Source organism: Manis javanica, chromosome 5, assembly GCF_040802235.1.
Source record: "Manis javanica isolate MJ-LG chromosome 5, MJ_LKY, whole genome shotgun sequence".
Classification (NCBI taxonomy): Eukaryota; Metazoa; Chordata; class Mammalia; order Pholidota; family Manidae; genus Manis; species Manis javanica.
The window spans coordinates 136851273-136923361 of NC_133160.1; positions in this window are offsets into that span (position 1 = coordinate 136851273).

Genomic DNA, 72089 nt, shown 5'->3' on the forward strand with positions numbered 1-72089 from the left:
TGTTGATTATTTATTTTTAAAATAAAACTACTTCTGGTGCTAAACCATAAAAAACAGCTCTATATTCAAATAAAGAACATAAAATTCATTGTATTAGCTTTAAAGAGGACCACTATGTCTATAGTCAAATGATTTTGGCATCAGGAAATTTTGAGGGAATTTTCAACCATTTGCAAAGTTTGCCTTTTCTTACCTCTTTAGAACCCAATTCATGTACGATATGCTTCTCCTCCCCATGTATTTATCTCCAATGATCTCAAGTGTATCTTTGCAAGAAGCACAATCTTCGAATTACAAAACAAATAAATTTTTAAAAAGTACATCATAGGGAATACAGTCAACAATATTGTAATATCTTTGTATGATGACAGATGATTACTATACTTATTGGGGTGAGCATTTTGTAATGTATATAATTGTCAAATCACTAAGTTGTACACATGAAACTAATATAATATTGTATGACCACTATAGTTCAATACAAAAAAAATTTAAGAAGAAAGTACATCTTTGCAAGCTCACATCAGCTGTTCATTTCTGGCTTATTAAATATTCTCCTCTTTTGTCATTACCCAATAAAATGTTAATTTATAGCCAAATAATAGATACAAAATTATTTTTACCTAAATATAATACAAAACATGATACTACAGCCTAAATTCATTTGTCATATTTTGTACCATGATGTAGCTGCAACTAAAAATTCCAGTTACAAAATGATGCCAACTGTGTTTTGGCATTTTGTTTTTCAGAATTTCCAACAACTGTTAGTATGTACAATAATACAAACACATATAAAGAGAAGCTTTTTTCTTATATCTATATAAAATATTTTGCAGAATAAATGAGGCATGATATTTGTTATAAAGTGAATGATTAGGTCACCTGAAAATCATAATGTGAGAAATAAACTTGTATTGTTTTTAAGCTACCCAGCCAATGGAACTTTTATTATAGCAGCCTGAACAGGCTAAGACAATATTTCAATAAAATTTTGAACAAATATTAAAGTACATCTAAAATATTTTAAAATGCAAGTGATAATATTTCATTAGTTATCTTCATTTCTCATGAGTTTCATAACTCATGGCCCAATTAGACTGCAGAGGGAGCAAGTCTGGAATGGTAAAATATCAGGAGCTCATTTTTAGACACATTAAGTTTTACTTTTCTATTACAAGTAACGAAGTAGATAGTTATCTATACAAGATACAAGAAATTCATAGCTTTGTCCAATACGAAATACATTTAAGTCAAACAACATAGTGTCTAAAGTAAGAGATTGGATTAGATCACATACATAATTAATAAGCATAGTAAAGAGAAGCTGGCCAAGGATTTGAGCCCTAGAGCACTGGCAAGTGTTGAAATCAAACAAGATGAGGAGCCAGCAATTATGAGTGAGAAGGAGAAGCCTGAGAAATAGGGGAAAAAGCAAGTGAAGGGAATGCCTTGGAACCCAAGTGAAGAAAGTGTTTCAAGAAGTAGAGAACAGCCAACTATGTTAAATTCCTCTCACAGACTTAAGATGAGTATTGAGAATTGCTTGTGTTTATCATAGACCTTATATGTTTGCATATGAAAACATTTATGCGAGGTTATATACAGCTACAAATAGTTTAATGGTAACATCGAGCAATTGTCACTTGTCAGTATTCTAAATGCTTTATGTATATTAACTAATTTGAATTTCTAAAGATCATGTGAAGTAAATATTCTTATTACCCCACTTCATGTATAAATAAATTAGTACAAACATGTACACAATAAGTAAGTTGTCCAGGGTCACACATATGGTACTTGGCATAGCTGAGAGTCAAGTCTAGTAGCCTGTGTTTACAAACTTTACCAACAAGGACAGTTCTATTCCAATTGTGCTGTCTTTTTAATACATGTTTAATAATGCTTTTTTCATACATGGGTGTTTCTGACCCTGATAATCAAAGGCCCAAGAATGGATTTGATATAGTACACACTGTTGCCCATAAAGAAATGACTTCCTGAGAATGCCATTTTTAGGCAAATGATGATTATAAATTTATGAGATGCTTTATTTTTGTACGAGTAGCTTTGGATTCTAATTAGTAATAGTAACATATCCAACTAGAAAACAATAGGACAAAATCTTTCATTCTGAAACTCTGTAAAATAATCATTAATACTTTTTCATCAGTACTGTGGCAGTCTGCTAGACTCATGAACACAGTTATAGTTTCCTTCCAAGATCTTTCAAGGTATGCAATTAGTAGATCATGAAAGATTCATTTTGACCTTGTATTTAGGGTTATAGGAAGCTTATTTAAAGAATAAGAATATATGGTGTGATTAAATTTCTACTTTTAAATGTATGGCAAATTAAAAGTGAGAATGACTTAATGATATAAACCTATAGTTGGAAGTACAATTAGATAGCTCCCCTAGCAATTCAGGCAAAGAACTTAATGGTAGTAGTTACTGATGAAAGAAATAAACGAACAGATTTTAGGACTTTTTAATGATACAATAACACAATTTAGTGATCGATAGAATAGGTAGCTCAAAGAAGGAGTTAATAATAATCTTTAAATACCTGACCTGAATAACTAAGTGGATGATAATGCCACTCACTGTCATAGAGAAAACTGAGGAAGAAACTAGTTTAATGAGCAAAGTATAAGGTAAATTTTAATTTTAATCTGACAGAACAACAGTGTTAAAATGGAGATTTCAATAAGCAATCTAAATGGGTCTAAAGATAAAGTGATTGATGTGGATTGGAGGTACTTTTTAAAATCTCTCTAAGAAATCACTTCAGGGAAATATCTCCTTACTATATTTCCATTGTTAAGAGGTACCTTGGTTAAATGCTCTTGTGTCATTTAGATAAAGGCACAGAAACCAGACATGTTATTGAAACAGAATGGAATGTTACAAATCATTATATAGTTTCTGAAAAAGTGAAAAAGATTAGTAGGAACAATGAAGTAATACAGAGAGAGCGATTGCAAGAAGTAGCAACCACTTCAGGGCTGTAAGAGAAGAGTTAGATCAGACTTACCAGGGTCTATTGTTTGTATCTTTTAGCTAGGGGTGCTACCTCGTGGGTACTTCAAAAGCTTAGAGGATGACCTTCGTAGGCGAGGTCCCAGCTGACTGAAGAAATGGCCCTGCCCCGGCGCCCTGGTAACTCAGATGCATGTGTGCAGGTGTTCCGTAGAAGAAACTTCACCCTCAGAATGCTTTCTTCCTGCGTCCTCTTCTGCCTCCTAATTCACGATGTAGGAAACATTCTAAAATAGTCTACAAGGAATGCCACACATTGCTTTCTATCCTAGACCAGGTTGTTTCCTTTTAAGTTTTCTCTCAAACTAATATAGAAGGTGGGCGAAATGGGGGAAAAGGGTTCACCATGTTGGAAATGTCCCTGCATAATAAAGGAGTAACTACCAGGTTTCACTCTTGATACAGGAGCACGGACACAAGAGGGGGCCTTCTTTTTTGTTTTCTCTGTCTAGTTTGGCTCTACTGCTTTTTCACTATCTAAGCTCAAATAGATGATCAACAATTTCTCAGTAAGCAATCTCTCATCCCATGTGTTTTCATGCTTTAATTGACCTTCAGTTTCTTATGTTATAGCTATTACCTTTTATCTGTAATTTTATGTCAATAGAAATGTCAGGTAAGCAAATTAGAAGCATCTAGTTAGCCATTGAAAAGAAAATCATAATTTATTTCACTAATATCCTGACTCTCCGATTTTCGTATCAGTCTTAACATAGAATGGGAAAGCGGTGGTTGAATTATTATTTTAGTAGCATCACAGGATCGAGGGAATCAAGTATGTTGGCAAATATGGATATAAAATCTTCATTTTAACTTTATAATCCAAATTTCTATTTGAATAAGAACATTCAGAAGTTAAAACATTAGACAAGCACTTAAAATTCTTAAGCATATAGTAAAGTTACTATATGCTAAAATCACTTCTGGAGGTTAATGATTTTCTAGGTCATTCCCATATCAACCAAAAAAATATGCCAAATACAAAATTATTTAAATTCAATTTGTTGGAAGGTTCCTTTTTACTTACAGAATAAGGCAATACAGAATTTTTTTCAATTAACTTTCACTTCAACTAATCTCATTGTTTTCATGCATTCTCCACCATTTTTAGGAGGGATGTCTTTGATTTAATGGAAAAAAGAAAGTGAAGAATTCTGTTGACATAAAGACACCAAGTTAGTTACTCATTAGGAAGAAAAGGGTGATTTGGCCTAAGGGCATTTCACTCTGAATGACCAATGAACCTGCTACGTACCAGACCTGAAGAATTCAAAATCTGCATCCAGTTCCCCCCCATGAAGTCCATGCTGGAAAGATGTTCTGCTTCCCTCCCTGCCTCCAGCCAGAAAGGTCAAAAGCAACAACTGACTAGAATTTCTGACCCTGTGCAGATAGTTGTAGACAGAAGAAGGTGGGATGAGATGTCCTAGTAGAAAGGAAATGGAGGGCCCAATTGGAGACCCAGTGGGCAAATTAAAGAACTTCTTGCAAAATTGTATCCTCGTCTCTGTGAACTCATGATTATTCAATGATAATTTTTATATCAATGAACCATTCCAACTTGCCTTCTGAGATGCTGCAGGACATTAATCATGAGATTAAGGTAACTTCAATTTATTCTAGACTGAAATCACATTCACTGTTCTTGTTACTAGATAGAGTAGCAGATTGTATCTCATTTCTCCAACTCTCCTACTAGAGGCTTCCAAGAGATTAAACTGGTCTCTAACTTAAAGAATCTTGTATCTTGTACGTCACCTTTGAGGGAAGGAGTGAAGACATCTTTATTCTTATTTTAAAAATGGAGAATCAATATGTTAAAATGATATCTATATATCTATATATAATGGGAGGCTTGAGTGGTTTGAGTGGTACAAAGAGACTGTACTCGATAAATCTTAGATGCTCGTTCGGTTTCCCTTAACTGCTTCCTTCCCTATGAATGCATATTCCCCTTGGACCATGCAGCCCCAAACATGGCCTTGGCATGGTTCTGAACAGCAGAGCAGAGACCAGCAGCTAAAGTCTGTTGTTTTGTTTCTGTGTCTTCTTGCCATTTCCAAATTTAAATGAAATGCAGAAACAAAGGTTGTGGTATATGAAAGCCTGAACAGTCACTCATGTGTCCTTTGACGCAAATTGGATGTGAAGGGGAAGTTAATTTTCCATGGGGGTGCCGTTTAAACAATGGGAAATAGGACTAAAGAAGGAGTTTGGCAGACATTCCCCTTTCATCCTTTCCATGGACGACTCCAAAACACAGTTTCTCCTTGTCATCTTTTGTAAGACGCTCTGTACACCAAGTAAATGTACCTGTTTGTGCCCTACTCTTGTTATTGCAGCTTACTGAGAATCATTAGCCAGGAAGTAATATGAATTTTTATGTTGCTCCTTAACTTTCCTTGCCTCCATTCTCTTTTTACTTGCTGTTGTGTTTTGCACCTTCTAAATGAAGTGTGAACACTTTAATCCTTGCCTCAGTTTCACGGTCTTAGAGGATCAGGACTAATAGAGTAATCTATTGCTGGTTTTTTATTGAGGTATTAAATACTGCTTTTTTATACATATATATTACAGCAGATAAGAGCATGAACTTTAAAGGCAGCTACCTGAATCAAATCTCAGTTATTTATCAGCAATAAATCCTTGATATCTCTCCTAATATTTTATGATCATTTTTTTCATCTCTTAAAGGAAGTGTTAATACATGGAGAGAGGGTAGCAAGTGATTAAAAATGAAAATAAACTAGTTTTTGGAGAGCTATGTGTAGTAAACTCAGTACTTTGCTGTTAAATGCCTCCTCACTTTCCACTCAAAGTCATGATTAAATAAGAACCTTCAACTTTTTAATATATAGTACAGACTCCACTCATCACTGATTTGTCTTATAGGTGGGCATTTGAACCAGACTAGGTTAATCAGTTTTTGCTTGGACATATTTGAACTAAAGTGAAAAAATAATTCTTCCCTGGGGGATGATAATATAAGTTGTAAAAGCCAGAAGGTGTCGTTGACTGTTTCCTGTCATATGAATAAAACATCTCCAGGGAGAGAGAATCTGACATGAATCAAGGAGCAGGGGTGAAAGATTGAGACAGACTCCTGGTAACTTTTAAATCCTGGATTTTAGTTATTGATGAGATTCACCTGTATATTTGCCTTTAAGAGAGCCTGGATCGTCAAGACTTACTTGATTTTTTTGAACCAATCAATTCCATTTTTGTTTAATCTTACATGTATTTTCTGTCAATCACAACTTAAAAGAAAAATATTATATGAGCATTTACCATAATATTTAAACATAGAAAGTCCTCAACAAATGGTACTACACATAAGTTATAGAATAGCTAATTCATTAAAAAGAGTAAAAGATAAAATTTTTAAGATCTTTCTGGGTATATATGAAATTCCTGTGTAACTCCTAATATAGAAACATTGATCTTTTAACTGCAATTCAAAAGACTAGTTTGTGAAAAAATCTCCTGCAGGGAAGAAACAGCTGACACTGGAATATAATGTCTAATAATGAAAAAAATGAGCACTTACTCAGATGAGATCTCTTTTCAACTGATCCCCAGTGGCTATCCAAGTTGAAAGCAGCAATAACAAAAAAATCCCAAGGCATTTTTGGAAGATATAAATAATAAAGAGAATTCCCCAGCCTATTGGCCCATAATTTCATCATTTCATATGTCAGTTTCTAGTTTCAAAGAAATATATTTAACTTGAGGTCTGGGAAAACAGTTTTTTGTGCAGTGAAAGCATATTCCCAGGTTTAAATAGGACGTGTCCTCATAGGACAAGCAATGTGTTGTGTCTTCAGTGACATTAAGGATAATTTCTCTCAAATTTTGCTACTAAAATGAATATTTGTGAATAGGTAAACACATTCAGAGAAAAGAGAGAGAAGAGAAAATATTGAGAATATTTGGAAATATTTGAGGAATTTCTGTATCACAGTGAGAGATATAATAACACTGAATTTCCTTTACAGATTATGATGGACTAGAAGATAACTAATGATTTTTAAAAAGGCATTCTTAAAATACTGAATTGTAAATGGTAAATTTGTAAAGTTTACAGTAAATTATAGTAAATGTTACAACACTAACATTTGTCAAGTAACTTACCATAAGCAAGATAATGTCATGGTAATAGTACATAAAGCCATAATTGTAAACTCTGGTAATGGTGCTGGTTTTTTTAATATGTGGAGGAAAATGTGTCCCTTTTTTGGGATAGGAGAACATTATTCTTTTAACCACATTCTTGTAGCACAGCCACTTTCAAAGAATTAAGAGATAGTTATTTAGAAGTGACTACAGGAATCCAAGAAGATGGATATGCTAAAGTATACACCAGGAAGTATAGGGAATTTTGCTGATTTTAAATTCAGGTACAATCAGATGGAAGGAACTAAGAAGCAGATCAAAACTCTCAAATATGAGAAAATAATGCAGTGTTGACGGAAGTATTCCAGGTTGACAGGCAACTAGGAACCTTATCCAGGGGCTGCCTTACCTCCTCACATTTCTAATGACAACACCAGTTCCTAAGTCACTGGTAATCGGTCCTTACTCACCTCCCCCACCACACCTCCGTTTCTCCTCTCCCCTGTAACTCCTGGCACTTGGATCCTTGAAATGCTGTGTTTGTGATCAGCCTTAACCTCCTTTGATACATCTCCTCCTAGCCTCAACTGGCCAGAACACCTAAAAATATCTCAAAATGAGACTATTTCCCTCACAGCACACACAGCACCATGCCAGGGGATAGACAGGGAAAAGAACTCCATGGCCACCACCCAAACATTGCCACCAACATCAGTTTTGTTTTAAATAACACTAGCCTTGCTGGAAAACATGGCATCATGCACACTACAGTCCCGACCATGCTGCTGTGACCCCGTATGAACTACTGAGGCAAGACCATTCTGAATATTTTATTCAAAGCCCATGAGCTGTGCAATTTTCCTGGCTGTCTCATGGGAACAGGCACTGTTCCAAGTACTGTTCCAGGAAAAGCAGGGACTGTTCCTTCTAATCCCTGCAGTTGTCTCTTTCCAGGTTTTAGGTGGTTTCCTCCACAAGCACATCTTGATCAATACTCTGACAAATACTAACAGGCCACCCTTCGAAGCTCTTCAGGATCATCCCTCCGTCCTTCCCAGGACTCTGCCTTGTGAATTCTAGCTGCTTGGGTCTTTCCAGATTCCCGGCTCTGTCTCTTTAACTTGGGGAGCCTTCTACTTACTTACTTCTTAACGCTATCGACTATATTGCTTACAAGAGACTAACTTTAAATATAAAGAAGAAAGATAATTTTTTATGAATTTTTTTGTAGGAAGATGGTAAATTTCATGCAATCAAAATAAATATTAAGGGTACAATGCAGTGAGTGCTGACTGTTGTATACATCCATATAAAAAGCAGCTTAACCAAGTTATGGAATATTTTGATCACCTCAGAAAATCTTCTTATATATATTGCCATTAAGAGTATCCAAGGTTCCAATATCTTTACATCTTTGATGAAATTTATATTTTCTTTTTATAATAGTCTTCCTAACTAGTATGAGGTGATATTGTGGCTTTGATTTGCATTTGTTTTTTCTCATGGTGTTTAGATTTGGATTTCCTTCATTATTAGTGATGTTGTACACATTATCATGTTGGCCATTTCTGTGACTTCTTGGGAGAAATATCTATTCAAGTCCTTTATTCATCTTTTAATCAGGTTATTTGTGTTTTTGCTATGAATTTGTAAGAATTCTTTATGTATTCTGGTTATTAACTAAGTATATATATTATGTGTTTTATATATATATATATACACAACATTTATATAGGTCATATATATTATCTGTTATTACATATATCATATATATTAACATATTCATATATATAGATGTACAGTTTGCAAATATTTATCCCATTGCGTAGTTGCCTCTTCACTTCGTTTCCTTTGCTTTGTAGAAGCTTTCTGATGTAGTCCTACTTGTCTATTTTTCCTTTTGTTGCTTTTGTTCTTGGTGTCTATTCAAGAATTCATTGCCAAGACCAGATCAAGGAATGTTAGCCGTATGTTTTCTTTAGGAGTTTCACACGTAAGGTCTTATGTTTATGTCTTCAATTCACTTTGAGTTGCCTTTTTTGTGTGTGATGGAAGATAGGGTCTAGTTTCACTTTTTTTTTTACAAGTGGATATCCAGTTTTTGGAACATCATTTGTGGAAGAGATTATCGTTTTTCTATTATATATTTTTGGTACCCTTGTTGAGGATTAGTTAATCATACATACATATATTAATGGGACATATATCTGAGTTGTCTGTTCTCCCATTGGTCTATACGTCTGTCTTCATGCCAGTATTATACTGTTTTAATTAGTGTAGCTTTCAAATACAGTTTGAAATCAGGAAGTGTTATGACTCCAGCTTTGTCCTTTCTCAAGATCACTTTAGCTACTTGGGATCTTCTGTGATTTCTTATGAATTTCAGTATTTTTTTTCTATTTCTCCAAAGGATGGCATTGTGATTTTGGTAGAGATTTCATTGAATCTATAGATCTCTTGAGTAGTATGGAAATTTTAGCAATAAATTATACAAATCAAGGAGCACAGAATGTCTTCCCATTTATTTGTGTCTGCTTTAATTTATTTCATTAGCATTTTGTAGTTCTTGGTATACAAGTCTTTCATCTCCTTAGGTAAATTTATCCCTAAGTATTTTATTCTTTTTGATGTAAATGGGACTGTTTTTTAAATTTCCTTCTCAGTTTCTCCTTGTTAGTATGAGAAATACATCCAATTTTTGTATGTTGATTTTGTATTCTGTAATTTATTGAATTCGTTATTTTTAATAGTTATTTTGTGGGATTAGGATTTTCTGCAGACTAGATCATGATATCGATATCTGCAGAGAAATTTACTTCCTTCTTTCCAGTTTGGATATTCTTTATTTACTCTATTTTATTTTTTTGCTTAATTTCTCTTTTCCAGGACTATGTTGAATAAAAATAGCAGCAGAAATTGACATCCTTTTTTTGTTCCTGATCTAGAGGAAAAACTTTCACTTCTTCACAATTGATTGTGATATTGACTGTGACCTTGTTGTATACAGTCTTTATAATTTTGAAGTACATTCTTTCTGTATGTAACTTGTTGAGTGCTTTTAACATGAAAATTTATTGAATTTGGTTAAATGCTTTTCCTCCATCTCGAGATAATCATGATTTTTCTCCTTTACTCTGTTGGTGGATTGTATAATCTTGACTAATTTCTATATGTTGAAATATCCTTGACTCGCAGGGATAAATACCACTTGGTCATAGTGTATTGGTTCTTTAATGTGTAGTTGAATTCAGTTTGCTGGTATTTTGTTGATTTTTGCATTTATCTTCATGAGAGATATTGTTCTGTAACTTTCTTTTATTGTAGTGTTGTTATCTGGTTTTAATACCAGGTAATGTTGGGCTCATAAAATGATTTTTGGAGTGTTTCTTTAAGTTCAGTGTTTTGGAAGAGTGTGAGAAGGATTGTTCTTAATTCTTCTTTAAGTGGTTGGTCAAAATCACCCATGAAGCCATATGGTTCCAGGCTCCTCTTTTTTGGGAGGTTTTTGCTTACTACTTAAATTGAACCTTCACTTGTTATTGGTCTGTTCAGACTTTCTGTTTCTTCATGATTTAGTCTTTGTAGCTTGTAGGTTGTTTTCAGGTTGGTTCTATGAATTTATGAATTTTTTATGAAAAGAAGCAATCAAATGGGAAAAAATACAGCTTACAGAGAGGATGTGAATATTTCCGTGAGAGCTGTTTCACAACAGGCTCAACACTGGTCTAGCTTGTTTTTTAGCAATGCTCAAAAAGCATCTAAAATAATTTCTCAACAATACCTCCACATCCTAACAGCATCACCTAATTCTTTCAGTAATGACAGGTTTTCCAACCTTTTTGTTTATTTCTATGTAGTTGCAACCCATGAGCAGTAAGAAATATATTCATGAAGATTGGTAAATACTATAGAAAGAGCAGAAGGAAGATAGGAAAGCTACATCTCAAGGGATCTTAAAATTTAGGGATGGTGTTTAGCTATACAGGGATTCATGAAATCATATTAATTTGTTAAAAAAAGATTATCAATCTCTTATATTGTACTACACATTCTGCCATACATACAATAAACACAATTGTCTTTCTTTTTATTGCTACAAGAATACTTACCATATCTAATATTTTAACAGAGTTTTAAATGTACAATAAACTATTATTAACTATGAGCACAATGTTGCACAATGGAACTATGGAGTTTAATGATCTTATATAACAAACTTCTTATCTATTTAATGACAGGCTTCTTTCTTAGAGGAGTTCATTGCAATGGGCTGCGGGCAAATCTACAAAACAAAACAAACAGAAAACCCCAAAGCTCTTGCTTAGTTATCTATATGCAAGCACTGAGGGCTGAAACATCAGGAAGTATTTAGGGAAATGTAATATTAGTGTTGGCTGGAATAAAGAGCAATGTTGGAGAGAACTAAAGATGAGAAAAGAAAGTTCAACGTTCAAAGCTGATTAGCTCATAAAGTGTCTTGCATGCTAATAGGTATTATTATGAAATCAGTAGAGAGAGAGGCAGAATTTTAAGCAGGTGTTCAAAAAATCATATTAGTGAATTAGAAAGATCACTTCAATCATGATGTCAGAGGAGGCTTCTCAGGAGTAACATTTTTAGTGAAAACCTAAGAGGTAAGGAAGAATTCAATCAAGCAGAAACCTGGGGGAAAATATTCTAGTTATAGGAACAAATAATTATGAAGGTTGTCATGTTTCAGGAATAGAAATAAAGTCACAGTGGATGAAGTATGATGATTTTGATTATACAAGGTGTAGATCTAAGCAAAAGTCGAATAACTTTAGGGTTGGAAGTCAGGTTAAGAGTTTAGATTTTCTTCTAAATGTAATTTAAAACAACTGAAACATGAGCAACAGAGTAAAATTATCTCATTATGTTTTAAAATTCATCCTGCCTGTTGGATGTATAACAAATTGAAAAAGGCAGGAGCAGAAAAACAGAATAGAAGATATACTTGAGAAGGTTTATTATCGTGGACAATATTGACAGCGATAGAGAGGGAAAGAAGTGGAATGGTTTATAACGTGGATTGAAACCATACTACACAGGACTAGAAGGGGGATCGAACTGGGGAAGAGAACTAAAAGGATAAATTTAAGATATATGTTAAATGTGTGCCTTCAAAAACTGCATAAGTTATAGCATCATGTGCTGAAATGGGGACCCATACATGAAAATCAAGCCACAGTTGGAGATGTCATGTAGGTAGTGATGCAGTTGAGCCTGAAATTATAAGGAAAGCTGAGGGACAGAGAATTACTAATCATGAATATATACAGGACATTTATACCCAAGGGTCTGGATGAGATGACTTATGATATGGTGTCAATGAAAATAGAATTACCAACTACATAGGATTTTTTTGAGGAATTAAATAAATTTATGTAAATAAAGTTCTTTCAGCAATTTCTGAATCAATTAATATTTGAATTTTTTAACAGATTTTGATAATTTATTGGATGAGAATAGTAAGAGATAAATAGTATTTGAGATATTTTCTAGATTTCTGGACTGTGTTACATGGTAAACAAAGATTTTGAATACAGGAGAAAACTAGGTGATACATTCTGAGGCAAAAGGGCATCTTATAAATTCTCATGACCCAGTGTCTTAAAGGATTGTGTTCAGTCTCCTGCTACCTAGCTTACCATAGGTGCATATATATGACTGTAGACAACTCAAATAAACCTCAGTTTCTTCACTATCAAGTAGTCATACCATTATGACTCTTATAGAGTTCTTAAAAGGGTTAAATAAATTAATGCTTGTAAAGATCTGCAAAATGTAAAGTACATAGTAGAATCACTCCGTTTCTCACTGTATCTATAGCATGTAGAATATATACTCACACAGCAGTTACTACTAACTACATCTTAGAACTGTTCTTAGAACTAAGGATTCTGCCCAGGAGAGCTGCAGTTTGTTGGGTTTTTTTTGGCAAAACCAAGTCAATCTTTATTGAGTAGATCTATTCATTCAAACAAAAAACTGAGCATAGTGTCAGGAGAGCTCCAGTTTTAAGACACAATAATAAAAGAGACTGAATAGAGAAGTCAAAGAAATCAGAGGAAGAATATTTTACTAATTTCCAAGAAAGGGTGCTAAATATGCACCAAAAAATGAAGGAATGTACAAAAACATGTAGACAGTAAAAGTCACCAATTAATTTGTTAAATTATACCAATAATTTTTAATTAATGCACTCAGTGAGATGAGTTTCTTCAAAAGATGGAAGGAGAATCCAGATAGCTAAACTGTTAGAAACTATTTCTTATAGATTATGAAGTGATTTAAATAAATAATTAATTGTATGGGTTTTGAAGATATTTTCCTGTAAACAAATGATGGTATTTTAAGTAAGAAGTGAGAGATGATTGCACTTAACACTTTTGTCAGTAACCTCCTTCTGGACTACTCACAGATTCAATCCTGAATGGCTTTGTTATATTATTCATTGTTTTATGACCAGTAGACTAATAGTAAATTTTCAGTAAGCACTGAAACTATCATAAATGGGTGTAAAAATAAATAGTATGTACAAAATTATATATGTTAAAAAGCCAATTATTTTCCTTAACTAATTGAAATACATTTTTTTCTGTCTTCTAAAAGGAAGACATATTGAATTAAGTTTTTGAGCATCTTTTATATTTGACTTAAAAAAATAGGGATATCAAGAATATATTAGTTAAATATATATTTGATTATATTCTTAAATAATGAGAATGGATCCATTTTATTTTTAATTTTAACATGGGTGTGGCTTATCACAAAATTATTAAATTTAATCCTTGTTAAAAATATAGAATATCATTAACTTATTGAACATTAGTTCAACTAAACTAAGCTAAATTTACTAAGCAATGTATTAATTAATTAAGATTAATTTATTAATATAAAATATTTTAAAGTAGGTACTATGTACCATTCTGTGCTAACAGCTTTATATATATATACATATATTTTGTTTTCCAAACTTATAAGCTATATACTTATAGTAAATACTATGAAGTTGGCATTACGTTAACTTTACAAATGAAAAAACAAAGCTTAGATGATAAGTAATTTGCCCATTTTTGACTAAAAAAATTTCTAAACAAAATATAGTAGCTGAAAATATCAACCTAAATACATAACATGCTTTACTGATTTCATTTATTATTAAGAAAATGTGTCTTTAGTGTCCTCTATTATATAGACACAGCTTGATTTTATTTTTTGATTTTACCTAGTGTATACTGTCTTTATGGTTGGACTTCCTTAATTCATGTGAGCTATTTGTTTTAATGTCATATATTCATATAAAATCAATTACAATCATTAATAGTCTGCCTGGAATGTACAGGAATACCTCATTTTAATGTGCTTCACAGATAATCACATCTTTTACAAACTAAAGGTGGCAACCTGTATTAAGTAAGTCTATTGGTGCAATTTTTCCAGTAGCATTTACTCAGTTCGTGCTTCTGTGTCACATTTTGGTAATTCTCACATTTCAATCTTTTTCATTATTATTATATTTATTATGGTGATCTGTAATGAGTTATTATGACTTGCTGAAAGCACAGAAAATGGTTATCATTTTTTAGCAATGAAGTATTTTTAAAATAAGATATGTACTTTGTTTTTAGACATAATGATATTGCATATTCAATGGACTACAGTATATTGTAAACATAACTTTTATATGCACTGGGAACCAAACAATTCATCTGACTCATTTTGTTGGAATATTTGCTTTATTGTGGTCTGGAATCAAACCTGAAGCATCTCCAGGGTTACACCTCTATAACTTTCTATCAAGGCCAGATCCCCAAGTAGTTCAGGTATCATGGTCTAAAGTGATACTGCAAACCTGTGCTACAAACATATGCAGAGGCCAATTTCTGGTTTAGAAAATGAAGGTCAAGCTTCAGAGCTTCTTACTGGAATAGATATCCTTCAGTGATATGGGATAAGCCTTAGCAATATGTTCATATGGTCATTTTGCATTCTTCTTAGAGAGCCATGAAAATTGTATAAATTTGTAGTCCCACAAACCCTGGCTAAAAATACAACCAAACAATATGTTGAAAACATCATTAATAGCCCTCCTTATTTAAATCTACAGTTTCTGATTTTATCTCTGTGTTGTCAGGATTAATGTATTGCTCAGGGTTCTCTCCAGAAAGAGAGTAATAAAGAGACAGAGACAGATTTTACATAATTGGCTCATACACTCTGGGAACTTACAGGTCCTAAATCTGTAGGGCAGGCTGGCAGGCTAGAACCTCAGACAGGACTTTTATTATAGATTTAAGGCAGCATTCTTTTTTCTCTAGGAAACCTTAAGTATTGCTCTTAAGGCCTTCAAATGATTAGATGAGTCCCACCTATATTATGGAAAGTAATCTGTACTTGAGGTCAACCAATTGTAAATGTAAATCAAATCTACAAAATATCTTCACAGCAACATCTAGATAAGTGTTTGACCAAATAACTAATCACCATAGCCTAACAAACTTGACACATGAAATTAACCATAGAATTCATGTTTCCCTTGATTTAGTTTTGTCTTAATCTTAGTTAAAAGTGTCTTGTGAAAATCAGATACTTGTGACTCTAGTTCCTTTTACATTTTGAATTCATTTGGAAACAAATATAATACTACATATATTCTATGTGAAGAAGGCATTATTTAGTATTATTTTAACATCGGAATTGATTAAGCCCTAATGTTCCTTTATTGAACGTAACTGTATTAACTGAATGCAATTTTTATGGCCTGCTGCCTATCTTTTATGCTGCATTATAAAAATACTTTATTTCCCTGGTATTTATACACATATAACTATTTTTCCACAAGAAAAAAAAAGTACTTGGAAAAGGTATAACATTGGAGAGAATTCAAGAAAGGTGTTTATAAGGAGAAAGAGATTCAAAACTATTAACATTAGAAGAGAAATAGTCATTTATTTTCCACTCCACCCATCTCCCTCTGGTGCATACTTCCTCTTACTAATGCACGTGAATGCCAGCAGGACCAAACTGGTGTGTTGAAAGGAATGGAACTACCTCCAGGTAGATATTATCCCCCTAGGTTTTGAACTCTGGACAGGTAGCAATTTCACCCTGAATTATAGCTAGGGCTCTAGAGGAAAATTTTACCCTAGAAATTTTTTTTTTATTGTTTCTCACCTTCCACATGCAGAAAAGTAGCCATAACTATGAACGTATATTAGTAAGAAAAATTGTTAAGTTCTAAAGGATTTCTCTATAAATATGGCCAATGTTATACCATTTTCAGATCTGTAAATGTATTCATCTTATTCATGTGCTACTAATCAGATGCAAAATCAGCATGATAGAGCTCAGTTAGAGTAAGAATTTTGAAATTTATCTAAATGGAACCTTGGTTTGTGAATCTAAATTCACAAATTTAGATTGTCTAAATTCACAAATTTATATTTTGTGAATCTAAATTCACAAAAATTGTGAACAATTTTTGAGCTGTTCATTGTACAAATATTTTAAGAACATAATTTTGTCTCCAAGTGATTTTTACAAACCTCAGAATTTTTGCAAGTCCAAAACTTTTGCAATTCCTAAGTCCAAAAGCAAACAATATTCATTCAAAATTTCAAATATTGAATACTTTTGAAGAAAAAAAAATACCAGTTTTGTCTCAAAAGCACTGTTGATCCTAATAGTAAAATTTATTTCTATCCTGATGAAGACCTTCAGGTATTTACTTCTAAGAACTTGTGTAAAAAAAAAAAACAGGATAAGATGTGTTTTTTAATATGGAAACATGCTATTCATAAGAATCTTGAACTAGTTCTTAAAAACGATGTAATAAAAAAATGGAGAAAAATGTGACTGAAATTTGTTTTAGCATAGGTTTGCAAAATAAATCTGGAGTGAGATAAAAATTATAGGATATAAAATCATCAGCAATATCATATGAAAGCTTTAGGAATGGGTAAAAATAAAAGATTTCCATATTTCTATATAGAGTTTATGCTAAAATCTTGGTATCTGATGTTGATATTAATCAGTTCAGCAATATAAGTACTGAATTTCTGTTGAGTAGTTCAAAAATATTAATACAAATGTCAACACAATATAGAATTTAGAAAATTCTAAGAGGAAAGTATATAGCAATGTAGGCGTACCTCAAGAATGAAGAACAATCCTAAATGAAGTCTAAACTCACAATTAATGAAAATAGAAAAAGAACAAAGGAGGTGCAAAGTCAGTATAAGATCAGAGCAGAAATAAATAAAATTGAGAAGAATAAAACAGTAGAAAGAAGCAAGGAAACCAGGAGTTGATTCATCAAGAAAATAACAAAATAGATAAATCCCTAACCACACTTTTCAAGAAAAAAAATTGTACAGACATAAACAGAATCAGAAAGGAAAATGGGGAAATCATTACAGATGCCATGGAAATACAAAGAATTATTAGAGAATACTTTGAAAAATTATATGCCAACAAACTGGATAATCTAGAAGAAATGGACAACTTTCTAGAAAAATATAACCTTCCAATACTGACCCAGGGAGATACAGACAATCTGAAAGGACCAATTACCAGCAATGAAATATAATTGCTAATCAAAAATCTATGAAAGAACAAAACCTCTAGTTCAGAAGGCTTCAAGGCTGAATGTTATCAAATATTAAAAAAGAAGACCTAATACCCATCCTTCTTAAAGGTTTCCAAAAAGTAGAAGAGAAGGGAATACTTCCAAACTCACTGTATGAGGCCAGTATCACTCTAATACCAAAATCAGGCAAAGACACCACAAAAGAAGAAAATTACAGACCAATATTCCTGATGAACATAGATGCAAAAGTGCTCAAGAAAATATCAGCAAACTGAATAAAAAAATACATCAAAAAGATCATCCATCATGATCAAGTAGGATTTATTCCAGGGGTGCAAAGAAGGTAAAATATTCGAAAATCTATCAACATCATACACCACGTCAACAAAAAGAAGGACAGAAATCACATGATCATCGCCATAGATGCTGAAAAAGCATTTGACAGAATTCAACACCCATTCATGATAAAAACTCTCAACAAAATGGGTATAGAGGGCAAGTACCTCAACATAATTAGGCCATATATGACAAACCCACAGCCAACATCATCCTTAACAACGAAAAGCTGAAAGCCTATCCTCTAAGATCGGGAACTAGACAAGGAGGCCCACTTGCCCCTCTTTTTTTTTTTAGATGATTATTTTTTATTGAAGAGTAGTTGACACACAGTATTACATTAGTTTCAGGTGTACAACACAGTGATTCAACATTTATATACATGATAATTCTAGGTACCAGCTATCACCATACCAAGTTGTTACAATATTTTGACTATATTCCTTATGTTATACATTACATCCCAGGTACTTATTTATTTTACAATTCGAAGTGTGTACTTTTTTTTTTTTGTGAGGGAATCTCTCCTATTTATAGATCAAATGGTTGTTAACAACAATAAAATTCTGTATAGGGGGCTCAATGCTCAATGCACAATCTTTAATCCACCCCAAGCCTAATTTTCATCAGTCTCCAATCTTCTGAAGCATAATGAACAAGTTCTTACATGGAGAACAAATTCTTACATAGTGAATAAGTTACATGGTGAACAGTATACGGGCAGTCATCACAGAAACTTTCGGTTTTGATCATGCATTATGAACTATAAATAATCAGTTCAAATATGAATATTTGTTTGATTTTTATACTTGATTTATATGTGGATACCACATTTCTCTCTTTATTATTATTAATTTTAATAACATGCTGAAGTGGTAGGTAGATGCAAGATAAAGGTAGAAAACATAGTTTAGTGTTGTAAGAGGACAAATGTAGATGATCAGGTGCGTGCCTGTAGACTATGTGTTAATCCAAGCTAGACAAGGGCAATAAAACATCCACGGATGCAGCAGATTTCTCTCAGAACAGAGGGGGGGAGATGTTCTAAGCCTCACCTCTGTTTATCCCCAATTTCTCACCTGATGGCCCCCCGCAACTGTGCCTGTCTTAGGTTGTTCCTCCCTTGAGGAACCTTACCGTCTCTGGCTAACCAGTCATCTTCCGGGGCCATACAGGGAGATGTAAAGTTGGTAAGTGAGAGAGAAGCCATATTGTTTGAAAAGGTTAGCTTTTTATTTCTTTGGAGACTTATGTCCTGTGGATTCTATGCCCAGCATTTGTCTTGAGGTATCTTTACTACTTGGAAGAATTATGATACACGGTAAATTTGATATGATGGGTTGTAATTAGGAAGGAAGAAGATAAGCTATAGAAGTAGCAGGTGGAAGAAAACATGGGAACATTCATTGTTTCTTTGGCATATCTCCTTGTAGAGTAACATAAGCATGTATAGGTTTTAAACTACTTATTAAATTGCACACACACATTAACATAATAGGAGTACAGTTACATAACCAAAGCATACATATAATTACCAGCCATCTCCAGTGAAACCAAGAAAACCAGTTAGGCACTTTAGGCATTTGTGAAAACTTATCTATGATATGGTGGATATTGTCCAACTGAACTTGAACAGTCTGAGAGAAATCAGACAAATTAAAACAGCCCATTCCTGGGGACTGTTCACATTCCATATGTTCTTTTAACAGTAAATAGTCTGTAGTTGTAAGATTTTGGAGTGCTAAAATTTGCACTTCTCCTAATTCTTGGTTAAGTTGCAACAGTATAGATCCAGTCAAATTTGTTGTTTTACTGTATGCACAGGCCAGCTTAGATATCTCCTTCTTCATTCCCATGGCAAGTCCAGGAACCAGTGGGATGACTGCATCTACACCTGTAGCAGCACGTGGATCTTTGTTGGTGTTATTTGATGATCATCTTCTGGCATGAGTCTTCCAGAGAGCGCTGATGTTGGAAGTTCTTTTTCATATCGTATCTTAGTTCATTTTCAGGGTAGCCAATTTAGGCTTTGATCCTCTGTATAACCAGGTCCCCCCTATAAACCCCTTTACAGTCACTGTCCATCAGCATACCAAAATGTTGTATAGTCACTACCTGTCTTCTCTGTGTTGTACAGTCCTCCCATTTCTCCCACCCCACCATGCATGCTAATCTTTATACCCCCCTTCTTTTTTCCCCCCTTATCCTTCCCTACCCACCCATCCTCCCCAGTCCCTTTCCCTTTGGTACCTGTTAGTCCATTCTTGAGTTCTGTAATTCTGCTGCAGCTTTGTTCCTTCAGTTTTTCCTTTCTTCTTATACTCCACAGATGAGTGAAATCATTTGGTATTTCTCTTTCTCCACTTGGCTTATTTCGCTGAGCAAAATACCCTCCAGCTCCATCCATATTGCTGCAAATGGTAGGATTTGCCCTTTTCTTACGGCTGAGTAGTATTCCATTCTGCATATGTACCACATCTTCTTTATCCATTCATCTATCGATGGACATTTAGGTTGCTTCCAATTCTTGGCTATTGTAAATAGTGCTGTGATAAACATAGGGGTGCATCTGTCTTTCTCAAACTTGATTGCAGTGTTCTTAGGGTAAATTCCTAGGAGTGGAATTCCTGGGTCAAATGGTAAGTCTGTTTTGAGCATTTTGATGTACCGCCATACTGCTTTCCACAATGGTTGAACTGATTTATATTCCCACCAGCAGTGTAGGATTGTTCCCCTTTCTCCACAGCCTCGCCAACATTTGTTGTTGTTTGTCTTTTGGATGGCAGCCATCCTTACTGGTGTGAGGTGATACCTCATTGTAGTTTTAATTTGCATTTCTCTGATAATTAGCGATGTGGAGCATCTTTTCATGTGTCTGTTGGCCATCTGTATTTCTTTTTTAGAGAACTGTCTGTTCAGTTCCTCTGCCCATTTTTTAATTAGGTTATTTGTTTTTTGTTTGTTGAGGCATGTGAGCTCTTTATATATTCTGGATGTCAAGCCTTTATCAGGTCTGTCATTTTCAAATATATTCTCCCATACTGTAGGGTTCCTTTTTGTTCTATTGATGGTGTCTTTTGCTGTACAGAAGCTTTTCAGCTTAATATAGTCCCACTTGTTCATTTTTGCTGTTGTTTTCCTTGCCGTGGGAGATATGTTCAAGAAGAGGTCACTCATGTTTATGTCTAAGAGGTTTTTGCCTATGTTTTTTTCCAAGAGTTTAATGTTTTCATGACTTACATTCAGGTCTTTGATCCATTTTGAGTTTATTTTTGTATATGGGGTTAGACAATGGTCCAGTTTCATTCTTCTACATGTAGCTGTCCAGTTTTGCCAGCACCAACTGTTGAAGAGACTGTCATTTCACCATTGTATGTCCATGGCTCCTTTATCAAATATTAATTGACCATATATGTCTGGGTTAATGTCTGGATTCTCTAGTCTGTTCCATTGGTCTGTGGCATTCCTTGTATTTCTTTGTTTTGTCTAATTGCCATGGCTAGGACCCCCAGTACTATGTTAAATAACAGTGGGGAGAGTGGGCATCCCTGTCTAGTTCCTGATCTCAGAGGAAAAGCTTTCAGCTTCTCTCTATTCAATATAATGTTGGCTGTGGGTTTATCATAGATGGCCTTTATAATGTTGAGGTACTTGCCCTCTATTCCCATTTTGCTGAGAGTTTTTATCATGAATGGATGTTGAACTTTGTCAAATGCTTTTTCAGCATCTATGGAGATGATCATGTGGTTTTTGTCTTTCTTTTTGTTGATGTGGTGGATGATGTTGATGGACTTTCGAATGTACCATCCTTGCATCCCTGGCATGAATCCCACTTGGTCATGGTATATGATCCTTTTGATGTATTTTTGAATTCGGTTTGCTAATATTTTGTTGAGTATTTTTGCATCTACGTTCATCAGGTCTGTAGATTTCTTTTTTGGTGGGGTCTTTGCCTGGTTTTGGTATTAGGTTGATGTTAGTTTCATAGAATGAGTTTGGGAGTATCCCCTCCTCTTCTATTTTTTGGAAAACTTTTAGGAGAATGGGTATTATGTATTCCCTGTATGTCTGATAATATTTCGAGGTGAATCCATCTGGCCCAGGGGTTTTGTTCTTTGGTAGTTTTTTGATTACCACTTCAATTTCGTTGCTGGTAATTGGTCTGTTTAGATTTTCTGTTTGTTTCTGGGTCAGTCTTGGAAGGTTGTATTTTTCTAGGAAGTTGTCCATTTCTCCTAGGTTTTCCAGCTTGTTAGCATATAGGTTTTCATAGTACTCTCTAATAATTCTTTGTATTTCTGTTAGGTCCATCATGATTTTTCCTTTCTCATTTCTGATACTGTTGATTTGTGTTGACTCTCTTTTCCTCTTAATAAGTCTGGCTAGAGGCTTATCTATTTTATTTATTTTCTCGAAGAACCAGCTCTTGGTTTCATTGATTTTTGCTTTTATTTTATTCTTCTCAATTTTGTTTATTTCTTCTCTGGTCTTTATTATGTCCCTCCTTCTGCTGACCTTAGGCCTCATTTGTTCTTCTTTTTCCAATTTCGATAATTGTGATATTAGACCATTTATTTGGGATTGTTCTTCCTTTTTTAAATATGCCTGGATTGCTATATACTTTCCTCTTAAGACTGCTTTTGCTGTGTTCCACAGTAGTTGGGGCTTAGTGTTGTTGTTGTCGTTTGTTTCCATATATTGCTGGATCTCCATTTTGATTTGGTCATTGATCCATTGATTATTTAGGAGCGTGTTGTTAAGCCTCCATGTGTATGTGAATCTTTTTGCTTTCTTTGTACAGTTTATTTCTAGTTTTATGCCTTTGTGGTCTCAAAAGTTGGTTGGTAGGATTTCAATCTTTTGGAGTTTACTGAGACTCTTTTTGTGGCCTAGTATGTGGTCTATTATGGAGAATGTTCCATGTGCACTTGAGAAGAATGTGTATCCTGTTGCTTTTGGATGTAGAGTTCTGTAGATGTCTATTAGGTCCATCTGTTCTAGTGTGTTGTTCAGTGCCTGTGTGCCCTTACTTATTTTCTGTCTGGTGGATCTGTCCTTTGGAGTGAGTGGTGTGTTGAAGTCTCCTAGAATGAATGCATTGCATTCTATTTCCTTCTTTAGTTCTGTTAATATTTGTTTCAGGTATGTTGGTGCTCCTGTATTGGGTGCATATATATTTATAATGGTTATATCCTCTTGTCGGACTGAGCCCTTTATCATTATGTAATGACCTTCTTTGTCTTTTTTTATTTAGAAGTCTTTATTTAGAAGTCTGTTTTGTCTGATACCAGAATTGCAACACCTGCTTTCTTCTCTTTGTTGTTTGCCTGAAATATCTTTTTCCATCCCTTGACTTTAAGTCTTTGCATGTCTTTGGGTTTGAGGTGAGTCTCCTGTAAGCAGCACATGGATGGATCTTGCTTTTTTATCCATTCTATTACTCTGTGTCTTTTGATTGGTGCATTCAGTCCATTTACATTTAGGGTGATTATTGAAAGGTATGAACTTATTGCCATTGCTGGGTTTAAGTTTGTGGTTACCAAAGGTTCAGGGTTAGCTTCTTTACTATCTTACTGTCTAACTTAACTCGCTTGTTGAGCTATTACACACGTGGTCTGATGATTCTTTATTTCTCTCCCTTCTTATTCCTCCTCCTCCCTTCTTCATATGTTGGGTATTTTGTTCTGTGCTCTTTTTAGGAGTGCTCCCTTTCTAGAGCAGTCCCTGTAAGATGCCCTGAAGAGGTGGTTTGTGGGAGCCAAATTCCCTCAACTTTTGCTTGTCTGGGAATTGTTTAATCCCTCCTTCATATTTAAATGATATTCGTGCTGGATACAGTAGTCTTGGTTCGAGGCCCTTCTGTTTCCTTGCATTAAGTATATCATGCCATTCTCTTCTGGCCTGTAGGGTTTCTGTTGAGAAGTCTGATGATAGCCTGATGGGTTTTCCTTTGTAGGTAACCTTTTTTTTCTCTATGGCTGCCTTTATTACTTTGTCCTTGTCTTTGATCTTTGCCATTTTAATTATTATGTGTCTTGGTGTTGCCCTCCTTGGATCCCTTGTCATGGGAGTTCTGTGTACCTCTGTGGTCTGAGAGGCCATTTCTTCCCTTACTTTGGGGAAGTTTTCGGCAATTATTTCTTCAAAGACACTTTCTATCCCTTTTTATGTCTCTTCTTCTTCTGGTACCCCTATAGTGCAAATATTTTTTCGTTTTGATTGTTCAATCAGCTCTCTTAGAATTCTTTCATTCCTGGAGATCCTTTTATCTCTCTCTGCATCAGCTTCTCTGCGTTCCTGTTCTCTGTTTTCTAGTCCATTAATGGTCTCTTGCATCTTGTCCATTCTGTTTTGAAGTCCTTCCAGAGCTTATTTCTGTATTCTCCTTCCTTAGTTCTTGCATATTTCTCTGCAAGTCCATCAGCATGGTTATGACTTTTGTTTTGAATTCTTTTTCAGGAAGACTGGTTAAATCTATCTCCCCAGGTTCCTTCTCAGGGGAAGGTATAGCAGATACCGAAGCTGTCTGGGTTAGTCTTGTCTGGATCATATTTTTTTGCCTTTTCATGTTGACAGGTGCTATTGACTGTCAGCTGAGTGGGCCAAACTTTTCACTTGCTACTGGCCTTTCTTTACTGGGACAACTGCGACCCCTAGTGGTTTGTGTTGGGTAATTGCGTGTAGACTGGGTCTTTGTGTCTTGCATGGCTGATATGGAGGAATTTCCCTTTCTGTGAGTGGGGCCTGCCTTAGGCGGTTTCTCTGCTTTTGCAGCACCTGGAGGGGTAATGGACCAGGGGCTGTTTGGCTTTTTCACTCCGTGAGGGGTCTCAGAGCTGTTACCCAGGGGGTTAGTGCACCCAGTTTTCCCTGTAATTTCCAGCCACTGGGCTGTGACCTGTGTTGTATCCATCCAGCTGTTATGTCCCTGTCCCTTTAAGACTTTCAAAAAGCACTTGCTTTTCTTTCTCACAAGGGTATCAGCTTCAGAACCCTCTCAGAGGTCTTGTTGCCCTATTTCCCTAGTTTCCAGCCCTCCCCGCATGCACTGTGTCTGCGCTCTGGTGCGGGTGGCTGGGGCTGGGTGTTTAGCAGTCCTGGGCTCCCTCTCCCTCCTGCAAGAGCTGGGGGGAGGTGTGATCGTGTCCCGCCGAGCCGGGGGTTGTATCTTACCCCTTTCACCAGGCGCTGGGCTCTCACACGAGTGGATGTAGCCTGGCTGTTGTCCTCTGTTCTCTGTCTTCTGTCTCTGTCCTCTGTCCTGTGTCTTCTGTTCTCTCTTTTAGGATTAGTTGTATTTGTTGTATTTTCAAAAATATATATGTTTTTGGGAGGAGATTCCCACTGTCCTACTCATGCCGCCATGTTGGCTCCGCCTCCCACTTGCCCCTCTTTTATTCAATATAGTACTGAAGGTCCGAGCGATGGCAATCAGACACAAAGAAATTAAAGGCATCCAGATTGATAAGAAAGAAGTTAAACTGTCATTGTTTGGAGATGAGATGATATTGTACATAGAAATCCTAAAGAATTCACCCAGTAACTACCAGAACTAATAACTGAATTCAGCAGTCAAAGGATACAAAGTTAATAAACAGTAATCTGTTGCATTCCTATATACTAAAATGATCTAGCAGAAATAGAAATCAGGAAAACAATGCCATTTACAATTGCATCAAAAATATATACCTATGAATAAACCTAACCAAGGAGGTGAAAGATCTCTACCCTGAATACTATAACAAACTCATGAAAGAAATTAAAGAGCACACCAACAAATGAAATAGATTCCATGCTCATGGGTAGGAATAATTAATATTGTCAAAATGGTCATCCTGTCAAAAGCAATTTACAAATTCAATGCAATCCCTATCAAAATACCAACAGCATTCTTCAACAAACTAGAACAAATATTTCTGAAATTCATATGGAACTACAAAAGACCCAGAATAACCAAAGCAATCCTGAGAAGGAATATCAAAGCTGGGGGGATTATGCTCCCTAACTCCAAGCTATACTTCAAAGCCAGAGTAATCAAAACAAGTTGTTACTGGCACAAGAAAAGACCCTTAGACAAATGAAACAGAATTGAGAGCCCAGATATAAACCCACACGTATATGGCCAATTAATATACAATAAAGGAGCCATGGATATTCAATAGGGAAAAAGATGGCCTCCTCAATAACTAGTGGCAGCAAAACTGTGCTGCTATATTTAAGAGAATGAAATTGGATTATTGTCTAAACCCACACACAAAAGTAAACTTGAAATGGATCAAAGACCTGAATATAAGTCATGAAACCATAAAACTCTTAGAAGAAAACATAGGCAAAAATCTCCTGAATATAAACATGAGTAATTTTTCCTGAACACATCTCTTTGATAAAGGGAAATAAAATACAAAATGAACAAATGGGGCTACATCAAACTTAAAAACTTCTGTACAGCAAAGGACACCTTCAGCAGAATAAAAAGGCATCTTAAAATATAGGAGAATATACTCATAAATGACTTGTCCTATAAGGGTTTGACATTGATAGAAATATATAATATATAAAGGACACATATGCCTCAACACCCAAAAAAGCAAAAAACCTGAGTGAAAAATTGGTGGAGGATCTGAACAGACACTTTTCCAAAGAAGAAATTCAAATGGCCAACAGGCACATGAAAAGTTGGTCCACATCACTGATCATCTGGGAAATGCAAATTAAAAACACAAACAGATATTACCTCATACCAGCTGGGATGGCCAAGATCCAAAGGACAAGGAACAAAAAATGCTGGCAAGGATGCAGAGAAAGGAGAACCTTACTATACTGTTGGTGGGAATGTAAATTAGTTCAACTATTGTGGAAAGCAAATGGAGGTTCCTCAAAAAACTAAAAATAGAAATACCATTTAACCCAGGAATTCCACTCCTAGGAATTTACTCTAAGAAAACAGGATCACAGATTCAAAAAGACAGATGTACCCTTATGTTTATTGCAGCACTATTTACAATAGCCAAGACATGGAATCAACTTAAGTGTGCATCGGTAGATGAATGGATAAAGAAGAGTGTACATATACACAATGGAATATTATTCAGCCATAAGAAGAAAACAAATCCTACCATTTTGCAACAACATGCATGGAGCTAAAGGGTATTATGCTCAGTGAAATAAGCTAGGCAGAGAAAGACAAGTAGCAAATGGTTTCACTCATTTGTGTAGTATAACAACAAAGCAAAACTGAAGAAACAAAACAGCAGCAGACTCACAGACTCCAAGAAGGGACTATCAGTTACCAAAAGGAAGGGTTTGGGAAGGGTGGGTGGATGGGGAGGTAGAAGGGCATTAATAGGTACTATAATAAGCAATTCAGTATAGATAGGTCACAGGGAAGGCAGTACAGCGTAAAGAAGACCATATCTCTATAGCATCTTACTACGCTGATGGACAGTGACTGCAATGGGTGAGAGGGACTTGATAATATGAGTGAATGTTGAAACCACAATGTTGTTCATGTGAAACCTTCATAAGATTGTATATCAATGATACTTTAATAAAAAAAAAAAGACAAAAAGGCAGGTTCATGGGTTCCAATATGGAAAGCAAACTAAATAAAATAATAATAGTACCACTTCATTTCCTCCATTAATGTAAATGAATGGTAAAAGGACTCAAGGGAAATATGAAACTCATTTAAGAAAGGACTGGAATAAGGTTTATGAGCAAATTAAGGAGTTGTCTACTCTATAATAATCATTACAGAGAATGTGAACTACAGTTGGGTCTGCATAGATAAAAAAAGATTAAGGAAATTGCATGATTAGTATTAACAAGTTTTGGAATATCAGTTATATAGATAATAAATCATTAGGTAGACTCAAAGAAGATTTCAGTTTTTGAACTTTCATCCCTGGGAAGATGATGCTGTCATTTCGGGAATAGTGGTAGCAGAAAATATATGAAAATAAGAATAATTCACTTTGCTTTTTTACATCTTTCATTTGAGGCTCTGACATGCCTGCCATGTAGAGATAACTAGCAAAGAGCTGACCTTGCTTCTCACCCCCTGAGACCTGTGTTTACTTGTATGGTTTTGGATATAACACTATCACATTGTATAATGGCTGTTTCACATTTATGACACTAGCATGGGAGCTCAAAAATTTTATCCAACTTTACAAAAATCTGAACCAGGTCTTTACACATTATTATATTTCATATTGCTGATGAATATAAGTGCAATGTCAGCTTTCCTCATAACTTTAAACTGATGTTTAACCACCTGTAGGTATACTTATTTATTTTTAGGTCTATGTAATGCTATGATATTACATTAATGTGATACTATTTATAAGTCTGCGTTATGCTATATGATTGTATTTTTCTTCCCTATCAATCACTGAGCTGGGGCAGGGGCTGGTTGGACTTGATTGTGAGTCATACAGTATCTGGTTATAACAGATATAAAAGAATGTGGGTTGTATTAAAATGCAGAGACAAAATGTAAGGAATACTGAACTGCTTGATAAAAAGCCTAACAGAAATATAGAATATTAGTTTTTCATATTATCTGTGCTCTTTAACTTCACTTAATTTTTTTTTTTTTGCTTTAGGACACTATACAATATTTATTAACTATCCTTCATACAAAGGGCCTCCACTGAAGCATTTTAGATAATAAATTTCAGAGTTATAATATCTGCTTTTAGAACTGTTTACTATGCAAGAAGTAAAACTGGCAAGCCAAGCAGAATGAAACTATATAGAAAATCCAAACACATTTCCTTGTATTAATTTTTCCAAAAAATTTTAAAGATATCATGTACCTAAGTTTACAGCAAATAGGCTCAGTTAGCTTCATCAGTACATTCACTTTATGGATTTTAAAACTTATTAGATCAACAGTGCTATTGTTGTTCTAGTCATACCTAGATTTTTTGGTCAATCTTATTCATTCTCTGCTGTGTAACTAAGCTTTCGAATATGCAACTTGAAAGTCAACCTGAGGTCCCACCACATATTCCTGGACCATCTGTGGACCTGCTTTTGTTTTAGAAAAAAAGGGATGGCACTTTCTTCTTTTGCCTCTATTTACATTTTAATTTGTCAGTTTGTAGGTTAATGAAGTGATTCTAATTATCTTATACTGACCATAATAATTTACAATTTCTACATATAAGGGAATGATTAAAATATTGTACTTTATTTAATATTTCATATACTTTTAGTTTAATCATGACTTATATTGAGTTTATAACATACTAACTTAAAACACAGTTTTAATACAGAAAAATATCAATTCACATTCGTGATCATTTTAAAAGCAGCAATAATGAAAAGCAGTTATCAATTTACCAGTATAGTTTAGAAGAACTAGTGAATAAAACTGGATATATATAAAAAAAGTGATAATTGATTCCAACTTGGAATTTTAATTACACATTTTACTTTAAAAAAGAAACTGTACTTTGCCCAATATCTTGGGAAATTCTATAGGGTTAATCAATTCTTTAGTCTGCACAGGGCATTGCATGCTAAATGTCTGTAAAATGCTATGGGAGTTGAAAACGGAACATTATATGTTAACTCAATTGAAGTATAAAATATAAAATACTTAAAGTGAATAAAAATTTTAATGCTGAATCTAACCCATCACTAGAAAAATTTAATTATATGAAGTGTGATATTACTGTCAAAGATCTGAATCTCTTCTACAAAGAAGAAAATAAAAGCCTACCACATTCTCACAGACATTAATATAATGAAAATTCATTGATACTAAGGCTGGCCTCTGCAGCATGTTATGTGCACTGATAGTGTCCTAACACTATTTAAATGCAATAATAAACAGTCTGCTATTTTAACCTTTTGTCAGCCAGGTGAGAGACAAAGCCACAGGTACTCATGTGTGGGGGAATGTGTGCATACATTATACACGGTCACGTGGGAAGACAGGCTTGCCAAGAAGCTGGCATAGGAAGGTAGACATACTCTTCATGAACACCTCACTTAATTATCTGAATGTTCCCGAATAAGGATGTATCTCAACTGATGCTAAGAATATTTCAGAATCAGCAGATTAATTTTTATAAAATATTTTTAAATGGAAGCATATAGATAACTTTTATAAAATATTTTAAATGGGAGCAGGTAATTAGATAGTCTTAGTTATTCCTGAATATAACATAAGCCTGATTATAAAAGGTGTGTGGTGTAGCAAGAATTTGGCTTTATCAACTCAGAAATGGCTTAATCTGATACCCAGTCATTAGCAGCAATTATGTCCGATACAGAACACATACCAAGTAAAAAGCTACAACTACTCTTTTTCTGTTAAGTTCTATCTCTTAAACTAATTAAGTCAGAAACATACAGCAAATGTGTGCAGGTGCATGTGTGTGTCATGTTTATTCTCAGTAATCTGTCAGATGCTCCATAACAGTGCAGATCAAAATCAATATACCCCATTCAAAGATGTGTAACAAAAAACCGAACTGCAATGTCAATGTAGGAAGTGTGACAAAAAAATATCTTGACTTAGTCATCCTTGTTAGTTTTAACTAAGTGAGACAAATTTATAGGGCAAAACACCTATCAAGAAAAAACATGTATCTGATTCCTTTTTCTATTTACTCTGAAGGCATTTTTAAATACTTTAACTTTTCTATCCTAAGCACCTCCAAACTATTCTTAAAATGTGTTTATGTAAAACCTTCAAAAACTTGAGGCCAATACATGTTTAAAAAATCATATTTAAAAATGTCCTAATCATTGTCACAAATACTGTCAATGTAAGGACATTGTGATTATTTAAACTGCCAACAGTAATCTCCCATCAAGTTGAAAAAAATTTTTTAATGAGCTAATAAGCAAAAAGAGGTATATTTAACTCTTGCCCTAATTTTTATCTCAAGGGAAATCAGAGGGAAAAATATCACAGCTTAATTTAGTATAATCTGTATGTGTTAAGAGAACACTCTCATCTCATCTATATAGTCAAACACATTAATGCTATTGTTGTTAATCTCTGCTGTCAAAATTATGTGGATTCTCTGTTCTGCAGAAAAACTGGCCTACAGAATCAGAATTTTAGAAATAAATAAAAGGATCATAAAAGACCATTTTGTATAAATTTCTTGTTCATTTTTAAAATAAAGAGAAAAGCTACATGACAAGGTCATTTCAATTTAGTATATTACTTATAATTTTCTGATATTGACAATGTAGTCACTTTCTAATCAAAGTGGCAAAAAACATTAAAAGCATGCACAAGTCTTATTTGTGGTGAAAAGAGAGTTATCTTATTCTTCCATACTCTTCTAGTTACCACCATATCTCTACCATACTATTTGTATCCACAGCTTTTTGAAAATGGTTACTCTTAGTATTCAGCCTCTTTACCCATCATTTAAAAGTATCACAAGGGACAGCCTTTTACTGTGGGTGGAGATGCTTAAAGCTCTTAAGCTTCAAAAGTTGACTGTACAGACTCACAAAATTTCTGTTTGTGCTAAAATATGCACAGAGAGTCCCTGGTGGGTCTCTCCCATGCTTAAAAGCACCAAGTAGTAATTAGCCACACACTACAGGAGAGCTCTAAAATACAGGTTGTTGATTACAGGGTTGAGAGGCCCAGACCTCTGGTGCCATCTCCAAGTTCCAACAGGGAATAGCAACTGCAGAACCAATTAAGTGAGCTGAATTATTAGCCCAAGTTATCAGGCTACTGTGAAAATTATCACAAATTCTAGTATTGAGCTTAGGCAAGTAGGCAGCTGTCCTAAAAAGTATATGGTGGGTTGGAAGCCATGCAGTGACTCCATACAACAAACAGAATCACACTTTTAGGTCCAGGTATGCCTCAGGTGAATGCTCCTGGCTTCGCCTCCCACTCCTCTGTAGCATCTCTTCTGCCACAGGCTCTAATTACCTTGCTATTAATTGCAATGGATAATTTTAAATGTATATTCTTAATTAAACCCTCTACAGCTACTGACATTTTCTACAACATCCTTAAGTTCTCTCCACCTTAGTTTTATTGATATATTGACTCAAAGTATTTGAATATATACATATTTCATATTATTTTTAATATGCTCTTCAATGAAAGAGACCTCTACTCAGTAGCAGCAGCATTTTCACTATTATGGGTATTAATATAGTGTACTACCCTTAGTATTATTTACAAACATTCTCAGATATTCCTATATCTGAGGCACTCCATTAATACTTAACTAATAACGTATAACATTCAACCCTCATCACACGATGTAGTTACCTACCAACTAGGATGAAGTTGTTGTCATAGTAACATCCCACATTCTATCACAAATAGTACCTAAACTACCACATCTCTTAGATACACATTTTTCTTTATATCCTTTTTAGTATTACTTTTCTAGTTGAATTCCTTAACATGTCTCACAGATTTTACCATAACCTTCTCCTACTTGGTTTCTCTGCCTCCAGTCTTACCACTCTTCTTATTTAGTCTCTACAATGATGTAAATCTGGTATCATCCTAAAAGTAAAATACAGTAATATACTACCATACTTCAAATATTATGATAAAATTAAAATTGTTCATTATTTCCATTTTCTTTACAGATTAAATTCAACTTTCCCCTTACATTTTAATCTAGACAACAGGAAATGAAAACCTAAAAGTTGGCTCAAATTCTTTATTTCAACTTGTTTATGAGAAGGTGCTGCTGATGTTTTAAAAGGATTATATGTGTTAAAGTAAAATACAAAGCAGAAATCAAACCTGAGCTGCATGAGCAAAACTCAGCTTATTCTGCAAAACAAGTGAAACTTAATTTAGGCCATTTCTTATAAACGCCTCTAAAAATCATAAATAAAGCACAGACTGTTCTCCAAAACGATCATGAAGTGAACACTTCTAAACCATCCCCTATCACTAGAAAAACTCTACGGCCATAACCAATCATTGTAAAGAATAAACACCTCTTCATTTTCACTATATAAACTAATGAAACTCTGAGCCTCCTTCCACTATTAGCAGGTTTCAAACTCCAGCCCGTGAATTCTTTTTACATACAAAATAAACTCTCTCTAAATACTATTTTATTGATACAGTGGTTTTCTTTTGGGTGTTTATGGATTTTTGACTCATGAGAACTTTATTTATCTTCAAATACCTTCTAAATTAAGTATGAGTTGACTCTGGCTGAAATCCCAATTTGACGATGTGATAAAGATTTTGAACTTTCTTAAAGTGTCCTCCTCAAACACAGGCAACTCTACTGTTCTCTTTAACACATCCATAAATAATGGCAGTTAGGGGTAGGGATGAGGACTGGTCTCATCCAGAACTCCAAAGATGATGCAATCAAAGAAAACAACTTTAAAGGATAAATGAAAATGGGTATTTTGTTATTCATGAGACCAGACTCCTGTAAAGTTATTTTGTCTGAAAGAGTTTAAATTCCTTCTGCACTTGGTCTTTCTAAATTTACATTCTTAATTGAGTATCATCACATCATATTTAAACCCAACAGGGAAGTGAACACGTTTCCAATAATCCACGGGTGTTGCCAATTCTCTTACATTTACTTAAGCACTGAGTTCCCGCACCTGCAGCTCAGATAAGCACAGCGGGACAGCTTTTGCTTAATTTAGCATGGAGACTAGCAGCCAGAACCACAGAAAAATGAATCATATATATATATATATATATATATATATTCCATGAAGAAAAAGGAGTCAAAAGGATTAGGAGAGGTCTTATTTTTACCTTTTTTTTTCATTTTAATTAAATATGGTAGGGAGTGAAAAATCTGAGTGGAATTTTGAATAATATGGACAAATGTCCTTTAATAAATGTAATTCATTTCAATAAATAATTTTGATATTATATGCAGTGCACTTTACTTAGAAATGTACATTTCAAAATGTTTACATTATAGTCCATGAACTCAAACTGCAGACAGTTTATAATCAGGGATTAAAAGGCAAACCTATAAAATAATGAGCAGAGAAGGCATAATGAGAGATCATATGCATGCAGACAAGACAGGAGTCACATCTGGTTCGAAGAATAAAAACACACGTTCATTTTTATTTCAGTTTTTTATTCTGATATCAGTGTTTCCCGAAAGAGCAACTTTCTTTCCTGCCTAGAGGTGCCTTCCAAAACACAAATTTCCACTGTAGGCTACGTTTGACATGTGGGATTATGATCTAGGATCATAATAAACAGACATGAGGGCTCTTTCCCTAGAGAGGTGTGGAGGCAGAGCAGTGTTTCACGTTGTGAGGAAAGTCCTAGTTACCAACGCTTCCTAAAGAAGAAAATGAGCCTTGAGCAGCAGTATCATCTAGTTGAATAAAATACTGGCCTCAAATTGGAGATTTTACTTTCAAAATTCTTCCTCCTTTAAGGTTAATAAACCCCAGTCCTACCATCCTCTGCCTATCTTCCCTCGGGTTTCTGCCTCTACTTAAAATGAAAACATTGGCACATAGGGCAAAACTATCCTGTCCATAGAATATTTATTGTCAATGTGCAAAAGCTACTTATTGCATCAAAATTTATTTTGTCTTCTCTTCTAGAACATAATCCATAAGGGTAGCACCAATTCCTGATATACTACTAAACCCAGAATTTACCTTGTGTCAGTCTCATTCTCAATAAACCATTTTTGAATAAATGAATGTAGAGTATCTCATCTTGTTGGACTATCATTATTTCTTTGCTGCGACATCTATCTTACCCTAGGCATCTATTCCCAAAATCATGTCTGTCTAGGATATTTCAAGTGTATTTTATATATCTAAACACCAATGGTTATTCAATACCCATTCAGCTGGTATTTACCAGTTGCCTTTCATGTACAAGTATTCTTCTATGGATAAAGTACTAAACACAGAAAGTGTCCCTGTCTTGTGGAACAACATTCCAGTAAAGAAGATAAACAAAAGCAAATAAATATAGATTTATATTTTTACTATCTGGAAATAAATATAAATTATATTTCCAGTTATAAATAAAATATAAAAAATATATAAATATTATTAATATATAAATATATATAAAATAAATAAATAAACAAAATAAAATGTAATTTATAAGCTATAAAATTTTTAATGAAAATATAACTTATAGCATAATTACATTAACTGGAGTTATACTATGAAGATGTACAAAATGTATAAAATAATATAAAGAAATTATACTGTATAGAAAAAAATAGAGAAAGGGAATATAGCATGATGGAAAGGATTGTTATTTTAAGAGGATGTTGGTCAGAGAACTAAAGAGAAAGCATAAACTGTTTAAATGTCTTGAGAAATAGCATTCTATGTACAGAAGAGAGTTAAATGCAAAGTCCTGAGATAATCACACATTTGAGATGCTTTACAGTTCAGAATAACACATTACAGTAGAGAAGATGTCCAGTGTGGACGGGATGGAGTGGACAAGTGTAACAGAGGTAGGAGATGAAAGAAAGATATAGGCAGGGAAGATACAAGGAGGGTCATTGCATTGGTCAAACTAATGCTAGAAGATTTCACAGATAAAGCTGAAATGTTCATAAATTGACTCTAGTTTTCCTGAGAAGTGGATGGTAATGGGGAGGATGTCACTGCTCTATAAAGTCTTTAAGACATCCAGAAATAGTACCATCTTTAACATATGGCTTCAAAGTTCATATTGTGATGAAATTCTATGACCCGGAATACACTCATAAGGCTACGCACTACTGAGAGGGAACCTGGGCCATGTCTAGCTGTATGCCCACGAAGAAGTAGGTTTAGTGGGCAGATGAGCAATCTCTGCCACAGCCCTGTGGTCCATAATAAAGAATAATGCTTTTATTCCAAGTATAGTGGAAAACTATTAGAGAATTTTCAACAGGAAAAGGATGTAATTTGTATTTTGAAAATTAATAAGGCTGTTGTGGTAATAATACAATATAGGTCAACAAATTTGAACCTTTTTTTCAAAGAGGTGAAGATGGCTGAGATTACAGTGCAAGCTGCAGAGGTAGCAAAAAATGTTTCCCTTTGGGCCATATTTTGCTGATAATTCATACAGGGTATAATTTCAACTAGGAAGTTCGTAAGGCTGGGTAATACACTCTTTTGACCTCTTATAATTCTCTATTCAATCGCTATTATTGCATTTTAAAACCCCTTTTTATCATCTGTTTATGTGGCTGTTTCTCTGATTATGTATTGAACTCTCCAAAGATAAAGATTATGTCTTCATAACCCTGGGTTATAATATACTGCCTGATGAATTGGAGCACACACTGAATTATTTTTTATTGAATCAAATGAAGAAACTTGCCAATGGACACAACACAGTTATCATTTCAAAGACAGTATTTGGAATCCTGATGTGGGTTATTACAAAACCAAGCTTCTTTCCATTACTTTTTGTTCCTGCAATTTATATACAACAGAGGAACAAGGCAAATTTGTTCTTAAGTCTAGCCAGTTGCTGTCCCTAGTTCTCTAACCTGGAGGTTGAACTGTGACAAAAGAATTTGCAGATGCAAAACATCATTTATATTAGATGAATATTTGTGTGTCATTTATTCTGTCTGGAACAAAACTTCAGATGGAATTTAGGGGAGAGAGAAATGGGATCTAGATACCTAAAAAATAGTATTGACCTTAGTGAACAAATAGAATGTCAAATCTCAGCTCAAAACGTAAAGGCACAGACGACTAACATTGGTATTCATTGGTTGATTCATTCAATGAATATTTATCATCATCTGCTATGAATGAAGCATTGCTGTATCTGCTGGAGATCTAGTAGTAAAAAAAAGTTAAAATACCCTGTCCTCATTAAATTGACTTTTCTGTGTAAACTGAATTTTATCTTGAATGTCTAAGAGAACTCCAAATAAAATGAGAAAACACAGCCAAAGCTAGAGAAAACAGTATATCTCAGGGGGAAGAAAGGTACTACTTCACTCTAGATGTGCAGGATACAAAGATTAATATGAATGTAGAAAAAATGTCTTCTGCCTTGTTAAGAATTCGTCAGGGACTCGGAGAAATAAGACTGTTAGTTGAAAGCATTCAGTATTTGAACCTGAGTGGGGCAGGAGAAGAGTCCGACAATACAGGGGTCTTAGTTTTATCCATTATTTACTAAAACGGAAAAGACTTATAGAAGCAAATATCAAAGAATTGTGACGAAAAGTTGAAGTCATGATGGCTTTCTGCTCCTGAGAAGAAACCAGGGAACATATTCCTCCATTACCACACCTCACATTTTACCATCAACTACTGGGCATATCCTTCACAGGATATCATGAAAGATCAACAATAAACTGTGGGTGTTCTGCTCATGGGTCTCCAATCTGAAACTTGGGTGATAAACCTGAACCTCAACCTTCACACTTTCTCTTCAGAAACTCTTCCCATTAAGAATCCTAAATTTGGGGCAGAGCCAAGATGGCAGCATGAGTAGAGCAGTGGAAATTTCCTCCCAAAACCATACATATTTTTGAAAATTCAACAAATACAACTATCCCTAAAAGAGAGACCAGAAGATACAAGACAACAACCAGACTAGATTCACACACCCACGAGAACCCAGTGCCTCGCAAAGGGGGTAAGATACAAGCCCTAGCCCGGTAGAACCCAAGCACCCCTCACCCCACTCCTGGTGGGAGGAGAGGAGTTGGAGCAGGGAGGGAGAGGGAGCCCAGGACTGCTAAAACCCAGCCCTAGCCATCTGCACCAGAGTGCAGACACACAGTGCTAGGGTGCTGGATACTAGGGAAACAGGACAGTAAGACCTGCGAGTGGGTCCCGGCAGCCGGCGCCCCTGGGACAAAGAAAAAAGCAAGTGCTTCTTGAAAGTCTTAAAGGAACAGGGACCCCACAGCTAGACGGAAACGTCCCGGGACACTTAGCCCAACAGTTGGGAATCCCGGGGAACTCCAGGCGCCCTAACCCCCTGGGCAGCAGTGCAGCTCGGAGGCCCCTCATGGAGTTAAACAGCCCCCCTCACCACCCGTTTCCCCTCTGATGCCGCCATAGTGGAGCAGCAGCCTGAGGCTGGCAATGCCCACAGCAGCAGGGCAGAGATTCTTTCACAGCAGAAGGGCTAGAATTAGAAACCCCGTCTGTGCACAGCTGCCCAGCACAAGCCACTAGGGGTCACCGTTGTCCCAGGAGAGGAAGGTCACAAACCAACAAGAAGGGATGTTTTCCCAGCTGATACATGCACCAGCTCCTCACAAGTATCTCTATCGCCATGAAAAGGCAGAAGAATATGATACAGACCAGACTAACCCAGACAACCTCCCCTGAGAAGGAATCTGGGGAGATAGACATAACGAATCTCCCTGAAAAATAATTCAAAATAAAGGTCATAACCATGCTGATGGAGCTACAGAGAAATATGAAAGAGCTAAGAGATGACATCCAGAAGGAGATTACAGAAATGAAACAATCTCTGAAAGGATTTATAAGTAGAATGGATAAATACAAGAGGCCATTGAGGGAATAGAAACCAGAGAACAGGAATGCATAGAGGCTGATGCAGAGAGAGATAAAATGATCTCCAGGAATGAAAGAATATTAAGAGAACTGTGTGACCAATCCAAACAGAACAATATTCACATTATAGGGGTACCAGATGAAGAAGAGAGAGAAAAAGGGATAAAAGGTGTATTTGAAGAAATAATTGCTGAAAACTTCCCCAAACTGGGGGAGGAAATAATCATTCAGACCATGGAAGTTCACAGAACTTCCAACAGAAGGGACCCAAGGAGGACAACACCAAGACACATAATAATTAAAATGGCAAAGATCAAGGACAAGGACAGAGTTTTAAAGGCAGCTAGAGAAAGGAAAAAGGTCACCTACAAAGGAAAACCCATCAGGTTATCATCAGATTTCTTAACAGAAACCTTACAGGCCAGAAGAGAATGTCATGATATATTTAATGCAATGAAACAGAAGGGCCTTAAACCAAGAATACTGTATCCAGCACGATTATCATTTAAATATGAAGGAGGAATTAAACAATTCCCAGACATGCAAAAGTTGAGGGAATTTGCCTCCTACAAACCACCTCTAAGGGTATTTTAGAGGGACTGCTCTAGATGAGAGCACTCCTAAGACTAAATAGATGTCACCAGAGAAAATAAAATCACAGCAAAGAAAGCAGACCAACCAAATACTAACTAAAGGCAAAAAATAAAATCAACTACTCACAAAAGCAGTTAAAGGAAACACAAAAGAGCACAGAATAAAACACCCAACATATAAAGAATGGAGGAGGAAGAATAAGAAGGGAGAGAAATAAAGAATCACCAGACAGTGTCTATAATAGCTCAATAAACAAGTTAAGTTAGGCAGTAAGATACTAAAGAAGCTAACCTTGAACCTTTGGTAACCACGAATCTAAAGCCTGCAATGGTAATAAGAACATATGTTTCAATAATCACCCTAAATGTAAATGGACTGAATGCACCAATCAAAAGGCACAGAGTACTAGAATGGATAAAAAAGCAAGACCCATCTATATGCTGCTTACAAGAGACCCACCTCAAACCCAAAGACATGCACAGACTAAAAGTCAAGGCATGGAAAAACATATTTCAGTCAAACAACAGAGAGAAGAAAGCAGGGGTTGCAGTACTAATATCAGACAAAATAGACTTCAAAACAAAGAAAGTAACAAGAGATAAAGAAGGACATTACATAATAATAAAGGGCTCAGACCAACAAGAGGATATAACCATTATAAATATATATGCACCCAACACAGGAGCACCAGCATATGTGAAACAAATACTAACAGAATTAAAGGAGGAAATAGAATGCAATGTATTCATTTTAGGAGACTTTAACACACCACTCACTCCAAAGGAGAGATCCACTGGACAGAAAATAAGTAAGGACACAGAGGCACTGAACAACACACTAGAACAGATGGACCTAATAGACATCTATAGAACTCTACACCCAAAAGCAACAGGATACACATTCTTCTCAAGTGCACATGTAACATTCTCCAGAATAGACCACATACTGGGCCACAAAAAGAGCCTCTAAATTCCAAAAGATTGAAATCCTACCAAACAACTTTTCAAACCACAAAGGTGTAAAACTAGAAGTAAATTGTACAAAGAAAGCAAAAAGGCTTACAAACACATGGAGGCTTAACAACATGCTCCTAAATAATGAATGGATCACTGACCAAATTAAAATGGAGATCCAGCAATATTCGTAAGTGGAGCCATTTAGCCCCCATTTGAGGACCAGATCCATGACCACATTCCTCCTCACCCTCATTCCCCTTTCCTAACATCTCCATGGAGGAAGACAAAGTCTACACCAAGGAGAACAGGAGAAGCAAGCATCAGGGAGGGTCAGGAATCCAGGAACTTCCAAACCTGATACCAGTTGATCAATCCAGAAACCAGCTGCCATCCCACTCAAGCAGATCAAACCCAACTGTCACATGCCCTTCACTGAGAATGTTCTCTCCATCCCAAAGGGTGAAACCTCTGTTTGATCAGAGAAGTTAGCTCCCCTTTTAAGTGTCCCTAGTTGTTTAGTCACCTTAACAGAGAATCCAGGGGGTCAAGATAAGGGCTTTGGCTGTTCTTTGGTATAAGACAACACCCAAAACAACACCCTGGGACTTGTTGAATGTTCTTGCATCCTAAGCTCTGAGGTGGAAACAAGTTTACCTTCTTCATTCCTAAGTGCCAGAAGCCCTACTCACTGAGCTTCCAGTCTGGCAGAGACTCCAGTTGAGAAGGTACAACTTGCATTGATCAGGGAAGGAGAGAACCAGTAGGTCCTGCAAGTTCACAGACATAACATAGGCATGTGTGAAAGAATTCTTGTCCACCAAGGCAAATGCCAAGTACGCTGCCCCCAGAGCATCTGCCATGATCCCCTGCACCCCAAGAGGCTGGCCACCCAAGTCCCCCAGAAGACATCACTGGTCATGGGCTCCATGGCATTACCAAGAAAGCCTCCAGTACCTTCTTCTCTAGGCAGCCCAGGAATTCCCAAAGACTGCAGCCTGTCCCAGGCCTCAGGGCACAGCCGTCAGGACTGCATGGGAGGCAAGTGAGGACTCGGTGTTCACATGTTAGAGGCACCCACATCACATGGCCTGTGCCTTTGAAGGTGTAGGAATCCAGAAGACACTGCTCCTCCCATCAGGGGTCTTGGCTGTTTTCCTGGCATAAAGATCCCAAACGTATGCAAATGGGAAAGAGAAGGGCTGAACTACTCTTTACTCCCATTTTCAATCAGTTTCCAAGAAATCTACAGGGTTCTGGAACATGGTCGCTGAGGACATCCAATTGATTCTGCTCCTTGATCACCCAGGCCAGGCATCCAGGCTTCAAGGCAGATTATATTCCTCCACATTCCAGCACATGTTTTCCGGGTGGTGTCTGATGAGTACACAGCTTGGCATCGGCTCAGCCTTAGGGTCGCCATTCCCACGAGGAGGACTTTGTCTCAGATTCCAGAGGGTCAGCACTGGTGGGTGTGATGAGGAAGGCCTTGCAGAGGGACTTACTGGGAGAAGCTACTTGTGCTCTAGGTCCCAAGCTGGACCGCACCCTCCTTTCCCACCAATGCCGAGACTCCACCCTGAGCAAGAGGGATTGGCTAGCAGCCTCGGCACCTGCCCACCTCTTCACTGCTAGAGCCTTGTCCCATTGGGGCTCCTCCTTCACAGATTTGTACCCCTGCCTGGAGAGGAGACAGACTTTGAAGAGGAACACTGAACTAAAAGCCCTATATAAGAATGTCATTTGGGAAAACCTGGGCAACACCTTATGGTCTATGATGTTGAGCCAAGGTAACTCTGCAGCCTTTAGAAGGAAAGGTTTTCCACTTTTGTTTCATAAATATATGGAAGGCATTCGTTCTTGTTGCGGTTCTTTAGAATCTAAGTTTTTGGTTTACCTCCTACTTTTAATTTGGTTCTGGTAACAAATGACAACAACAACACAAAGCCCAACTTATATGGGATGCAGTGAAAGCAGTCTTAAGAGGAAAGTATATACCAATCCAGGCACATTTAAAGAAGGAAGAACAATTCGAAATGAATAGTCTAATGTCACAATTATCAAAATTGGAAAAAGAAGAACAAATGAGGCCTAAAGTCAGCAGAAGGAGAGACATAATAAAGATCAGAGAAGAAATAAAGAAAATTGAGAAGAATAAAACTATAGAAAAAAAATCAATGAAACCAACAGCTGGTTCTTGGGGAAAATAAACAAAATAGATAAGTCTCTAGCCAGTTATATTAAGAGAAAAAGAGAATCAACACACATCAACAGAATCAGAAATGAGAAAGGAAAAATCACGACGGACCCCACAGAAATACAAAGAATTATTAGAGAATACAGTGAAAACCTATATGACTAACAAGTTGGAAATCCTAGAAGAAATGGACAACTTCTCAGAAAAATGCAACCTTCCAAGACTGACCAAGGCAGAAACACAAAATCTAAACAAACCAATTACCAGCAAAGAAACTGAAGTGGTAATCAAAAAACTATCCAGGAAAAAAACACCCGAGCCAGATGGATTTACCTCGGAATTTTATCAGACATACAGAGAAGACATAATACCCATTCTCCTTAAAGATTTCCAAAAAATAGAAGAGGAGGGAATACTCCCAAACTCATTCTATAAAGCCAACATCACCCTAATCCCAAAACCAGGCAAAGACCCCACCAAAAAGAAAATTACAGACCAATATCCCTGATGAGCATAGATGCAAAAATACTCAACAAAATATTAGGAAACCAAATTCAAAAATACATCAAAAGGCTCATACACCATGACCAAGTGGGATTCATCCCAGGGATGCAAGGATGGTACAACATTCAAAAATCCATCAATATCATCCACCACATAAAAAAAAAGAAAGACAAAAACCACATGATCATCTACATAGATGCTGAAAAAGCATTCGACAAAATTCAACATCCATTCATGATAAAAACTTTCAGCAAAATGGATATAGAGGGCAAGTACCTCAACATAATAAAGGCCATATATGATAAACCCACAGCCAACATCATACTGAACAGTGAGAAGCTGAAAGCTTTTCCTCTGAGATCAGGAACAAAACAGGGATGCCCACTCTCCCCACTGTTATTCAATAAAGTACTGAAGGTCCTAGTCACAGCAATTAGATAAAACAAAGAAATACAACCAATCCAAATTGGTAAAGAAAAAGTTAAACTGTCACTATTTACAGATGACATGATACTGTACATAAAAAACCCTAAAGACTTCACTCCAAAACTACTAGAACTGATATTGGAATGCAGCAAAGTTGCAGGATACAAAATTAACACACAGAAATCTGTGGCTTTCCTATACACTAACAATGAACCAATAGGAAGAGAAATCAGGAAAACAATTCCATTCACAATTGCATCAAAAAGAATAAAATCTCTAGGAATAAACCTAACCAAAGAAGTGTAAGACCTATACCCTGAAAACTGTAAGAAACTCTTAAAAGAAATTAAAGAGGACACTAGCAAATGGAAACTCATCCCATGCTCTTGGTTAGGAAGAATTAATATTGTCAAAATGGCCATCCAGCCCAAAGCAATATACAGATTTGATGCAATCCCTATCAAATTACCAACTGCATTCTTCAATGAACTCGAACAAATAGTTCAGAAATTCAAATGGAAACACCAAAGACCCCAAATAGCCAAAGCAATCCTGATAAGGAAGAATAAAGGGGGGGGGGATCTCACTCCACAACTTCAAGCTCTACTACAAAGCCACAGTAATCAAGACAATTTGGTACTGGCACAAGAACAGAGCCACAGAACAGTGGAACAGAATAGAGACTCCAGACATTAACCCAAACATATATGGTCAATTAATATACGATAAAGAAGCCATGGACATACAATGGAAAATGACAGCCTCTTCAACACTTGGTGCTGGCAAAACTGGACAGCTACATGTAAGAGAATGAAACTGGATCACTATCCAATCCCATACACAAAAGTAAATTCGAAATGGATCAAAGACCTGAATGTAAGTCATGAAACCATAAAACTCTTAGAAAAACATAGGCAAAAATCTCTTGGATGTGAACATTAGTGACTTCTTCATGAACATATCTCCCCAGGCAAGGAAAACAAAAGCAAAAATGAACAAGTGGAACTATATCGAGCTGAAAAGCTTCTGTACAGCAAAGGACACCATCAATAGAAGAAATAGGTACCCTACAGTATGGGAGAATATATTCATAAATGACAGATCTGAATAAGGGTTGACATCCAAAATATATATAAAGCTCATGCACCTCAGCAAACAAAAGCAAATAATCCAATTATAAAATGGGCAGAGGAGCTGAACAGACAGTTCTCCAAAGAAGAAATTCAGATGGCCAACAGACACATGAAAAGATGCTCCACATTGCTAGTCATCAGAGAAATGCAAATTAAAACCACAATGAGATATCACCTCACACCAGTAAGGATCGCCACCATCCAAAAGACAAACAACAACAAATATTGGTGAGGTTGTGGAGAAAGGGGAACCCTCCTACACTGCTTGTGGGAATGTAAATTAGATCAACCATTGTGGAAAGCAGTATGAAGGTTCCTCAAAAAGCTCAAAATAGAAATACCATTTGACCCAGGAATTCCACTTCTAGGAATTTACCCTAAGAATGCAGCAGCCCAGTCTGAATAAAGACAGATGCACCCCTATGTTTATTGGAGCACTATTTATAATAGCCTGCCTCACCTACACCTGGAAGCAACCTAAATGTCCATCAGTAGATGAATGGATAAGAAAGATGTGGTACATATACACAATGGAATATTATTCAGCCATAAGAAGAAAACAAATCCTACTTTTGCAACAGCATGGATGGAGCTGGAGGGTATTATGCTCAGTGAAATAAGGCAGGCAGAGAAAAACAAGTATCAAATGACTTCACTCATTTGTGGAGTAAAAGAATAAAGAAAAACTGAAGGAACAAAACAGGAGCAGAATCACAGAACCCATGAATGGACTAACAGTTACCAAAGGGAAAGGGACTGGGGAGGATAGGTGGGAAGGGAGGGATAAGGGCAGGGAAAAAGAAAGGGCGTATTACGATTAGCATGTATAATTAGCATGTAGGGGGTGCATAGGGGAGAGAAGAAAAGTAGTGATTCTACAGCATCTTACTACGCTGATGGACAGTGACTGTAATGGGGTGTGTGGGGGGTACTTGGTGAAGGGGAGAGCCTAGTAAACATAATGTTATTTATGTAATTTTAGATTAATGATAACAAACAAACAAAAAATTCCTAAATTTGTCCCCTGAGAAAGCTTAGGGTATTTGTTTTTATCCTTCTTCATTCTAGCCATGAGCTTTATTAGATCCTTCAGGTATTCTTTAAGATAAACAAATTTTTCCCCATGTTTATATACAATAGCGTTTTTATTCCCATCTAAAAATACTTAGCCTAAATATTTAACTTCACTATTTTAATTGAGAAGATGAAGGGCCGGTCCAGGTTACCTATTTTAAACATAACCATTACTCCAAAGAAGCAAAAGTTGTCTTCTCCAGTTACCTTCACAGAACTTTCTTTGTCTCTGCCAACTCTGATATAATTTTCTGGGACCTAAAAGCAGCTTAGCCTGTTGAGTCTTGTCAACAACCTTATATATGGAATTGCTGTTCTTGATGACTCAAGAAGACCATAGGAAAAGTCTTTTACTGAAAAAGCAGTAAGAAAGGTCAAAGGAAACTTGCAGGGATACTTTATTACTTAGGTAACTTGGGTCTTTTCTAATGAAAACCAATGGTTTTTTTATTAAAAGGACAAGAAAGGACTATCATGAGCAATTCTATGCATGTAAATTAGAAAAGTTAACAGAAAATAGCCCAGTTCCTTACAAACACGAACTACCAAATCTCCTTCAACATGTAGTAGATTAACTCTCTAGTCCTCTAAATATTAATGAAATTGAATCTGAAATGTAAATCCTTCTAAAAAAGAAATGTCCACGCCTAGGTGGTTTCAGGGCTAGTTTGTAGGAAAACTTCCTGACTGTTTGTAGTTTCTATGAAAGTTGATCATATGATTATGATCCAGCAACTCTACTCCCACATATATTCTCAAAGTAAATATATGTGTGAACATATAAATATATCTACCAATATCCCTAGAAGATCTACTAGCAATAATTAAAATCTCAGGAAGAACTTCAGAACTCAAATCTTCCCAGCTTCCTTCAGAACAGCTACACTTCCTTATCATAAATACATGTGCACACACACACACAGAGATCTCTCAATCTTCTTGAAAACGTGCTATGAAGTATCTGGAGAAAATCAATATCCACTTCCAATCTACCTAACTTTTTGAAAAGTGTTTTCTTTTTTGGTTGCTTTGTTTTTTTTTGTTTTCTAATATTCTTTAATGAAATAGGATAAACACAAGTTCTATATAAACACAATTTGGTTCCTAGATGCCTATGTTACCATTAAATTACAGTGTGAAATTTCAAATTTATTTACATTTCTGAAACAAAAATGAGTTATTTAAAGAGGAAGCAAAAGTTTTAAACATCAAGACTAAGTAACTTTCTGAGAAAATTTATAAAAGAATCAATATTTAAAGTAATGCTATGGTCCTTCTAGTTAAAATTATCTTCCCTACATAGGCTGTTGGCAGATGATTCATTGTTCTCCAAAATCTGTTATAGATTTCTCCCTTAGTAAAAGAATTACAGTTGTCTGTCTACCCAGATAGGAAAATGGTCCACAACCTCCCTAGAAACTAGTAATAGTGATACATGGGTAATTCTATGTCACTGAATTAGTTTTCTTGGCCTTTTACCCTTACCTCCTTACAAAGGGCCTCAACAGCATGGTGACAATACCAGTTCTGATCATGTAGTAAGAACAAGAAAGGCTGAGTACCAAAGATGAAGGAAATCACTATCCCTCGGTGATTCTGTTGAGGGGCACCATGCCCCCTCCCTGCCTCACCTACACCTGGAACTAGGCAGAAGGGAAATAATTATTTTTAGTCATTACATTCTGTGGTTCCTGGTTGTAGTCTCTTAGTTTATCCCTTAATATGGACTGTACACCCAAATTTTCATAATGACTTAATCTGTAACAAAGCCAATCTGAGTCACCACCATGAAACTTGGCTTCTGGTCCAACAAAGTACTTTCATTTACTATAAAAAAAATCAGTGCACTGGCAGATGAGTATTCCCTTATAATTTAATTTCAAACTGTTTAATTTCACATTTTTATTCCACTCCATCATTTGACATCCCTTGTTTTTCTTAAATTCTATTTAATTTATCAATCAGTTATATTATTCAGATTGCTTTTAGATAGGTCATTCACCTTCAAAATCCATCTCAACTTTACAATCATGAATGTATCTTTGAAAAAGTTAGCTAATGTACATTCTATACATGTTCTATACATTTTGTGTACATAAATGATATATAATGGATGTCAATAAATTATGTGTGTATTTGTATATATACATGTGTTTGTATGTATGTGTATGTGTGTGTGTATGTGTGCATATATAGAGACTGAGAGAGGAGGAGATGTATACAGATAAGTTCAGACATGTTACCCCAAAGTACAGCACTTTGGCACATTGATTATTTTGAACTGAAGGCACTTGAGAAACAGGAGATGCCCCAATCCATGTGCTACTCACTTCCCCACAATTTGTGGACTCTAGGTCAGACCCTTTTGTCATTTACAACTGTATCATTCTTTTGTCTAAAGGATACTAAAATCTTTCTGCTCTGGTCACTTCCTTAGGTTCCCATTTTCTTTTAAAGATCTTCATGTACATGTAAAATTCTAATAAAAGTTGTATGCTTTTCTTCTGTTAGTCTATCTTGTCATTTTAATTCCTAAACATATTATTAGCCAGAGACCCTAAAAGAGTAGAGGAGAATATTTTCCTACCATATATCTCTATATCTATCTATCTATCTATCTATCTATCTATCTATCTATCTATCTATCTATCTACCTACCTACCTACCTACCTATCTACCCTCCTACCTACCTACCTACCTATCTGTCGAAAGAGAATTTCTTACCATCACTCCATCCCCTAATCCTTTCTTGAGAAGGGATTTCAGGATGTCCGCCTTGACTATGGCTTGAAGGGAAGAAGGGGTTTTCTTATTTTTTTGGTTTATTTTACAGATCCATTTGCCTCTCCATACCAAGCTTAGATTAGTCCCCACCTTAGATTTTATTAGTTTATATATTTTGTCTTATGGCTCAAATTTTTAAAAATCCAGAGGCTCAGCTAAGGTAGGTTTAATTATATTGCTAGAATTACCAAATAATCAGAAACTTTTAAATTTCTTTCTTAATCATGCTCTCTATTTTCTGTCTAGTTGACTCTACAGAACAGCTGTCTTCCAAGTTCAGACACATCATTTCAGGCTTCTTTGATATCATGGCATCCTGTTAACATGCGCTTCCACTATTGATGTTGCAGAGAATGAGTGTACAGATAATCACTCATGACTCTTAAATGCTTCCACTCAGAAAATATATATGTCATTTCAGGTCATTGGCCAACAAAAACATATGGCCATGGTCATTTTTAAGGGACATGTTTCCCAAAACAGAATAAAATCAGATACTTCAATAAGGTATAAACTTAGTAATTATGATTTTATAATAGATAATAGATTTAAAAAACATACAAATTTAAGCAAATATGTGGTTTACTACCATAACTAAGAATAAAATAAAAATAACTTTTCCACATTTACCAGGGAGCAAGTTTCCCTTTATGCTAGTGCTCAACTGTCTTCTGAAAGTGATTCATTCCCTTCTAATAAAAAGGAAAGGACTTTAATTATTGACTATGGAAGACAATGGAAGGACCACTCAAAACCTATGTCCAAATGAATTTCTCTTGTCTTCCTCTATTAACAAAGCACTAAAATTAAGATACATATTACCCAAGGTTCCCTTGCAGCTATAATTAACCACAGGAAGCACTCCTTTGAGGACTTATCTTCCCTTTGGGTACTTCCCCTTTCCTTTATTTAACTGAGCCATGTTCTTCAATGTACATCATTAACCCTATGATCATGACAGCTCAATCAGAGGCTAAAATTAGTGAGGCAGGAAGATAAATACCAAGTTGCCAAGGCATTGTTAAGTCACACTAACAGTCCTGGACAACCTCCTTCTGAATTTCTTCACATGAGAAATATAAGCCTCTCATTAGTATAAGTCGTAATAGTAGTATTTTCTGTAATTCAAAGTCAAATGAAAATACAAGGATTATGTGACTGTCAGAACACCATTACCTAAGAGCCCTTAGAGAGAAATTTGTCCATTAACTATGGGGTTTCTATTAATTTTGAGAGGAGAAAATAGATAGGCAAACTAATTGTATAAATCAATATTAAAGTTCTCATTTTTTCTGCTATCTTCTTATAGTGCAAAATAAAAATAAAAGGAAAAAATACGCTCCTCAACACTATCATGTAAATAAGGGCATTCAAGTTCATGGGCTTGTGGTTGTGTTCCTATTATCAATTTACACACAGAGAAATGTACACAGGCACATACTTCCACATATAACATACAGAAAATGTTGATACCCAAAAGCAATTTTGCCCAGTATATGGGAAATTAATCTGAGTTATCTTGATATATAATTCATAAGACATCTTCCCAAAGAGAATTTGCTAAGACAGTGTTAAATAAGGGATATTCACTCATTGTCCAGCTGTTGAGGGATTAGATCTAAATATTAGTGTTTGACCTATTGTTACCCTTTTGAAACTTGAGAGATTGTTTTCCTCTTACGGATTTACTGAAAGCAAATGTGCCAGTCTAAACCATCTGTTACTTATCCAAGAAAAGATGTATTATTTTCACTGAAAACTTATTTGTTACAAAAAAATTAAATCACTAAAGATAGGTTCCCAGTTGAAGATGTGCTTTTCAAGAGTCTGAGTCTCACTAACTGCACCTTCCTGTCCATGCTGTGGTCATCAAGGGTCTAGCAACTTCCTACAAAATTGCATCCAGGAAAGTCAAGTAAGTGGCTAATTCTTTGACGGTGGGAAGACAAACATACCTGTAGTTACTGACAAATTATATTATAAAAAAAACTTTTTCTGGAAGTTGCATAATTTCTAATTTAAACCTAAAAGGTCCCTCACCACTTACCAATTGAGCAGTTCCTGAAAGGGATGCTATTGCTTATCAGTCACTACTGAGCAAAGAAGGTGGTGAAGAAATGAACAATTGACTGTATTTGTGGCAGCAGAGAAACTTTGTCAGTGGTACTACCACTGTCACAATTGTGATGTGACAAGCTTGTGTTCACAGCCAAAACAAAGGATATCATCCAAAAAGCAGAATCTCTTTTAATACTAATTTGGTCCATGTCCTAGTTCATAAATGTCCACTATTTGAAAGGTTGGATATTGTGTTACTGGATGTTTTGTTAATGGCCGATATCAAATGTATATGAGTCTATGTATATGCACATTATTTTAAACAGGATCTGTAGATTATAACACAGGGAGGTATGGACTCTAGAAAACTTGATCATATTTCTTAAGACCTATTTATTAACCTGAATGATTTGCATAATAGTAACTAAAAGTAAAATGTCAAGAGTCGCTCTATGGTCCACTTTATCAGATTCCTCTTTATGAATATATCATAAGGTAATATATCACAGTAAACCTTGTACAGAGAACTTTTAGAGAAACCTGTAATGCTAAGGTTTCAAAAGCAACTACAAAGCCCAAAAGAATTCACTGTATTTTTCTCACATCATTCATTTTCAGTCACACAATTTCTCTAATCATCTACAACACATATGAGAGTGGGAAGCAAGTTGTTAAATAATAGTTTGAGTGAAACAATTTTTCCCTTGAAAATATAGAACTGAACTGAAATAGACTGGAGGCACTATTGTTGATGGACCAATACGGACAAAAGTATGAGGCAAACTTATTCCCAGACTCCAGCTCTTTCAGATCTAGTCACTTACTGAACACAACAAAGACATTTTATCATCTTGAGTTCCACCATCAAAAGAAAAAAAGATTCCAGTGTCTCACAAGGTTTTCATGAAAACTAAATGAGCAATAAATGTAAAGTATCCAGTACAGTGCCTAATGAATAGTATGTGTTCAGTAAATAACAAATCTGATTATCATTTTATGTTCCATGTAGAACACAGGTGGGAGATATGAATGTATGTGTGTGTATATATATATATATATTTATCCTCCATCCCCAGTATCCCACCTCAGTCCATATGCTCTCTCATCTGAACTGCAACACGTCTTCAGCGTCACCTCAGTGTGAGCTCTAGGCTGCAGCAGAACAGGTGGTTTGGAAACACAAATGTTCAGTTCTTTCACTGTTTCCCCAGGACGAGGAACATGTCATTACAGACACTCTGGCTACGTTTACCCCTCAGACTGTATATTCAAACCTTATCAAATAACTTCCTATCCCTCTGACACTCCAAGTTTTCATAAATGTTGTTGCCTGTATTTGCAACATTCTCCTTATGCAATTCCTACTCATTCTTCAGTGTTCATCTTAAATGGCAGTTTCCCTGGAAGGCCAAATATAGTATTAAAGTATTTTAAGTCTCCATGGATGCAAACCATATGAGGCAAAAGGTCTTGGAGCAATAAGGATAAAGTCAGATTAAATGAAATTATCGACAGAATCAAAATGAGATTTGTAAAAAGAAAAGTGGGCAATTACAGTTGGAAGGTCTGAACCTAAAATATTGCATCTCATGTAGGAGATGATCAAAAACTATTTGTTGAGTTTAAATTTAATTCACTCAACAAATGTTTATGGAACATACACTATATGCCATTCATTGTTCTAAGTCTGAGGCTAGAGCCAAAAAATTAAAAATCTCTGCCCTCCTGTATTAACATTCTAATTTTGAAAAATTAGATTCCTGTAAATTAGATTAATGTAAAGTTGTTCTTAAAGATAAAAACAACTTAGTAATACCAAAAATGCATAAAGTTAGAAATAAAGGGAAAAAATTAGTGAGAATGTTTGATATCTTTATCTAGGTGATGGTTACATAGGGGAGGGGAAAGGGAAGTGGGTAAAATAGGTGAACATGAATGTATATGCATGTCAAAATGCATTGAGCTGTACACTAAGATTTGTGTATTTTATTGAATGCACCTCAATAAAAAGCAAATAAATATAAGTATAAAACCCTACAAAAAATAAAAAGTTAGAAATAAAAAAATTCCACTTTATAAAAAATTCATTGGACCACTTTAATAAAACTGTCATTTCATATTTGCATCATGCTACCATTAATATTCTCCTGGTTTAAAAGTTTAATATAAATCAATGAATGCACACTGCAGTTCATTAAATACAATAGAAGAGATTTTGAAAAAATTAGTTTCTGGTGCTTTCCTAATTAAAATAAAAAAATACATATATATGTATTTGTCTACATTTATTGATTTTCAGATTTTAGATGGTAGGCATTCTTCTCTGACATGAAACACCAGGATTTAGCCTACTTGCTCCAGACTTCCCCTTCATAATACTGGTTATATGTGTTATTATGTTAGTTCTGTTTACTAAAAACATTAAATATAAATTAAGTACTAATTTCTTATTTGTTTTTTTCTGTAAATATTTGCAGTAAAATTTGACCCTCTACACTGAAAGATAGTAGTACTAATAGTCTTATTCTTTCTCCACTTTGCACCTAAATTCAAACCTTGTTTTTCCTCCATCCAGACATCTCTGATGCTGAGCGTCATGAGACACAGTCACCTGATGGTGAGCCCTCTGTTCTCTAGTCTTGGTATCATGACAAAAACATGATACCATGTATCATGAAGTAAAAACAAGTTTTCAGTGAACACATGACATCCTCTGTCACAGATGATAACAAGGGCTATGCAGGAACACAAAGAAAGCTGAGTAACATAAAGAGGGCAAGAGGTGACGTTAACTAATTAGTATAGGGAGTCTGGAAAACCTATTTAGATTATAACCAGTATGGTTTAGAGCTTAACTTCATGGTCTATATTGCAACACTACTTGGGCTTGAATTTTGGCTCCACTCCTACTGACAACATGACTTTGGAAAAATTAATGTATCTCTTTGTGTTTCAGATTTTCCATCTGAAAAATTGGGATATATTAATACCTGAAGTACTTAAAACCATGTCTGACAGATCAGTATCTATCTATAGTATTTTTTTTATATCATTAGGCTTTATTAAAATAAAGTATATTTGAACATAAAAATTGATCACTGTGTTTTATAAGATGGAGAATATAGCTGTGCTTAACAAGAGCTGTGTCTGTGGAAGAGTAGTGAAAAAGCCTAGTTAGAATAAGTTAGACAGAAGAAGAGGAAAGAAATTAGACACTAGGTATATATTTTCTTTTTAGGTTTTGCTGTGAAGTAGATCACCAGCACAGAGATTTCTAGACATCAAAGCAAAGTTGTTGTTCTTAGAGAAAATGCAGCATATTTGAATGTTAATGGAAATTATTCAGTGGAAGAGGAATTAATGTTGAAGAGAAAGTGAGACAACTCTGTCCTTAGGCAAAAAGGATGAATTTCACGGCACAAATGCATCTGTAGCAAGTTTTCTATAATATCAGGAGCAAAGGCAGATGATACGGGCACAGGTTAGAAGTGTTGGCAAAAGAGAGTTTATGGAAGTTCTAACTACTTATATTTTCACATGAAAACAAAAAGCAAGGCCACTTACTGAGAAAGAACACAGGAGCCGTATGACTGGTGATTTGAGTTGAAGGGAACATGTAAAATAGATGTATAAGAGATTATGAATAAATGGTTAAAAACAGTGGTTCTCAAACTTTAGCACACATTAGAATCACCCAAACAGCTTATTAAAACATAGATTTCTCGCTTCTCACCCATAGTTTCTTAATCAGTGTATCTGAGGTGAGGTCTAAAAACTTACATTTCTAATAAATTTCCAGGTAGTGTTAATCCTAAGCAATAAGTAACCACAGTTTGAAATATAATAAACAAAGGGATTTTACTGGAATTGCTGGGTAGCAAAGGTAGGCGCCTTGGTCATAGACTTAGAGTAAAGGGTGTGTATTTTTCTCTTATCATACACAACTGAAAGAAATGATTTGAAACTCAGAAATGTAATCCTGAGTTGTTCTCCCAATTTCACATAAGTAGAGAAGAGGAAGGAAATATAGGGTGTGTATAAGAGTGGTAATAATAATGGATCACAGACCCTGACATAAGGAAGACAGGTTATGAGGATGTGAGAGGGTGAAGGACATGAAAAAGCATTAGTGTGTGCAAAAAAAAAGTTAACATCGCAGACTCAACATAGCAGACTCAAGATTGCTATCCTTTGAAGTCCTACTTACAAAATTGGTAAGAATGGTTATTGTATTTAAACTGTATGTGTAAATAACATAGTTTATACTCAACATCTCCCTTCCTTTTTTGAGTCTGAAATGTTAGGCAGAGGGTGCCTACATGACCAGACCCCAATAAAATTCTTAGCCACTGAGTCTCTAATGAGAATCTCTTGGAAACAACCTTCACACATGTTGTCACAACTCATTGCTGGATTAATCGAGTGCACCTAGTGTGACTCCAAAAAGAAAGGACTCCTGAAAGCTTAGATCTGGTTTCCCTCAAACTTTTTCCCATGTGCTTTCCCTTTGATTGGTATCCTTTTTTTTTGCTTGGTATCCTCTTCTTGCAACAAATTTTGGCAATGAGTAGGAGTGTATCATTAGCTATGTGAATCCTTCTGGAAAATTAGTCAAACTGGAGATGGTAGTGGAGACCATTAATGTCATAGGGTTAATGCATTGCAGGTACATTATGGGAGTGTACATTATAAAGTGGTAGTGACTGAAAAGATAAGTGACTGTAACCATAGAATAGGGTGCTTGAAAATAAAATTATATTAGGGAAATTCAGTTACTATACCTTAAAATATTAATGCTATAAACATGGACATGGTGCCTGAAATAGAATGAGAGTCAGATCATTGGAAGAGAAGGAACCAAGGAATTTAAAGATTTTGTGAGGAATCACCAACATTTTTACTATTTACAATTATTTATATGGCAGATAAAAACATTCCCAGTATGGAGGTCTTTAATTCATTCTGCTGTGCATCAGGGGGCTCTTCTGCATATTCAGACCTTCGTTCACTTGGATAAGTTCTCCTCTATTATTTCATCTCTTTAATTCATTCTGCTGTGCATCAGGGGGCTCTTCTGCATATGCAGACCTTCGTTCACTTGGATAAGTTCTCCTCTATTATTTCATCTCTTCATTTTACTTTTTATTTTTGAACTTGAGTTATTCAAATGTTGGATATATTGAATTTTTCCAATATGAATTTTGTTTTCTTCTACTTGACCATTTTTTCCTTTTCCACTTTTTTTACCCTTGCAAAAACTTTTGGAGAATGGCCTCAATTTTCCTATATCCAAGAATGCCAAGATACCAAATATACCCTTTTTTTGTATTTGGAAGTTTCCTAGGCCATTACTAAGCCCAGAACCATAAAGGCCATTTCATCTTATATAAAGATGATCACAGGAATTAAGGGAGAATTAAAATAAAACCTAAAGAAGAAAAACTAGCTTCCTAATGGAAGTACTATGACATGTCCTGTTCTCTGCCCATGCAGTTGGTGTGCAGGGTAGGGAGATGGTGGTTGGATAAAGGATCAGCTGTTCTTTCCAAGTTAAATAAGGATAATTCAAGAGAACTCCTTACAGAAATTGAAGGAAGACATACAGATGGCCAACAGACACAGGAAAAGATGCTCAATATCACTAATCATTAGGGAAAGGCAAACCAAAACCAAAATGAGGTATCACCTCACATCAGTCAGAATGGCCACCACCCAAAAGATGAGAAATTGCAAATGTTATTAAGGACATGGAGAAAAGGGAGCTCCCCTACACTGTTGGTGGGAATGTAAATTCATCCAGCCACTGTGAAAAAAAATATGGAGGGTTCCTCAAAAAATTAAAATTAGAAATATCATACAATCCAGAATTCCATTGAAAGATTTACCAGAAGAAAGCAAAATCACTAATTCAAAAATATATATATGCATACCTGTGTTCATTGCAGCATTATTTACATTAGCCAAGATAATGGAAGCAACCCCAATGCCCATCAATAGGTGAATGGATAAAGAAGTGGTACATATACATGATGGAATATTACTCAGTCATTAAAAAGAAAGAAATCTTGCCATTTGCAAAAATATGGGTGGACCTAGGGGGTATCATGCAGTTTTAGAAACTGTAAATTATAAAATAAGTTAGCCATAGGAATGGAAGTACAACATAGAAAATAAAACCAATAATATTGTGTACCTTGGTATGATAACAGAGGGTAACTACACTTACCGTAGCAAGCATCTAATGATGTATAATAATTATTGAGTCACTATGACGTCTGTCTTAAACCAACATAGTATTGTATAATAGCTTTATTCCACTAAAAATACTATTAAAAAAAAAAACTAGAGAGACTTGAAATAATGGAAATCTGGTGTCTATAGCTGAAACAGCCATGGAAGAGTTGGTTCCAATCTAATTCCATAAAGGAACTCTCCATTTAACTTCAAGGAATGCTTTTAGCTGAGAGCCTTCAAGTATTAATGCCTTCAGAGTCTGCCTCATCTTTTAGGATGAGTCCGCATGCTTTTTGTCTGATTGAGATTGAGCATGTTGTCTTACTAGGGTCTGGCCATTTTCGACAAATGTGGGATTCTCTTAAGTGGAAATCTCCATTCTAGTGCTCTCCATGGGATTGACTATCACTACTGCACATGCGCTTTGCATCCTGAGCTTTTCCCTACACAATCCTGTTTCCTCCAGTCTTCCCTTTCACAAAGGTCAGACTGTACCCCTATCTGAAGGCTTGTTTAACCCACTATGGCTTCCTATCCTTTTTAACTTTCACAAGCATTTACTATGCACCACTGTTCAAAAAATCTCTTGTACTACCAACTCTGGCTCAGTGACTGCTTCCCAGAAAGCCCATTGAATGAAATATTTTAGCTTAGATACTTATCTAGGCGGATTCTTGAATTCCCACCAGATACATTTGAGTGGATCACAGTGAAAGGGTTCTTGGAATACTGCCATAGAATAAGGGATACATATATAAACATATATGACATATATAAATATAAAAATATAAAACATACACACAAGTGTATGTAGATACAGGTATTTTATACATGTTATGTATCCATATACATATAACATGTCATATATGTTTATGTATGTTACATATGTGTTGTATAACACACATATATATATAAACAAAAAGACTGGTATCTCCCATTTGGAAATGATTTTAAGATTCCCTTGGAATTCCACATATTCCTTATTCTAATAGATGCCAGTAATAATCCTGTAAGATGGGTGAGGCAAAGAGTAACATGAGCCCTATTCTACAGACAAGGAAACAGGTCTGGAGAGGCTGAAACAGGTCTGGAGAGGCTGAGTGCCCGCAAAATAGAAAAGGTAGCCAAGCCTGAGTTATATTGACTTTATGCCACCTTAGAGCAGCCTGCAAGGGAAAGGCGACACTACTCCCTTTGGCAATAAGAGGCAGTGAGAAGCAACTGACATGGAAAACTGCTGAGGAATATTTGGCAGAGACAGGTAGCTGACCAAAAATTGTACCCTTGATTTTCAGTGATGTAGGATTGTCAGTGGGAATCTGCTGACCAGTCAGGGACTACATTTCTCAGCTTCACTTGTAGCAGTGTGTGCCTGTGTAACTGAGTTCAGGTCTATGAAATAAGAGTTGTGCTGCATTCCATTTCCAGGCCAGACCCATGAAACTTTCCAGTACTGCAAGTTACCAGGTTTTCCCTCATCCACTGAAATCATAAGTTACATATTGCAGAAGGCAGAACCTTTGACAGCATGTAAATGACTGAAGACCAAAACCCCCACAACTCATTCACCGCATGACTAGGGATATCTACACTAGATTATTAGATGAGCAAGAAATTAGATTATATTTTATTATACCACTTAAATTCCAGGGTTTATTTGTTATAGTGTCTATCATTACTCTGAGGAGTACAGGAGGCATCCCAAAGGAGGTGACTTAAGTGGTTTTTCATGTGAAGCAGAGAGACAGCCAGAGTTTTAATGCTACAACAGCAAGTCAACAATGTCTAAACTCCAGTAAGGACCGACTCTACCAAATTTCATAAAAATTCACCATATACAGCCAAATTATTCTTGCATTATTTTAACAAATTTAAACCTCAACATCAGTGTATGAATTTCTCCATTTCTCCAAAAACTCATCAGACTTTGAATTATTTTTATTTAGTCTTTTTATGCCCCCACCCCTTTTTCTTTTTGAGGAACTAGCAGCAAGTGGGGGAATACAAAAAAAAGAATGAATAAGCAGATCTTACTCCCTTTCCTACTCTCTTCTACTCAGATCTGAGCTAGAGGGAGGGGAGAAGTTTTAAAGTAGATATGAGTGAAAATTTAAATTGAATTAGGTAGAATCTATTTGGATTTTTTAAATCAATAAAATATACATATGGCAAAAAATTCAAAAAGAATAATAATTACAGTTTTTAAAAAGATTTTTTACATCTTTATTACAGACACTTTCCATTTCCCATCCACGAAGAAGCCACTTTCAAAAGTAATGAGTTTCTTGACCATTGTTTCAGAGATTCTTCATAAACATAGACAAACAAAAATAGTAACATGCCATATAAATTTTTCAGTATCTTGCTCTTCTTACTTAAAAACGTATTTTGATATCATTCCACATCAGTAGCTTAAGGTGTATATCATTCTTTCTAAAAGTCTCTTTCCTTTGAATGGTATTATTTAACCATCTCATTGTTAAATCATTTGTCAATCTTTTAATTATAAACAAAGCACTACTTAACAATTTTTTACATGTTGTTTTTCTCAAATGCAAGATTATCTATAGGATAATTCTAAGGAAAGAAATCATTAGGACAAATGGCCTATAAATTAGAAATTTTGAGACATATTTTAAATTGTATGGATATTTTTCTAATTTCTACTCCTACAGTATGTAAGTCTGTTTCCCATTCTTCCCAACATAGACATTTTGTTCTTTCATAATCTTAAAGATAAAAAGTAGTATCAAAGTGTAATTTTAATTTACAGTTCTCTTCTTGTAAATGAGGCTGAAAATCTTTTCACCTTTAAATGCCATTTGTACTTTTAGCAGCCTATTTATATCACTTACCTCTTGTTTTTATGGGGCTAGATGTCCTTGTAAGACAAGTATGTGCCAAAACATAGGAAATAAACTTTGTGATGATTCAGATGCACTGCTAAGGTTTTAGGAGTCAGTGGTCTAAGTCATGCTGGATTATCTCCATCCAGGCAAAAGATAAGTTATTGTTCCCTATCCCCACTCCCTGCCCCATGCCTCCTACCATTATTAAAGAGTCAATGATCTTAGTGAATTTGAGAACACATACCACATTTGGGAATATTCCTCTAACCTATTTCTTGGCTGACACAGAAAGATGTCACTTTCAAGTATGATACAGAGAAGAGAGCTCTGTGTCAGGTCCATGATCTAGTAAAAGCTGACCTGTCTCTTTTGCCACATAGCCTAGCAAATAAGATGTTACTTATATATCTGAGTTATTAATTCATTTATATATTAAGAATCATGAGTAAAGTCTTTCATAAGTCCAAATGCGATAGCTGTTTGTAGCACATTTCTCTAGCATTTTGAAGCACTTCAATGTCTTCTATAGCCAAGAACTATGCACCATTTGGAAATGACTTTTAGCCTGGTACTATATCTTAGTAAAGCTTGAGAGCCTAACAGTGGAACAAGACATGGTAGCGTGACTCGCCCATCATGACTGAGCCATCATTAGGTCCACTGAATTGCAAAGTCAGGTAGGCAGAGAAGCAACACATTGTATAAGTGAAGTGCTGCATTTTGGATTGGAAATTAGTAGATATTTCAGAATTAATGGCACCTGTTGCTCATGTAACAAAGCCTTTCTCTCATCTCACCCCCATGGGCTGAGGGGCTGTTTCCAAAGACCATGTGGTTGACAAGAAAAAGTTGTGGGTCTAATTCTCACACCAGTAAATGGTATAAATAAAAAATCACTGTACCTTCTCAATTTTACTGTGAACCAAAACTGATCTAAAAATAACACCTTAATAAGATACAAATAAAAGATATTTTTAAAAACACTAAATCAGGGCTTGTGAAAGTCCTGTGTGTCTGTCTGTATGGCTTGCATAGAGTACTTTTGTAACATTTTCTGAAGTCTGTAATCTGTAACTGGAGGTACCTCATTTATACAGCTTCCTTCTACCACTATTTCACTGACTTGAAAACCCTTCATTTTACTTAACAGTTTTATATTTCATGTAGTTCCAATTAAATTGAGAATGGAGTAGACAGTTCTGTTTTCTATTCTCTTTACTGCAGTAATGGTGAGAGAGAAAGTCAAATACAGCTGAACATCAGCTCTCTGGAACAAATAGCTGAAAGAGCATCTTAGTTACTGAAAGTTGTCTCTTTGAGATGGAATGTTTGGGCACCTTGCATGGGATCCGGAAGGGTGTGGGTAAGGCAGCAGAAAGCCAACTTTTAAGTTTCTGGCTCCACAAAATACCAGAATAAGAAAGAAAAAACAGAAGTCAAAATAAAACAGAGCCTAAAGATTTTGCATATTTCTTATATTTTCATGCCACTTTGAAGTTTCTTATATGTATCTCTCATTTTTTGTTTTAAACAAAACACTATAATATTAACAGAAGATGTTTTACTATTTCCACCTTATTGTATTTACTTATATTTATTATATTATCTCTCATTTATTAAAAACATAACGAAGCTTCAAAGAGTTTAAGTTGACTGATGTAACATGGCTGATGACATGTCTTTGAAAGTCAAAGATTATGCTTAAAAGGGCAATAATTTAATAGCCCATTATTAATTATTAAAAGTCAATAAAATTTGAATTAAAGATCACTGTGCATAACCACTTCTCAAGGAAAAAAGGGGAGGTGAATTGTTGGTTTTATGTGTCAACTTGACTAGACTATAGCAGTCAGTTATTTATTTAAACACTAATCTAGATGTTGCCATGAAAGTATTTTGTGGATGCGACTAACATCTATAATCAGTTGACTTTAAGTAAAGGAAGTTAACCTCATAATGTGGGTGGTCCTCACCTAACCAGTTGAAGGCCTTAAGAGCAAAATCTGAGGCTTCCAGGCAAAAAGGAAATCTGCCTGAAGACAACATCAGTCCCTGCCCGAGTCTCCAGTCTGCCAGCCTGTCCTATGGATGTTGCCTGCTCTCATAATCATTTTACCCAATTCTTTAAAAGGAAAGAAATCTTGCCCCTTTCTCCACACCACATCTCTCTCTCCCTTTCTTTCCCTCTCCCTCTCCCTCTGTCAAGGTGTGTTTGTGTGTGTGTGTGTGTGTATACACACACACATACCACTGGTCTGCTTTTTTGGAGAACCCCGACTGGTAGTGAAATAGATGCAGACGAAGGTAGTTCTTTTACCTTCTCATGGGAGAATTTCACAGAGAGAATGTCAGAAATATTCACTACCCCTTACCACCACCTCTCAATTTTGATCCTATTACAGTGATCTGTGTCCTCATTCAGAAGGCTCCTACAAACTATGCTAACTTTAATTTTCTTAGAACAGGTCCCATAGGTATATCTTTATATATTAAAGAATTTGGTAGAAAGAACTATTACCTTACATGGTAAGAATCTCACTGATAGGGACATCAAAGGTATAAAAACCATGATGAGACAGTGAACAGATTAGATTTAGAGGAGAAAATAATCTAGGGATGAGCAGGTAATCTCCCTCATTTAGCAATTAGATAGGCAAATATGAAAACTCCGACTCTTAAAATTAGGCAAGCCTAAAATACATCACATAGAGACTGAATTTAATTGTATTGGAAAAAAATGAATAATTACACTAAAGACATATAGAATCAATTAATTTTACAGTGAAAGGATTGAAAAGTCATTAGCCCAAATTTCTGCCTTTCCAGGGCAGCTTTGGAAATGCCAGAGGTGGAGTGGAGCAATCATGCAAGTACTGAAACTACATGGTGAGTCAAGGTGAAGTTCAGGAGACTGTCAGGCAAGGCCTAAAACAAGTGAAACCAAACACTTCTACACAGGTAACTAAGCAGTGGCTAAGAGAGTTTAGCAGTATTGATATAGAAAGAGTGAAACCTTCCTCCAAAAAATCAGAATAATTATTGATTGCTGATAGAAGGAAAGACAACATGGACATGCACACCTTCTCAGGATTAAATTAATATTTCAGAAACATGCACAACAGGAGATCCTGAGACATTTAGGGTCCAAGTATAATTATTTGAAGACACGATGAGAATTTTGAGTCCAGAGTTGAAATAGGAAATTAAAATAGATTACAAAGGTGGAATATTAGACATAAAACAAATGAGATAATATATAAATTTTCTTTGGAAATGGTGATGTATTTTTTATTTATTATTGTAATTTTTGCAAGTATTGAAGCCACAAGAACCTTTTTCAGCTGAAGTAGATAATTTCAGTTTCAAATTTATAAAAGTTTTTTTTTTGACATAATGTAATAACTCATTTGTACTCTTCTTTAAAACCATTTACTCTTGGACTTTTCCAATTAATATATGGTCATGGAAATTGTGTCTATTTCCAGATAAGCTGAAGTATCACAAGAATCTCATTATTCTTTGGAATCCCTTGCTGATTTTCCTATTGAAGTTATTTGTATTTTGCCACTGACTTACCACACAGCATGGCATCTTTTAGCCTGAGGAGGTTAAATAAGACAATAATTCTTTACAGGTGCATTTTTAGATATGAGATACACATCAGTGGATTTCAAATTCTGCAAGGGAAAGTCTCTTGTAATGTTTTAAGTAGGGGGAGAACATTGCTTCAGAAATATATATAAACACGGAGTGCATATATATATATATATATATATATATATATATATATATATATATATATATATATATATTACTTATTTATTTATATGTTACTTAGGCTTTTATTTTAAAAGTTAGACTTCTGCATCCAGATGATCAGTAAAAACGGAATAGTTAAAAAGCTGTGTGAGGGGGTAAGGGAAGAATGCATTATTAACCATAAGGTAGTAGGTATTGCTCCTGCTGAGTAGATTGTCCTACAGTTCCTCACCTAAAACTAGTTAATTGGCTGAATCTTATTGCAGAGAGGAGAATTTGTGGCATATTACCACCACAGGACATTTATAAATTGTGACTATTCACTCGAGCACACATAAAAAGAATCAAATATAAAATTTCATCTAAAGAAAGACTTCAGATGGTAAAATCCACCTCAGCCTTGGCTCACTGATCTTAAGGGGTGCCACAAGACCCGTGTTCTCAGCTGGTTTTCTCATAGTTTGTAGGAATGGTATTTGGGGAGAGAACAGTATTTGTCTTCACTTGGGTATCTTAAAAAATTAAACCAACTGTGATTTTGACTTTTCAGCCCAAGAACCTTTTGAATTAGGAAAATAATTTTTCAAACTATAAAGATTTATAGGGCTTTGGTATTACCACTAAATATTACAATTATAACATTCATATGTAAAAGATTTTATGAGCCAGGCTTGGCGAGAAGTGCTTTATGGATTGTCCAATTCAGTTCTCCTGGTAGCCCTAAATAGTTAGGATACTATTGTTATCCCCATTTTATAGATGAAGAGATGAAAACCCAGAGGAATTAATCAACAACGAAAGGTGAAGAGCTGAGTAGTGGAAATAACAAGTGAACTCAATTCAGGCACCACCAAAGACAGAATTTTAAGATATGTTTGGGTGATGATTGATTGAGAGAAGTAGTATGATGCTACCCTTCTAATTTAGCTAAAGACCTATTTTACTTATTGAAAAATTCATTATGTCTTACACAGCGATCTCCACCCCATTGTACTCTTGTTGCAGGTAAGATCGCCTGGTAATTATTTTTCAGGGATCCTATGTGTTAACTGCTTTGTGACACCCGCTTATTAGTTTCTGCCACAGGACAACTGAGGAGGTTAATATCATTGGAACACGTGCTGACAATGAACATAGTGTATGTCACACTCTATCCTGAGTCCCCTAATTCCCCATCCCAGACTCCTCCCCATGTAGCCTCAATGGGTGAGTATGTAGCCGCTATGAATTAGGTAATGTATTCAGGCTGCAGTTTTCTTGAATACAAATTAAGGATAGTAAACTATCTTCATATGTGTTTGTCATGAGGATCCCACGAAACAATAAATATGAAATGCTGAGATCAGTGCCTGAAATATACTGGCCAGGAGTACTACCAGCAGTAAAGGAAACAAGCACAGGAATGGTAATGATAATAGACATGGTGGTAGTTGTACGCAATGTGTCTACTTGCATATATTATGTCTGATTCTAATTTTAAAAGACAAGAAAGGATCATGGAGCAAAAACAAAAAGACAAAATAAGATAAAGAAAAAAATCCTATTTAAAGGGGACAGAGAACATGAAATAGTTTACTGTAAATTTCTCACTGTTTGATACTCTATTCAATCTGTTTCCCTAGGACACCTTTAAGTACAAAAGTAAAGTAGGATTAAGACTGCTTAAAATAAAAAAGGAGTGAAGAAATGAGAGAAGCACTGTTCAAAATAAAAAATTGGTGGCAAAAGAAAGTAAAACAATATTGCTGGTCAACGTGGAATTCAGGTGAGTGTAGGGGTAACGAGAAGACAGTTTTAAATTTATGTGATTCCAGAGGAGTTATTCTGTTGAACAGCCATTTGTACCAGAATTCTCCATTTTGAAAGTGCCCTTTCATGTATTCTCTCCTTTGCTCTTTGACAACGCAATTGAGAGTCGCAGGAATGGCTATATATCCATTTTACATCAGGAAACTGAGGCTTAAGGCAGAGAGTTGCTTATCCAACATCAAAGGGGCAGAACCAGGGCTACATTTTTCTCCTGATATGTGCTCAACTTTTTTCTATATTATTTTTTTCTATATTGTTCTCACTCTGCCATGTTATAGAGGTTACATTACTAATGAAACTAAACTAAAAATTATGGGATAACTGCATAAACACATTTAAGGTGAAATCTTTGCTGAAAATTAAAAGTGTTGTTACTATTTTTCTGAGAACCAGTGAGTATGTTCTAGCTGTGGCATTTTTCTGGTTTCCATTAGAGTACCAAACATAGATAATAATCTCAATGACTTGAATCTAAAATCAAATAGATTTCAAAAAGAAACCAGATGTTTTTTCACAAACCGTTATATGTTATTTATTTTTTAGACTGCCGGTAAAGACTCTACTGAAAGAAGTAGAAAACAGAACATGCTTCAATGAAGCTTTCAGAGTTTCCTACTGTCTTTGAATTGCTTTTGTTCTGAGTTCCCATAGTTTTAATAATTTATGGTAAAGAATGAAAATATGTATACATACACATATTCACGCATTTAAAAAAATGTCTTCCTTTTAGTCTGTTCTTTTTCCACTAAGCATTCATTTTCGGTACCATCAGGAGGATTGACCAGAAGATACAATGCAGAACTTCAATCATAAGGATAGTCGACATATGCCAATGCTTGCAAATTTAAGTTTTTAGTAATGATCTTTAAATCTACAGAGGATTTTCAAAATTCTACTACATTCTTCTGTTTTCATTATTTGGATGTGGCAGGAATAAGACAAAATATATGCCTTGGTTTAAGGTACTAATTTGTCTGTATTTTCTTATGGAAAAACAGATCTAACATTAAAGAGAGTTGTTAATTGAGAAATTAATCTGTTACGACTAATCCCAGAAACCTCAGCCTGGCAGGTTCACGGCTTCTTCAAAAAAGACTCCAAGCATTGCTTCCTGCTCCCTCACGTGAGTTTTGGTAAATTACCAGGTAATACATCTGCTGACACTGAAGGTGAGTTTCTTTCCAAATGGCCTTTTCCTAGACTGTATTTTCTTTAGTAGTAGTAATAATTTGTTTCTTAAAGTGTCAGCATTTGCCAGACGCTAATTAGAAAAGGTGCCTTTCAACTGTATTTTCATTCTTGTGACTGTGAGACTACATATTCCTCAGATTTATTTCTTGGTTATTTTATGTATTGGTATACGAAATCATTAAGAACAATAAACTTAAAAATTATGTATAGCCCTGTTATCAGTCAAGTCAACCGTAAAACCATTCTTGTTCCAATTTTACTTATGTAACTGCAAAATGTAAATAGTTGTAATTATGGATAATTATCCAACAGGTTTTTCAGTTTTTGATGTTTTGAAGTCAGCTCTCAAAATACATGAAACTGAAACTTTAAAAATCAAATTCCAGTGAAATAATTAAATTAAAATCATTTTGGACTTGGCTGTGGTTTTTCTTTAAAACAAAGTAAGGTGAAATAAATCAGGTTAGATCCTGGACTGGCTGCTTCACTTGACCTTTATCTGTCTAGCATCTATATTTAGTCATGATGTGCCATGTGAGTATATAAGGCTCTTTTATTTTCCAAATAAAAATATTATTAAACATCATTGCTCAAAGTTGTAATTGCTGCCATAACTATAGTGACAATAAAATAAACATAATACTAGTGAATCAATTTTACAGAAAAGTGAAATGAGAATTCTCAAGTGATTGTGCAGAGAGGGTTGAGCTGTGTTATCTCAACTAGCATTTCATCAGGTCAATCTATCATTAATAAACTATTTGACCCTGAGAAATCCTCTTCTGTTGATAGACACCACAGGAAATTCCCTTTTCAATTTGATAGACTGCCAAGTATCCAAATAGATGGTTTATCTGAATCTAATACTCACAGACTTTCATCTAAAGCCCAGAAAGCATTTCAGCATCATAGATTATTTTGTCCTACCTTAAAAATGCTTGTTGCCTAGGTACTCAAGGTCTGTCAATCAGGGTTAACACCTGAAAGTTTATTTCCATATATGCTTTCCTGAAATTTTCCCAGGTTCCTTTTCTTCCCCAGATGCCACAAACGACTAAGGTAGAGACTTAAGCAGCATGTGCAAAAATTCTAAACCTCCAGAATCTCAAATTCTTTTACAAATCCTTTAGTAATTTGGGTCTCCATGAAGCTTTCAGTTTCCTACTGTCTTTGAATTGCTTTTGTTCTGAGTTCCCATAGTTTTAATAATTTATGGTAAAGAATGAAAGCCTAGTGATTAAAAGCACAAAATCTGGAGAAGATCTTGGTTGAAATCCCTGTTCTTCCACTTGCTAGCTAGGTAACTTCAGGTAAGCAAGGTTGTTACTCTCGTCTGATAAGGGCGTCTACTCTCTTAGGTAATAGAAGACTGTGCTTCTAGTCCCACGAGGATAGGAATTAACTTGAGTATATCGTTGGCTTATGAAATAAGATAAGACATGTACTGCTCCTGAGTGGGTGCATTAAGAGCCAGTATTCAACTCTTTGGGACACCACATTTTTTGAGAAGCTACAGATTTCAGAGTCTTCCTTAGAGTGAATAACTTGTCACAGCAGGAACAATTACCTTTCAGAATCACCAGGACTTGCAGCATTTATTTTTTTTATAAGCAAGATAATAAACTTTTATTGTGTTAGGATATGTGGACTCCGGGTTATTTGTAATCACAATATTGTCTTCCCTGACCTGACATATCCAGCAAGTTATTTAAATATTCTAGTCTCTATTTTCTCATCTGGAAAATGATTAATAACAAGACTTAACCATCCCAGGCTATTTTAATTGTCCATTAATTTGAAAACATATTTAAAATAGTTATAAAAGTAATTTGCCTCATTACAGGGTCAAAAGGGACTACTTTACTATTGTTAGCTATCATAATACATACACAACTTCAGAACGGAGGCTCTGTTATCATGCCTACTAATATTCACTGAATTTTAAAAACAGCCCAAAATACCCCATATTTTTTAGCTCTGTCTCAAATGATCTACCACATAGAAGTAGTCCCTTTTTGTGTTTTGATATCTGAACTATCCTTCAGCCTTACTGATAGCTCTGATAATTTTAATAAATGAAATTTGATTTAGCCTGGGGGAAATACTGATTGATCCATTTATCCACTAACTCAACAAATATAAAGGAACATGACTATGTGCAAATAAGTTCCAGGAACATTTCAAGTTCACTTTTGCTGTTAACATATTTTCCAATATGCTCCCTCAGTTTCCTCAAGTAAAAAATCAGGGCAGTAAAATTTAGTTTCTACCTCTTCCCTGAGAAAGTCATGACAGTTTATATTATAATAGATAGTGGTAGTGTGTAAAGACTAGAGTAAAAAGAAAAAAGGTCTGCTGTTATAAGAACAAGATGCTTGTAAGAAAGGGGTAAACTGCTAGCATTCCAAGAAATCACAGGAATTGTGAAGTATGTTATTGCCAAAGTGTGGGCAGAAATAAAATGATAAAAACGAGAAAAGGGTGAAAAGGATGCTACATAACTTCGGGGCTTTTGTTTACTTCCGACTTCTTTGATTTATCTATGTTCTTTATGTTCTGGATACATAAATAGGAAATTTGGTCAAAATTAATTTTTAGATCCATGTCAATTTTAAAATAGAATATTTTGTTCCAGATCATAAACATAAACAAAAAATATGATGTGGTTGCATGAAAAGAGGAAAACTGTAAGGTCAGTATCCAGGGAATAGAATCATGTAAGAAGAAATGATTATGTAATTAATATATATAAGAAATAATTAAATTATGTAAGAAGAAATGATTATTATAATTAATTATTCAAGAATTACACAATCATTTAATTAATTTAATGATCAATTATATAAGAAGCAGTGATTATACAAATCTCCATATATCTGTCTATTTAGACATAGATACATCAGGTGTATCAATCAGCTATTTTTAAAATAATATTGCATAATAAACTGATTCAGTGGCATATAACAAAAAGTATTTTCATATTCACAAAAATGTGAGTTGCTGAGGGAGGCTCTGTTTAAAATTACAATTTTAAGAGTCTGCTGGAGTTTGACTGGTCAAAGCCATGTTCATCTGGCCTTGGCTCCATATTGCGGATTTGGTCCAAGTTGGCTTCAAGTATTAATTTTTTGATCAGAGGCTATTCAAGGCAAAAAAAAATTATATATGTATTGTCTGACAGAGTTTGCAAGTTCCCAGAGAGGTGAATGAAAACAATGTCTCTTCGGAATTAGCACATGTCAATGTTTCCTATATTCCATTGATTGCCAAAAGAAAATCACATGGTCAAGTCTAACCAGAGTGGATTAGAGTAGGTTCTCCTTCCAAGTAAGTTAGGAGAGGGCATGAATATTTGCTGAAAAATAATATAATTTAAAACATCAAGCAAAATTATTATCTAAGTGTGCCGCCATATATATCAAAGTATATCATCAATTTGGCTGAAAGGAAAAAGAAAATTGAATAGGATTAGGAAATCTCACAACAGAATTCATTTCAGACTGCAACTGTTCATACTTGGATGTACAGGGAAGAGTCTTACTCCATTTTTGATGTTTTCTAACCATTTTTAAGATGTACTCTCTTTTACCCTCCTGCCCTATATCTGAACAAGCTGCTAAGAAATGCCAGGTACTCCATTCTTTGGTCTGGAAGAAAGTTAAGAACTTTATGCCAGTTCATCTACCTAAACATCACAAAAAACCCTATAAGCCAGTCCCCTTTCCCTGCTCTATGAAGCCACTTTTGAATCACTTGGGGAATCCTGCCCTGCTTTTCCTAGAAAGCCTCATTGTATTATTTTTATACCCTCTTGGTGCATCTGTGACATCATCAGTCTTAACATCCAAACCAAATTTTAGATGGAAGTCTATCTAGTCTTAGTGGGTTGTAACAGTGGTTTACCATAGCATATTCCAAGGACATTTGGGGATTTGATTTAAAAATTCATTATACTAAAGCCCATTCCAAAAGCAATGAATGAGCTCTGAACTCTGGATTATAAAAAAAATCACCATCAATAATTTTAATACACAACAAAGCTAGGGAAATGTTGCTGAAATACTACTTTAAGGTACATCCTATATGTCTTCCATCCTTCATTTCCTCGTCTTTTCTCTCATTCAGAATAGGATATAGTCAATGTCCTTGTGTTAATGAGTGATACAAATCCCCTTCAAATTTCAGCACATAGGTTGCATCCTGAGGATGGATGGCCAGGCCTGGCTAGTAAGGCATGCCGTCATATTACCCTATTTTACTTCTCTGAATTGCAGTTAATACTTTTTTCATAGCTATCTTTCATACTTATTTGTTGGTTTGCTTCAATGTCACCCTATGAATATGTGTTTCAAGCCAACAGAGGCTCCCATTGTCTAATGTATTTCTCTATCTCCAGAAGCAAAGACAAGGCCTGAAAAATGGTAAGCCCTAAGCCAATAATGATGTTGATTGAATGTATATATAAATAAGGCAAAAGTCCCTTTTATTTTATTATTTTAAAGTAGATTCTTAAAACTCATTTAAAGGAATATAAACCTGAGGAGACTTTATAAGGTCTAAATTACTTGAATAAGACAAATGCTTCCAAGTTCTAAACAGGCTAGGAGGCTAAATGAACTCAAAACATGAAGTTAATTATAAAGTGCATGTTGCAGAGAATGCAGGATAAGCTAATTTTTTTAACCTATATTGGAATACAATTGACCAGTTGGGAAGAGGAGAAAACTGCCAAGTGGAACATGACCAGAGAATAGATTGTTAGGACACTGATTCATGCGACAGATTCTGGAGAGACCAGCATTGGCATCAAGACAAGTAGCATTTGTGCAAAAGAATACAGTCTGTTGTCAGTATTAACCATTGAATGGGAGCAGGATCAGCCCCTACAGAAAATCTGGTCCTCACTCAAAGGAACCATATGTATGCTTTGGCATCTATAGTAGCCAACATCTCATCCATATAAGAATCATCCAATACATTAGTCTGTAGCAGTGACACCTATCTGTGCCCCCAAACGTTGTTTAGCCCCATCCAAATTTCCTATTTTCATCTCTCCTCTTTCATAGACTTGGGAAACCATGCATTTCTCATACTGAAGTTATAGCTTAGATATTTAAAGTGGGGATATTTGTTTTATGAATAAAGACTTAATGAAACTACTTTAAGGTTTTTACCAAAGCTTTGAAAAACTGAGCACCACCTCTACCTAACATGCATATGTGCCATAATTAGAGAATAAACATTGAAATATATGCAAACCATTATATTGAAGAGTTCTACATTCCCACTTTACATGCTTAACAACTGAGCACATATAAGTCCAAAGAATCAAGTCTTTGATTCCAACTTTCTTAGTAAAAACTAGTAGAGCAAAAGAATATAAACTTGCCAAGATGTAATGACTCACTTGAAATTTAGTGTAATAAACAGAACTTAAGGGAAGAATATATGTCTTGTGGAATCAGTGAGGGAAACAGGAAAAGAATAAGAAAGCACTACATAAAAATAAAAATAGAAACAACACACAAACAAAAACACAGGGGAATACAGAATAGTACAAATAGTTCTAATGTTTATGGATACAAAGAATTAAGCATACCATTTTTTTTTTGCTAAAAGCAGTGTCATATAAGTCAAAGTTGTTATAATTAAGATTTTCAGTATATAATTGCCATGAATTTGAATTAGATTTGAAAATATTTTGTAGAAAAAAGGTACTATTTATTGTGACCTTGCTTATCCTATACCATCAATTATACCAGCATTTAATACAAAGTTTTCTTACATCAGTGATGACAGGACTGAATTTCAATAAAAAGGAGTAAATATTAGGCAATACAAAAATTCACTCAAAACTAATATTGTTGGTAAGCACTTAAATATCATACCTCTAATCTGAACCTGAAAGTATGTTTATGAGTCTATCATGCCACATAA